This window comes from Odocoileus virginianus, chromosome 5 (genome assembly GCF_023699985.2).
Source record: "Odocoileus virginianus isolate 20LAN1187 ecotype Illinois chromosome 5, Ovbor_1.2, whole genome shotgun sequence".
Lineage (NCBI taxonomy): Eukaryota > Metazoa > Chordata > Mammalia > Artiodactyla > Cervidae > Odocoileus > Odocoileus virginianus.
The window spans coordinates 38,853,180-38,910,575 of record NC_069678.1 but is presented as its reverse complement, the minus strand read 5'-3'; the positions used below and the strand labels follow the sequence as shown (position 1 = coordinate 38,910,575).

The 57,396-nt window shown below is 39.8% G+C and overlaps 1 pseudogene; it reads left to right on the top strand.

Annotated features, from left to right (window-relative positions):
- The first annotated feature begins 15,307 nt into the window (after window positions 1–15,307).
- Window positions 15,308–32,703, top strand: LOC110135256 (POU domain, class 5, transcription factor 1-like; annotated as a pseudogene).
- The last annotated feature ends 24,693 nt before the right edge of the window (window positions 32,704–57,396 follow it).

The window sequence follows — 57,396 nt, the reverse complement described above, 5'->3', positions numbered from 1 at the left end:
GATGGAGTCCTGTGAGCTTCAGTGCTTGGATGGGTGAGACGTGCAATTATGATACAATTTAATCTTTCCTTTTCCTCATATGTTACCATTTTTTATTTTATTTGTCCTGTTTTTATAGAATAAAATAACATTCATTTGACTCTTGGCTGCAATATTCTTTCTAACTTTGAAAACCTGTAATTTCACATAAAGATGAAGTGGGATAGAAGAAAAGTTTGAAAAAAAAATACTATTAATATTTTCAGGAAAAAAAAAAAGCTATGCCATATGCAGAAAGTTTCCAATTAGGTTAATGTACCTTAAACTGTATTAGTAATTAAGTGCTTTGGGTATTAACATACCTAATCTAGCTGCAGGCTGTTTTTGATAAATCCTTTGACATTTTCCCAGCTGAAGGGGAGAGACAGAGCAGAGGAGGCCTCGCCTGGGATTATAGAGCTCTTGGCTTCACTCCCCAGCTTATAGCGGCTTACCATGTGACCTTGGTAAGGCAGCTTTAGATCCCCAGCCTCTAGTTACCTTATCTGTAAAATGGCAAAAATAAGAATATGGATACACGACTGATCATGTAAATAACTTCTAACAAAAGGTTTGGAACTTGGTGGGACAGAGCTTTTCTTGGGGGTGGGTGGGGTATGGGAAGAATGCTACTTTGGGTTTTGTTGCTATGTTATTTATGCTATTTAGGGACATATTCACTTGTAAGTAACAAGATAGCTGATATTTCTGACTTGAAAATGATTTTTTTTTTTTTATAACAAGAAACTGGCAGATAGGCAATCCAGGACATCCATACAAAATACTTGCAGCTATGGTAATTCAGCCACATCATCCATGGCCCAAGTTGCTTCTGTCTTTCCACTCCAATGTCCTTAGCATTTCTTATTGTTGGAGAGCGGCTGTATCTTTAAGAATCATGTCTACATCCAGCAGGAAAAAGGAAGGGTTGGTGCTAGCTTTGTTTCTCCCATTTGTCAGGAAGACAATCACTTTCCCAGAAGCAGTGCCATGAATGGCTTGGATGCCCATCAATAGCACTGCTTCTACTCCCACTCCTGCTCAAATCCCAGGGAAGCTGGGAATGTGAGGAAGAAAGCCCTACACAACTTTTTTTGCTTCTGCAGTGAAAGGGGCAAGAAAGGAGGGGCTGGGAATAGGTGTTGAGTGAGCAAATCAACAGCATCTGTCGCACCTGCTAAACAGAGCACCATCAAACACAGGCAAGTGAATCATTTCTCTAGAAGAAAAGCATTGAAGGTTAGGCTGGAGCTGAGACGTTGCAAAGGCAGCCCCCACTGGGAGTTTGCTTCAAGTACGGTGGGAGCTTTTGAGTAATTTCTTTGGTCCAAATTTGTGAAAATCTGGCCCACCACAGAAGGTGAATTAGGAAAATCTGATTTCTTTAGCTAGAAGGTAAGCTTAGCAATGAATAAAAAGCACAAGGAAAGAGGGAGAAAAAGAGAATGATGCATCCATAAACGTAGGGTGGGAACCCATTACTGAAGAAATCTAGTTTAGCTTAGCCCTTTCAAACTTAGTCATTGTCAGGTATGACAGGGAGAGACTAAGCCAAGGAGAGAAAAATCAAATTGCTTATTTGTGTGATGCCCTTGAAAAAAATCTGACCCAGCATTTGGAGACACAGGAGAAGGTCGTACAGTTGCATGTGGCTTCCCCAGTGGCTCAGCAGTAAAGAATCCACCTGTAATGTAGGAGACACTGGTTTGATCCCTGGGTCAGGAAGATCCCCTGGAGAAGGAAATGGCAGTCCACTCCAGTATTCTTGCCTGGAGAATCTCACGGACAGAGGAACTTGGGGGGCTATACTCCATGGAGTCACGAAAGAGTTGGACACAACTTAGCAACTAAACGACAACAAAACAATAGTTGCATATGTTCCCAATTCCAAAACTGGTTGGCCCCTCTGATGTGCATGGATGTCTACTGCTTCCCTCGAGAGAGCCTTCCTTTATGCCCAAGAGGGCAGGGAGTGTGCAAGTGTGATTTCTCCATCAAATTTGAATAAGGTCTCAATTTTTCTGTTCAGCGTATCTTCTAACAAGGTTTATCATTCATGCTTTTATGCCTCGGGCAGCTTATTAGGACATTAGGGCAGAGCTGCCCACCATTTTTTTTCTTTAACTTAGAAACAAAACATGCAGAATTTCAGTTTCTATTCCTAGAGACGAGGTACAGCTCCCAGGTCTGACCACCCACCTATACCCGCTTCCCTCCTTGACCTCTGATCCCATGAATTGGAGAAGTTGAACTGTGCTACGGTTGGAAAGTGTCTCCGACCACAGGCCACTTTTCCTCTGAGCCTTCACCGTGATGGAATCTCCGTAGTCTGTGAGATTCAAGAAAAAAAACTTTTTAAAAGGTCAGCTTTTTAAGTAAGACTGTCACTTCCCTTTTTTTTTTTTATATGTGAAATGTTTCCCCAGGTAGGGATCCTGTGCGCTTCCAGATGTGTCTGTCTGATGCCAGGTAGACTCAGCAGACAGGAGTGGAGCATGCAATTCTCACAGCTAGAGAAACACAGGGCCCCTCAGACAGAGCTCAGTGAGGAGAAGCAGACTCCTCAGCTGGTAAAAGTGAACTGGTAACTCAATTTAAGTACACAGGAGAATTACCACAGAGGCTCTGACTAGAGACCAAAGCCTTGTCTGTGTATTTTTGCATGCATTTGTGCCACTACTAATCTGTCTGCTTGCGATGCAATTGCCCAGTTCCTTTACTAGAATTAAGTGCAGCCAGGAGAAGGGAAGCAAGCTTACACACAATTAGGATACACTTGTGAACAATACAGCGCTGAAATTAAGGTTGATGAGCACTGACTATATTTTCACATCCCTCTGCTAGCACTTGCTTCAGTGTCTCAAAGCCATATAGATCACACTCTGAAAATCCATTTCAGAGACACTATGATGCCTTTCATGAAGTTTACATATCCACTTTCCAAGAGTTTCACCAACTCATGGTGACACATTAAAGACCCCTGGCATCATTTAATGGAAAAGCGTCTGTTTCCATTATCCTTCAATTCTACCCAGAGAAGACACTTAAATACTCCAGAATCAAAGGTGGAATGGCAGCTCTGAAGAGACTCTCCTTGTGAATGGAGAATGGCCCTGGATATTCACCACTCCTCCTCCTGTGGTTTCCCAGGTCAGAGGTGAGGTAGGCAGGTGGAACAGGGACACGGTGCAGAGTAGCTGGAAGAACAGGGGTTCCTATGCAATGCAGCTGGTGTATTTAGCGTCTGGTCCTGCTGAGTCACCCTAATGTGGTCAGAGTAATGTGCCTTGATCTCCCCTGGGAGCATCACCATTCATGGGTCTGGGCCACAGCCGTTTTGAAAAGCGCCTCAGGACTGGAAAACAACTTCTCTATCCTTGTGAATCAGGATAACTTGCTACCTTGTTCTGTAATGAACTGAGGGAGAATTCTCTCTCTCTGGGATTTTTCAAATTTTCCTTAAACCATTTGACATAATAGTGTTGTCTCCAGGATTCCTACTCCTTCCCCAACCCTGTGTCTTCTGACACAGATACCACCTGAGTTAAATGAACATATATGAACCTAAAATATACCCACTTAAAGTCTGGAAAAATGAGGACTGATACAAACATTTCTATTCTAGTCATTGGTCAGAGTTAAAAAAAGAATGCTCATATTTACACTTTATACGTTTTATTACAGTTGTTCAGTCCATTCTGATTGAGAAACATCATTCAAGAAGATGCAACTGTCTATGTTTCCTTTCCGGACTGATCGGCCACCTTGATTATTACTGACTGTTGCACCTACATGGCCCTTTCTCAGTTGTCCCTGGGCCCAAAAGAATCTTTCTGAATTTCTTGCCATCCTCATGCCCAAATGGATTTTTGACCTGGCCTATGGGGTTTGGGACAGTAGGCACTAGCTTTAGGGCAAAGCGCTTCTAGCGAGATTTCCTTTTAGGAAAGAATATATAGGTCCTATCTGTTTAGGGGCAGTTTTACAGGATGCTTTTCCTGGTAGCCATAGCTCCCCCTGCTGCCCAGTTAGTGGCAAGAGAGGCCGAAGGAACCTCTGGAAAGAAAGGCGGGGCCTACCTGGAATCAGGGTGGAGCTGGGAGCCAGATATGGAAGGCTGTTTACCTCAGCTTAAAACTCTAGGGCCTCAAGCATGCTCAAAGTGAGGAAAGGTAGTGAATGACTCAGGAAGGCAGGTGTGGGTCTTTGAGTGTGGGAGGGCAGAGAGAGGGGGACTGGATTTTAAACATGTCACCATCAACTATTGGTTAAAGATCCAAACCGCAAGTAAAAGAATACCTTGGACTCCCATGCCCGTGTAATTCCCCCGCAAGTTCTGCAAGTCTCCATCACTTGCTCATGCACACATGACATTATTCTTGACTTCTAATAGCAGCACTGTCAGCTCTTTAGTTGGGGGCAAGTTACATAACCTCTGCCTCAGTTTTATGGCCTGTAAAAAGGATTTACTTGATGACTCAATGAAAAAAAATATGTACTGATCACCATGTCCCACATTTATATAGAAGCAGCCAACGTATATTGACTATTGCTATTATTTTAGTTATTATTATTATTTTTAATTGGTTCTCAAACCTAACTGCATATTGGAGTCACCTGGAGTTGTTTCTGTCTTTTTCAAATGGTACTATTTTTATTTTTTAAATAAGCTATAATTGAGTTTCACTATCCATAACTTCAAACTATGGAGATTTTCAAAAACTTAATTTTTATAGTTGCATATTTGCCTTAAAATATACACTAATATGCTTTTATTAATAATGGAGTTGTTTTTAAAATGCTAGTGCCTTGGTATCAGTCCTAGAGATTCCTATTTAACTGACGTGGGGAGTGGTGGCAGCAGTGGGATTTTTTAAAGCTCTCAGGGGATTATAATATGCAGGAAGTCTGAGAACCATCACTCCAGAGTCCCTCAGCATCCCTCTTCAAAGACTAATATTTCACAGGGAGATGGTCCTTTCTGCTAGGTAGAGGGAAGGGCTTTCTGCAGTGTTGGACTAGCTACAGGTCTTGGGGAAACTCTCTTTGCTCAACTGTGATCTCTGGATCAGCAACATCTGAGTCACTTGGGAGCAGGTTAAATTCTCATGCCCCATCTCAGTCTTTGGCATCAGAGCCTCCATGTCAGCAAGGTCACCATGTCATCTGTACACTTCCAAGTTGGAGAAGCCATGCTCCAACACATCCTTTCTCTCTCTTTCTTCTCCTTCTTACTTGGATTTCCTTTTTTCACCATGGAGAATATCCTTTCAAAGAAAGCCCCTGGTCTTTATTTCAATAGTCTCCTCAGATTCAAATCTCCTTATTATTATTATTTTTTTCAGCTGCCACACGTCATTTGAGTTTTTAATACCTGTCTCAACTCACAAGCACCCACTTCATGTCTGCTGATAGATGTGCACTGGGCCTCTTGTGTAACTTCTAAAAATATTCCTCCTAGAGCTCTTGCAAATACCCTGATCTGGCCAGCTTTGGTCTATTGTTGAGACAAGGTTGGCATTTGATAGAAGATCTTCTGCACATCACAGCTGGGAGACCAAATTTAGAGGATGATTATTATTTACTAAAGGCTTAAAAGGGGAATAAAATCCTCCGTTAGAACCTAGTCATTAAGGTTAACAGTAAACCATAAAATGAGTGGAATATTGGTCCTGTGAACAGGTTCCCAAAAAAGACAGTACTAATGTTTTTAACTAAAACTGGGGCGATCAGACAGGTCTTGGAAGGAGGGGATGGGAGTCGAGTGAATGATTAGAAAAGAGAATAAACTTCAACAGAAAGTTAACTCCTATGACATGAGCACTTCTCCCTCCCTCCTTCCCTCCCTTTCTCCCAACCTCACCCACTCCATTTCAAACAGAAAACAACAAAAAAAAAAATTAAGTGTGAGTTTTAAAAGATTCATATTGAGATAGAAATAACACAAGCATTACTATGGCTGTCTTCACTTTTTTTCCTCTCTTATTCTCCTTCTAGAGACACAAGGTCCTGTTTATGATGCTTTTATGTCTATAAACAATTTAGGGAAAGACACTGAAACCAAATCTGTAAACGTGCAAGGCTCCTGGTTTGGGGAGGAGGGGGGTGGGGTGAGGGGGAGACACAAATTGCAAAGAGCAGAATAATCAGACACAGAGGGACTTTGATCTTCTGGAGACCTCAGCTAATAGATGTTAAGTGCAGTTCAGTGGAAGTAATAACCCATGAAGAAAACAAAATCTGCAAAATGATAAAATGCTGCAGTCGACTGATCAAGGAAGACATTGGAAAATTACTATGAAAGCATCCTTAACCCAGCAGACCCAAGGTGAAGAAAGGGCTATGTCTGCCAACCAGCAGCCAGACATTCCAGGCAGACTTAGCCGTCTCCCATTCTGCGGCCAGATTAACACTCTGTGGAACTTGAGTGCTTTCTCACTGAAAAGGCATGAACTGGCACCATCGCAACCCTGGGCTTCATAATCTCTCCCAGTGACGCCATAGTGAATCACCCCATGGCTGGCCATGTGCTCTGTGGGGGCATTTCAGGCCCGTTGTTACTGGTAATCAATTAGCCCAAGGAAAAAAATTTCTGAAGTCTCCAAATGAGATGTTGGTCATTATCTTTCTTTCTTTCTTTTTTTTTTTTTTTTGACATCAGAACATAGTCAAGACATATTAGACATTCTGCAAGAAATTAAAATGTTACCAAGAAAACCATTTAAGCAGAAATTTGTAAATTATAAACATTTTAAATGCAATTTAAAAATCCAGACACTTTATAAAAGGGAACTCCTTAACAGTTTATTTGAGTAATATTTTATTATGTGTATCTGTTAATTGAGTAATGACTCATTATACACATTGAGTAAAGTAGGACAGAATTAATTTAATCTGTCTATAGGTGGAACTGAAATATTATTATCAGAAGAAAATCTAAAACTTGAAGCAGTTTGATAAATTTAGTCTGAACAGATTCTTTATTACAAAAAGATTTTTTTTTTTAAACAACAAAAAATAACAACAAAAAGCCACCAGAGAATGTGAGTTGAAATTCAGGAAACTGGGAGAAAATGGAAAAAGTACTATAAGAGCCACACCTTCCTACATTTCATGTAATGGCTAATTAAACATGTGGAATACATTATCTGGACCACATATTAATGTGTTTGGATAGGCTGGGAGCAAACAAATGAAAATAAAGGAAAGCTATATGGTTGTAATCCAGACATGATGTAGACAAGATCTGCTGGGCAAAAGCATTGGTTCATCTTTGAAAAATGTGTGTTAGAACACTTAAAAGCAATAATCTTGCTTGGAGGATTCTTCTTATCAAGAGAAAAATTGAACTTGGTAAACCTCAGATAACAGTACATTGGTATCTGCAGAGAATAATTCCAGGACTCCCTCAGATACCAAAATCCTCAGATGCTCAAGTCTTTTACATAAAATAGCATAGTATTTACATATAACCTACACACATCCTCCCATATACTTTAAATCATCTCTAGATTACTTATAATACCTAATACAATGTAAATGCTATGTAAATAGTTGTAAATACAATGTAAATGCTATGTAAATAGTTGCTGGTGTGCAACAAATTCAAGTTTTGCTTTATAGAACTTTCTGGAATTTTTTTCAAATATTTTCTATCTGTGGTTGGTTGAATCCATGGATGTGGAACCAAAGGATATGGAGGATGAACTGTATAGATGAGTACTGATATCCAAAAAGAACAAAAAATTACACCATGGATTTGTTCTGGTGCATTTAAACTCTCCAGACTATTTTCTCATGTTGAAAGGGCATTGGTTAGCATGGACATGTGTCCTTAGTAACCACAGTGCTACTCCTCAGTGGACTTATTTACACAGACTAGCCCTTTAAAATATATTTCCTGTATGGTGAAACCTGAGACTGGGCCTACATGATGCCAAAGGAACTTAATGGAAAATTAAAACTCCAAGCCTACCAAAAATTGTTGGAAAAGATATTATATATATATGTATGTGTGTGTGTGTGTGTGTGTGTGTGTGTGTGTGTGTGTGTATTTAGTTCATAAACAAGTTCAATCCTTGTTTTGAAGGCTTGTGGGATGGGCCCAGCTCCTACTGCAGACTAACTGGGTGGTTAAGATGAGGACTGTCATCTCAGCCTCCGAGTTTCCAGTCCATTCCTCAGCGGCTGTGTCATGTTCCCTCTCACCAACAACCATCCTTATCTATTATATGCATATAACACAATTTAGACTAAGCATGCTGAGTGGATTAACTGATGATTGCAAACCACTTTGGAAATAGAAAATAGCCCATACGTGTACAGGATTACTAATGATTAGACAATAGACTGTCCTAAATTTTACTTTTCATTCAAATAAAGCTTTTCTTGATGAAAGTTGTGCCGTTAAACAAAAACTTTTTTTTTTAAACTAGAGGTTTTCACGGTATTTTCATTTAGGTTGAATTTCTGTTCTTCAAACCCATATTTCTGCCAATTTCTATCTCTTGTGCTTTCTCTGGCACAACTGAAAGAACAAAGTTAATAACAGAGAAAGGACAAGCTTTAAAAAGTGCTGCATTTATCGTCTGGTGTAATTCTGCTATTAAATGGTCTTGGCATTTGGGAAATTCTTCTCCATCTTACTTTTCTACTTAGAGATAAAAACTGAAAACATGGAATTTATACTAAAAATAATTCTTCTCCATCTTTCACTTTCTCAGTCTTTACCTCTCTTACATTCAATGTTAGCCCTCCTACCTCTGTAGGATAGTACGAGATAAATGCTGGGCCTTTGTTTTCCCCTTCACTTTTCTAGAAGGAACACACACTCATGCTCTTACACACACACATACACACATCCCACACATGTGGTTTGTGTAGAATTATTTTTCACTCTGATTTCTGCCTGTGGAACAGATTGAAGATTTTACCATCCAAAACCCACAAAGAGAAAACTCCTACTGTGGTCTTCAGAATTTCCATTCAGTTGGTTTGCCTGCCAAGTCCAGTGACCAGGACCACCGCTCCTGATGGTGGGGAGCATATGGTACTGCTGTGAATAGTTTTGCTTTCACTGCTGTGAAATCCTACGCCCTCCCACAGAACGCGTTTGGAGGAGCTGATGGTAAGTGTTGCTATTCAGCACAGCTCTGTCTCTGCTTGTGGAACCCATTCCTTTAAACAACGCAATGAAGACATAACTGCAGGTCTTCGCAGGCCCTGGCTTAGCAAGCAGCTTCAGGATTAATGGTGACCTGTTCACTGTTCCTTCTCCCAGAGAAGGGGAAATTATCCTTAACACATCCTGGATTTATCAGGATCCGTAAGGGTAAATCAATCACCCATCATTTTTCTTTCTTTTTGTATTTTTTTGCCTCTTTCTCCTTCTTCTCCTAAAAAAAATCTCAAAGTAGGACGCAATCTCCAAGTTAAATTGGGGCTCCAAAAAGAGCACTGGACTTGGCATTGGAAAGCCTGAAGTATCAAACATGAACTAGCCTTGTAACTTTGGGCAAATGTATTCTGTGCCTCTTCTATGAAACAGATGGTGTGGGCCCTTTATGCTCCTTCCAGTTCTAAGACTGTATGTATTTGTCAAATTCAACCCCTCCCCACTCCCAACTCATCTCTAGAAAAGTCTCTTTCTAAACCACTCAAAATAAATGATTCTCTTTCATTGTATAACACAGCTTTCAGGAACTTGCTTGGTAGCTTGTTTCTGGGATTATTCACCTCTGAAGTCAAGGGCTTCTTCTGTTTGTTTTGCAAAACTCTCTTTCCCGCTACAGTATAAGGTTGCTTTTTTTTCTCCTTCTGTTTCCTGTGAAAACAGAGAACAACTCTTTGGAATCTTGCTTGTAATAACTTTTCTTACGCATGCTGATTGTTACTGTCACTCTTTCATGCCTTGACCCTTAAGGTGTGTGTTCTAATGTACTTATTGTCTCTCCTGCACCTCCTCCTGCCCTGATCACCATGCTGTTGCTTTATCAAAGGAGATGTGTGATGAGTGAGCCACTGACTTGGGCTGTGCGGGGGCCTAGCAAACAGCTAGGCCTAATTCCGTGGGTGCCACATCCGCTGGTGTGCAATGGGAGGGGAAAGGAGAGAGCAGCCATTCCTTCGCTGTTGAAGAGGGCTGTGGAAACTGAAGTCAGAGACATGCTTCAGCGAAGGATGAGGATTTGCCCAGATGGGAAGCCTCAAGTACACAGGCACTTATACATCTACTTATCTTGAGTCTCAATGATGCTGTTTATGAGTGAGCTATTCAAATGGAGAGAGAAACCCACAGAGAAGGAAAAATAACAGGTTGGAGTGATTATGTACAGGAGGAGAGGCCCTCATAGAAATCCAATGAGAAAGGAAGAAGGGAATAAAATTAAGAATGATTAATGGCAGATCTTTAATGGTTTCATTGGATCCAAAGGACCAGGGCAATATAGAGTAAAAAACACTTGATAAAGGAAAGGAATATAAGTGTGAAGGAAAATGCATCATTCTACAGATGTTGACAGGCTCTGAGGATGGGCAGAGATCCCTCCAGAGCAGAAAGGAGCTGTCACCTCCGCCCAACCACACACACACAGAGGCACCCTAGCTGGCATGGCATCTTCTCCTGGTATTTCTGGGAAATTCTCTCCAGCTGTATTCCATCAGGGCCAAGCAAAATAACTGTGGCAATAGATGAGGATGAATTAAAAAAAAAAAATGGATTTCAGTTTTTAGGAACATTTAGTTCAGGGGCCCAGGCACTTCTTCTAATTGTGTTCTTAAATATACTGTAAGGGGCGTGTGTGTGTGTGTTGCTCAAAGTATCTGCCTGAGAATTAGAACACAGATTAGAGTTTTAGTTGCAATGGACACAGCTATAGTCTCCCACCACCCCAGTTCTTACTACTTCTACTCCCCACATGAAGCTTAGAATGGCAATACTGTTTAAAGCTACCTATAATGGGAAATAATAATATCTACCATTTATGGAGTTCTTAATATATGCCAGGATTGTGGCATATTTTCACATTTAATCCTCACAGCAATATATGAGGTAATTACAAACATTTACATAGCGCTTTTTAAATGTCAGATGATATTCTAAATACCTTATACGTGTGTGTGTGTGTGTGTGTATACCTATATATAATGTAAATTTTATGTGGCTTCCCCAATGGCTCAAGCAGGAAAGAATTTGCCTGCAATGCAAGAGACTCAGAAGATGCGGGTTTGATCCCTAGGTAGGAAAGATCCCCTGGACAAGAAAATGGCAGCTCACTCCAGTATTCTTGCCTGGAAAATCCCTTGGACATAGGAGCCTGGTGGGCTACAGTCCATAGGGTTGCAAAGAGTCAGACACAACTGAGCACACATGCATCTCCAAAATTTATATATATATATATATATATATATATATATATATATATATACACACATATATATATATATAATTATATGTATATAAATTTATTTAGGTATATGATGATATGTTTTTTGATATATGAAGGCACTCAGGCACAAAGATGTAAAATAACTTTGACAAAGAGCTAGTGTCAGTCTAGATTCACAACTCAAGTCTGACTTACCTCATTAGACTGTAAGCTCTATGAAAGTAGTAATTGCATGTGGTTTGCTGTCAAATCCTGATGCCTTGAACACAGTAAACACTCACACAGAAGGACAGAGTGATTGAATATAGAACCTATAACATTAACCTCTATGCCATATCAAGTGTTATGCACTTCAGTCGTGTCTGACTCTGCGACCCCATGAACTGTAGCCTACTAGGCTCCTCTGTCCATGGGATTTCCCAGGCAAGAATACTGGAGTGGGTTGCCATTTCCTTCTCCAGATGATCTTCCTGACCCAAGGATCCAACCCAGGACTCCTACATTGCAGGCAGGTTCTTTACCGTCTGAGCCACCAAGACACTGGGCAAATAGGTATCCCCCAACATCAAGTGAACCAAAGCTAGACAAGCAATAGCACTAGAAAAATAGTCATTCATTTAATCATCATTCTTTCAACAAACATTTTTCAAACACCTACTATTTGCCAGGGTGTAGCCTGGGTGCGAGTGGCACCTTCTCTTTTAGAAGAGAAAAGTCACATGACTTGTTCTGATACCTCCTATACCCAGGAAGATTTGCCTCCAATTTTCCTCCATAGCCTTCATGTGCCCCCCCAACCCCGAATACCTCCCAGAGCTAATAAAATGGGCCCAGCAACATGAGGGGAGGCAGTTCTGATCTCATGCAAGCAGCTCACAGACATATTCCACTTGTTTTCCCTCAGTCCTAGGCTTGCAGAACCCTCTGGGGATAATGGCTCAGTGCTAGGGAGAGCGTGGGGGCTGCATGCAGCAAATCTGAAGGAGGGACTGCAGATTGGAGACATTTTATTGTTTTCTCCTTTTTTACTGTGAAAATTTGCCAAAAAGAGAGATCTATTTGAGCGGTTTGCAAAATCCATCTTAAGGTCAATCCTAATTGAGATCTGGCAGCTGTATGGTTTCTGTGTTGTTACGCAGCTGCCAAAGGCAACTGAGGTGCTCACCTTCAATGCAGCGGTGAGTCTTGGACTGCCTGCCTGGCTCCTGCAGCCTCCCAGACCAACTTGGCCTCCATGACATGTAGAATAGGTCAGTGCCAAAGGGAAAATCGGTCCTATACTTGGGTTGAAGTAGACTGATGCAGGAGTTTAGAATTTCATATTTTGGTAAAGTTTAGGAGAACATGGACACCAATTGTATCACATTGTAGGTACTCAAACGATCTTCTATTTCTCTTCTCCAAGAGGCAAGTGGAACAGAGCCAGCACTAGCCATAACCAGCCTAGACAAGACAAATCCCAGTTAATTCGACCTTCAAAAGCTAAGCAAATTCTGGCTTTAATCCACTGAGATGTGGAGTGGATTGTTATGTGGTAGTTGTATGACAGTAGCTAACTGATACGTCATTGGTTTAGAAGACAGGAGTTGGAGGTTGCTTTATTTTAAAAGTAGAGTTCATTAGTGAAATTTGCAAATATATTTACTTCTCCATATTTGGCGAAACTTCAGATAAACTTTTGTGTAAAATTTTGAGAGGAGAAGGAAGAAGTTTTGCTAAAATTATCTTTTTAGTTCAATTGACAACTTTAATGGTATCTGAAGCATTTTAAATTGCTGGATTATGAATGTTTGAAAACTTGCCATTAGGTCTGAGTATTCTAGCTTTAATTTTAGATTTGGGAATTTTAAGCAGGGAGGGACTTAATATATGTAGGTCCAAATCTGATTATAGAGTATGTCTGCATATTGCTTAATATCATTTTCTTTTTGTAAAACCTACATATTTCAGTAGAAGTTTTATTCAGATTAACGAAGCTTTCAAAATACTGTGTCAAAAGATGGCCCTTGATGGGTCAACAGTAACCTCTGTTTACAAGGTCAGACACATCTTTTAGGAAGAAGGACTTTGAAAGAAACCAATCACTCCCAAACCAACACAATCACTTCTTAAATAAATCAGTGTTCAAGTCTATCTATAAAACAGAAGCCGTGTTCATCTGGGCATTAGGACTAATACGAGCTGGTTCTTCAGGGCAGGGACCAGAACAAATAGACACAACACCCGCCATATGACTGCTTGGGGAGCTGAAGATGAATGCTACCATCACAGAAAGGCAAGTCGAAACTTACTTCTCATTACTAGGATCCAGACCAAATGTTGCCCCACCAGAAAGAATGCATTTTTTTCTCATCTGTGTTCTCTTGGGACCTGTCAGGTCTATTTCCATTTCTGGGACTGCCACTAGGCTGCCAGCCCCTCAAAGACATGAGACATATGGCACTTATCTTGTGTCCCCGATTCTTAGCAAGGTACTTATATACACTGTGAGCTTGATAAGCTCTTGTTAGATAAATGAATGCTAGTACTGCCCCAGTTCATAAATGAGGAAGCTGAAAATCAGAACGATTAACAGATTTTCTAGAAATCATACAGCTAGACAAAGTTGGGAAATAGATTTGAATGTAGCTCCAGGTGAATCCAGTCTATTTCTACTATACCATGCTTGAATCAGGGTTTTGGTGGCAATAAACAAAGTAGTACAGGTAAAGTACCTAGCACTCTAACAGATACTGAAAATATGTTACTTACCTTTGTCATGCTTTACTCTAGTACCAGAGATCCCACTTTTGGAGATTTCTTTCTCTTCAGGTGAATTCTTTTTCCTTAGAAGTCATCAACTTACTGCTCATTGAGGAAGTTAGAAAACAAACCAAATATCCTAGCAGAGTAATGGCTAGTTTATTACGTTAAATATCAGTTGGAGTATTGTTCAGTCATAAACAATTATGTATATAGGAAGAGCTTAAGATAACATGGAAATACATTCAACAGTAATGTTGGGGTTTTGGGAATGCAGCATCTAATTTCTTTTTTAATACATGCAATATTTTTGCAGTACTATCACAATGCTTCCAAAATTAAATATATATATATATTATATATATATATTTATATATATAATATAAAATATATATATAATTTTCAAGTTTCAAAAAATGAGCATGTCTTATTTTTATACCTGAAAGACTTTCACAGCAGCCCACATAATGCATTTTCTGCTTCCCAATCTGCCTTTGGTAGACAGACCACTGTAACCATTTTGCCCAACTTTGTCAATGCTTTCACTCTTTTCTTATGGTATCTAAACCTCTCTATTGAACTTAATGGTTTCCATATTTACCTCTTCTGTTACCTGATTATGAGTTCATTAAGGGCAGGAATTGTCTGATTCCTCTGCATTTTTCCAATACCCAGGTAGAAAATAGTCCATAGTAGTATGCTCATAAATTTTTGTTGAATGAACACTATTTCTCATAACTAAATTCATAATTGGCACCATGACCTCCATGAAAAGGCAGAATAGGAAAATGTGTATGTTTATATGTGTGTATTTCAACAGAGTCAGAGCTTGCAAACACTGTACTACATGTTTTCACATCTTCCTTCAATTTTGCACATTCACAAATTAGAAAATAAAACTAAAAATGCGGTTGAGTTTTTTTTTCTTCCACATTGCCTTTTCTGAATAATGATGACTAGTGCTCAATATGCATGTTTGTCTAACATGAAGTCTGTAAATTCTCTGAATACAGGCAAAATGTATGGAAATTATATCAAATTTAATTTAAGTGTGTTTTCTTAAAATTAGAATGTATAATATTTACTTTCATGAGCAGAACAAATAATACAATTAGTGTTTATTCTTTGACTGCTCTTTTCCTAAACAGCTCTGTTAAAACATGCAGGCAACACAAAAACACAGAGCTTCCCAGTCAATGTTCCAAGTTTCATATGTTAAGCAAAGACAGGCCAACCTTAAACCTTTTGATAAATACGATGCTTGTGGTAACTGCAGCATTCACTTCGTATCCCATTTCTCCAAGTTCCTGTCAGCCAGATGTCACTTGCAATGCAAACACTAGAAAAATATGAAATAATAATTTCATACATCATCTATGTGTGCATGAGCCGGTCAAACATTCAATACAAATTCAAACTGCTACTACACACAGAGCAAATATCATCCAAATAATATTTAAAATGATTGAAAGGCTTTTGATTTGGAAGTGTATTCTCTTAAGTTAAGTGGTCCCCAAGACCATCTAGAAAATTCAATTGTTTCATTTTTAAAATGTTTTCTGCCCAAAATTATATCAAACGCTAATGTCTCAATAGAAACACATGGGACTGGATTGCTGACTGGGCGCCTGATGTCAAAGAAAAATCTAATTTCACAATGGCATTTCCTCATACTGTCTCACCAAAACACAAAATTGATAAAATTTTAATGGATAATTTTCAGAAGCAGAATGTTAACCATTGGGAAAAATATGAAGGGAAAGTTACCATTTTAGCGCAAGAGAGGCAAAGTGAAGGAAGGAATTGGCTATAAATACAGATATACAATGCTGTATAAAAAGCACTCTTAAAAGCTTTTTCTTATCAAAACCAGAACTTCAACTTTAAAACGGTCCTTACTATCAAGACATAAGCGTTTTCTGTGTCTGTTTCTAAGTTTCTCTTCCCAAATCTTTTCTATTTTGTAAAATGACATAGGAAAAAGAATCATACCGTAAGCTATAGTATTAGATATTCATTTGTGCTGTGTTGATTTCTATTTTTGATGTTAGCTGCAAAAACAGGCATGTCTACCCTCAGTTTCAATTAGAGATAAGAGAGAATGGTATTAGATTCAGCCCCATTTCTTTTCACCAAGGCCCTGAACATCATCTCTTTCTGCTTGCTGTTTATTTGAATTTCCCTGCTTGCCTGCAGGGGAAAAGGTCCCATTCCCTTTGTTTTAAGGAGGGAACACAATGCAATACAAAAAACATAGTTCAGAGTAGATAGCTCTTCATCCTGACTGTGTGAGCTTCAGCGTGTCCCTTACCCTCTTTGAGTCTCAGTTTTCTCATCTGTAAGGAAGAGAGAGCAATTCTTACCTTACTGTTTTCTTGTGATGTTTAGGAATAAAACTTAAAAAACATCTGATGTGGTACTTGAGGAAGAACTCAAATATTATCCTATGATGATTCTAATTTCCTTGTGCTTCTAAGACTTGCTTTCTTGGATTCTGCCTTTCTAAAACAAATCTCTTTCGGCCATCTTCACACAAGTTGGCAGAATGGGCAGGTTTCACATAAAGTACTGAGGGAGGAAGGGGTAGCCTTCACTGGGCAGCTTTGCCAGGGTGACCCTGGTATCAGTGAGGTGGGCAATGTGACAGACAAGCCACTACCGACTCTGAAAGCCTCTGTGTGACCTGGAGCCATGGACCTGAGGCATTGGTGACTCCACAAAGTGGCAGCTGCTAATTTCTTACAGGAATCTTGCTCCTTGGGGACACCAAGGACGGTCATCCATTTTCCTCAGGACCCCACCTCCATACCACCAAGGCTCTCAAAAGTGGACCTCAGGATTTTTAAAGTGGAGTCAACTACAACACTGATGTTTCTGCTTAAAACACCTGAAATTGACTAGAGATATATATAGCATTTTCCCTTCTCCCTCAACTCCCTCTCCTCATCTCTCATTCATCTTCTCCACTATATTATATTTTCCTATGAGAGCAGGTCCTGGTTCTTAAAGTATCCTCATATACATCTTTTCTTGTCTTCAGCCCTAGCACAAGGCTTTCGATTCGGTAGATCATTAATAAATATCTAGTATTTAATATTGAAGTTAGCTCTTTCTCTTGAGGCAGTTTATTTGACTGAATAAAACTGACTCTATTTATTAGCCTAGATGAGGAGACTGTATGGTATAGTTGCTGACAGTATAGGGTTTAAAATCAAACAGAAACAGTTATCCACACTCCCCTACCTTTACTTGCCATTGTGGGCAATTTTTTAAAAATGTCTCTGAGTCTTAGTTTCCTCAACTGTAAAATGGGAATAATAATCGTTTCTTCTTAGGATTCTTCCAAATAGCATTGCCAGATCAAATACAGGTGGTGGTAGTGGTTTAATCACTAAGTTGTGTCCTACTCTTTGCAACCCCATGGACTGTAGCCTGCCAGGCTCCTTTGTCCATGTTATTTCCCAGGCAAGAATAATGGAGTAGGTTGCCATTTCCTCCTCTAGATAAAATACAAAACTCCCCTCTTAAATATGAATTGCAAGTAGAAAACAACATTTTTAAGTATATCCCAAATACTCTATGAGACATATTTATACTGAAAGGAATGTGTTATCTGAAATTCAAATGTAACTAGATGTTAACTAGATTTTAATTTGCTAACTACGGCAACCCTAATTATAAAGACTAAATGAAACAATACATTTAAAAATGAAGTTACTAGCTTCATGCCCATTGGCTAGTAGGTGCTTATTAAGTTTTATCTCATTATCTTCTACCCTCATGGGGCTATTGTGCAAGTAAATGCCTGGTGCATAGTACCAGTTCAGTAAATCTGAGTGTGCTCTTCTTCTCAAGGCTCAACCCCAAAGAATATGCTTTATGCCTTCAACAGAGGAGAGGCCTCATCGACTTGCATTTGTCTCCAGTTGGCTTGCCTGCTTCTTTCTCCTTCCCAGGGTGTGTTAGCCTCATGGAGTCCAGACAGTTTGACATGGCCCTGGTGACATGGCAAAACTGAAGGGACCAAGTTGTTGATACAGGTGCCCCTCAATTCAAGGCAACTTGATCTCTGAAAATCTGAATTTACTGTGAAAATAGATGCTAGAAATTCTTTAATTTGTGAGCCCTCTGAAGTAGTCCAAAACAAAATTGTAAAGAAGAGTTTGATTTACAAAAACACAGAAGTAAGATAACCAGTTCAGCGAAAAATCTGCTACCTAAAGTGTTAGCGCTATAAAGGCGTCACTAACAGCTCCATAAAACTCTGCCTTGCTTCCACAGGCACCCCTCACCCTGCAAGACAGCTCTTCCGGACACTGTTATTCATCAGGACAGAAAAGCTTTCTTCTGCGACTGTTGCCAAATGCCCTCCTGGGGTGCCTAGGCATGAACTTGGCTATCCGCAAAAGATATGGGCCAGGGTTTTAAGGACACTTTTTGTTTTCTTTACAAGTTCAGTGTTGTTCCTCTCTGAGAAGCCAGAGATAGTGCAAGGATATGATTCAATGGAAAGTCTTTGTATGAGAAAATGGCTCTTTCAACGTGGTCTATCTGAGGATCAGCACATTTGGAGTCTGTCCGACCCGTGGTCCCAGAACTACAGCTGGTTTTCCCGGACCAGAGAGGCTGCCAGCATCCTGGGAGAAACTCCCTTTTGCCCCAGTTTTTTCCCATGTCTGGAAAATAGTTGGGGCCTAAAACTTTTGAATATTTCTAGATTACACATCAAATCTTTCCATGGGAATCGAGTCCTTGGCTGACAGCAGAAAGCAGGTACTGTCCACTTCCTTCAACTCACATTCTCATGTAAACAGGCGGCCACCATAGTACTCAGCACCAGCTGCAGCTTCTGGGTGGTCCTGTAGGAAGTTCCAAGCAGATTGCAGTGGAGTCTCCTAGGCTGGTGGTCACACAGCTCGAGTAAGCATCTGTGCGAGAGAGCACGCTCTCCAAACTCCAGTCTCGGGTGGAAATATCAAAGTAAAATCTAACTTCCCAGAGAAGGTCTGTGCCTCAAAATTAAAAAACAAAGCTGAACCAGACAGAAACATAGAGGCAAGCAGTGAGCGGATTTTTCTGGCAGGCAATCATCAATATAAAAATCGGGGTGTTCTGCCCTCCCTTTCTCTTGGGCACATGGAAGCAGAGTCTTCTTAAGTACATGCTAATTGATCAGTGTGACGGCACACTAAGGTACGGTGTCGTGAGACCTTCCACACCTTCCCTTAGGAAGGTAAAGGGGGGATTGCTGGGCTGGAATCCCACCTCCACCACTTATTAGCTATTTAACAAGTTACTTAACCTTTCTGTGTTGTTGTGAGAATATAAATGCATTAATACACACAAGGTTTAGAACACTGCCTGGCTGTAGTAAGCCTTAAAGAAGTATTAACTGTTCTCAACATAATTAAAACAACTTTAATAGCCATGCCTTGTGTGTGTATAGTGTTTTATAGTTATAAAGTACTTCCTCCTCTCTTTTGGTGGATCTGTAGTGGAGTGAGACTGAGAAATATCCTTTTATTTTTTTTTTGCATTGAGAAACGGGAGAAATAGAAGTAAGCAGATGGCTCACTGAGATTGTTCCAGGTAGAAAGAGTGGTATATGTGACTTAGAGGTAGAAGAGATGAGTTCCATAAAGGAGCTATTGAGATGGTTGCTGGGTTGGAACCAAGAACCCACAGCAACCCAGGGGCATGGACAGTCAGTGAATAGAAATGAATGAAAATTAAAATAAATATTTATAAAGAACTTACAAAGAAAAATCAGGAGTTTAAATGTGATTCTGGAGACAACTAAGGTCATGGGTGATGATACAACATTTTGAGAAGAACCTAAGTTGACTTGCCCTATACCTTACTCCAAGTCTGTTACAGATGAAGGTTTAAGGGTTGAATGTACAAAAAAATTTAAAGAGCATAGAGTAACCAGAAGAGGAAATTTAAAATGAAAAAGTATTTGGGGTAGGTTTAATTTTCTAAGCTTTGAATCAATAGACCAAATATTTTTGAGTGTTCACACTTTCATTATGGTATTCATGGACCAAATCAAATAGATCAATTTTAGGGCATAAAAGTAGCACTTCCAATAGAAGCTTTTTGATTTTCCAAGTTCCATCTTTCCATCAAGACCCTCGGGCAGGGGATGTGGTACCAAGTCTGTGGTACCAAGTGAAAAATGAAAATATGGAGGGCTTTGTTCAAAAAACAGGAAGAAGTATAAAATTTTATTTCTTCTGTGGTATCTCCTTTGAATTGTCATATTTTTAATTTTCTATTAATGCAATTCTAAGTAAACAAAAATTAAGATCTTTAATTATTAGCATGAATTTTATTTACTGGTCATCTTTATATGGGCAATGCCAGTTTTAAATGTAAATACAAAAGTATTTATATTATGTGCAGAATTACTGAAATTTCATAAGTTTTATTTCATAGTTTGTACATGCATATGTATTTTGCTACCAAAGAGTGGAAATGGTACACAAAACTAACTCAATTGTTTCTATCACTTTTGTTTATATATACACATCCACCAACATGCTTTCAATTTACTGATGAAAAGGGAAGGAAGAGGGGAAAACAAGGACTCTGGATTGCCCTACCACTTCCTTTACTTCTGTGTCATCATTTTCAGCTTAAGTGATTGGCTAACACATGGACATAACATGAGTAAAAGAAGGATATGATATGATTCTTTGATTGTTTGCATTTCTTAGAACACCATGCCTTCTTTCTGTGATCTATGTTTGAAGCAAATTCTGGTGGAATGAAAAACCTGGCCTCCGGGACATATCAGCGTCCCCTCTCCTTTGCTTATAGTCATGGATATAACATTTTGACCTTGTACTTGCTTTGAGTCTTCCTCAGTAACTACCCCATATTGTAGGTCCACCGGAATTGTACACTCAGCTGGGGCATTGTGAATTCCAAGTCTGAATGGGGCAGCAAAGACAGACAGACATGCTTATTGTATACGTATATTCCCTGCTCATGTGCCTGCTCCATTCTACCTTAGGGTGTCACCTACGGAACACATTCAAAGATTAAATTACTAAGAATTTTAAGATCATGACAGCCCAGTATCATTAGTTCCATGAGACAGCGCAGGTCACACACCAGTGAAGTAGGCCACATCTTTAAGCAAGTCCTCCTTCATCTCAGTTTCAGTTACTGTACTGTCTTTGGTGCACCCTCGGCATGATATAGTCCAAACAAATCTTACATATATAGGCGTCTATCATTTAAGCCTGTAGTGGTCACTTTTAGACTCATCATAAGCTCTTGGAAAGGAAGAACTGTATTTTATAAGAATTTGCATCTTCAGCAGAATGCTGTGTATATGGGAGGTGTTGTTTGTGAATATTGACAGTGGTGAGCACCCCACACAATGTGATTGACTGAATCCTTGAAACCAGAGTTAGTAATGCTTCTTATTCTACTCCTACTTGCTAAATCCTTTATGTCAAACTAAAAAAAAAGTGAGGTACCCTGGATCCTACTTCTGATGTTCCTTTTTAACCTGTCATATCTTGAGGAAGTGCCATAAGTTTACCTTTATAGTATGGGTGAAACTTCTGGTTCTTTCCTAGTCTGTGGTTACAGTGTGCAGGTCCCCATACTATCTCAGTCAAAAAATTGTAGGGTGCTTCTACCACCTCCAAGTCTAATCCCTATGAAGACACAATATATGCAACCACTGCTAGGATCTTGGACAATCAAATCTTTGTGTGTATGAGATACAAATCCTACACATACAAATATTTAACCCTCAGTGGGAAAATGAAATGACACAATGACTTTAAAATATACAGACATGAGCCAGTTCACCATGGTGAAAAAATACACTCCAAATTGAGGCCAAAATGTGTGACACATTACTCACCTTTCCCACCTTAAACCCAGGGACTGCAGCAAGCCCTACACTAACCAAGTAAGATGGTACTGTAAAAACATTCTGGGTGTATAGGTTAACTATATCTCTAGTATCAAATTGTTTCCAAGAGTGGCCCCAAAAGGGGAGAGTCTGAAAGATCTGCATTTTGTGTTAAAGGACCTAGAATCTATCTAGTAATAAGGGTAAAAGCCAGAGAAGCCAAAATGTCTACCTAGACCAAGGGGATGAACACAGGGCCAGACAGAGGAAATCAAACAGAGAGAACTGTGGTCCAGATATATTCTTGACTTCAGTAGACAGCAAATGGAATGACACAGAGCAGATGATTTAGAGTGACTTTTGGTGAGTAAGTGGTTCAGTGAATTTAAAGGCATTGACTCTGGTCTAGACACATGGCCAAGGATATGTCAATATGATCATTGTCCTTCTTGCTGGATAGCACAGCTTGTGGGATAAACAGGATTTACAGAATGAAGAAAAAACTCAGGAAATGCTATCCCTGCACTCACCATGAGGATCAGAGGAAGAAATCCAAGGCAACTAAGCAAAATAATAAGAGTAAATTTGGAAAAAAGAAAAGAAAAGAAAAAAAAAAAAAAAACCACTGAGGGAAGGAAGGAACAAAGGGAGGAGGAGAAAGAAAGAAAATGATTACAGTTGACTTGACCCTTTATAGGGCTTCCCTAGTGGCTCAGGTGGTAAAGAATCCACCTGCAATGTGGGAGACCTGGGTTTGAACCCTGGGTTGGGAAGATGTCCTGGAGAAGGGAACGACTACCCACTCCAGTATGGGTTCCTGTGGATTCAAACAGCTGAAAATATACGGGAGAAACATTCCAGAAAGTTCTCAATAACAAAACCTGAATTTGCTGTGCTTGCAACTACTTACATAGCATTTACACTGTATTAGGTATGTAGAGATGATTTCAAGTAAACAAGAGGGTATGTGGGGGCTATATGGAAATGCTATGTCATTTTATATTAATATAAGGGACTTCAACTAACTACTGCAGATTTGGTATCCATGGGAGTCCTGGAACCTGTCCCCTGTGAAACCAAAGGAAAACTGCACATTCCTGAAAGTCCCTGGCTTTGCACAAGGGCTGACACATAGTAGCAATTTCAAGTCAGTGAAAGATTAAAGAAATTAGAAAGGAACAAAATAAACTGTGATTTAGTTGCGATTAGTGCAATTTTTCTCTTCAATCCCTGCCCGCTAAAAATGTCACAATTTACCCCATGATGAGAAACTCAAAAGACAAACACTTAATTGAAATCGGTTGATACCTTTCCTAAGGGTACTCATCTTCGGACTGGGAAGAAGAGAATGAAGGAAAGATGGAGAATGAAGGAGAAGAGAATGGATGGCTCACGCATCGATTCTAATCAAAAACAGCTTGAGTTGGCTCTGAGTGTAGCCTCTGGGGTGTGGTTGCCAAACAAAACATGGAGAAGTGGACCTGCTATGATCCACAGAGGCTCGGAGACGCTGAAAGGCCACCTCACAAAGCTAAGAAAGATCTTCTTAGGAAAGCATCTCTGAGGGGCCATGGTTTCTGTGTTCATCAAAAATCCCCGAAAACCTAAGAATTGGGAGGTAGTCAGAATTGATTTAATCCTTTTTACTATAAATCTCATTTCTGCAAATGATTAACAGAGGCAGAGACATAAATGGTAAAGTCTCGATCAGGGAAAATGCTGTCAGCGTATCATCTAGATAGATTAGAAAATGAGCGCTCAGGTTTCTGTGAAGGAAGACTAATGACATTAAGTCAAGATGAAATAGAAGGGAGCGTTGCACAGGCTCCGAAATCATAAACCATGAGCTCACCCTGACAGAGGACCCTCAGCAACTTTCTGAACTGGAAAATTATCAGGAGTTTGGGCTCAGAGTAGGTTCTTAGGCCTCATTTAGAGTCCCTGGTTTGTTTGGGTTTGTTCTGCATGGCCTCGCCAAGGTTCTGACAGTTGTATGAAAGTAAGATCCTTCTGCCTACAGCTTTCAGTGCAATTGATCGCACACTCAGAAACAAGAAAAGGAGGGTTTGGCTCACTACAATAAATAAACATTTAAGAAACTTCCATACTGTGCAACCATCTGATTTTCGAAGTGTCACAATCCTGCTGCCTTTCAGAAAGAAGGCAGAGCTGTTACCCTGAATCAGTGGTGGCTGAGACCAACATCCTTTGTTTAAGTTAAGATCAAATAGTGAAGCAAGTATATAAATTCCTGCCAAATAAAGCTAAACCAGGCCTTCTGCTCTGTTTGGTAGTGGGAACAAGCCTGTGCGTCTGCTTCACATGTGGTATATCACTTGATTACTTAAAGTGTGTCTCCCCTGAAACACACACACACACACACACGCTTCCCCTTTTTAAAATAAGCCAGTAGAATAACTTCAAATGTAAATAGTTTCCTACAATTTCCCTGTGATTTGATGGAGTAAATCTTTTGTGTTCTATTGCAGTGTCTTTAAGTTGATCCATTCTTTTGCAGTGACACACAGTGATTAACTGTAAATTGCTCCCATCATCTTAAAAACTAAGAGTCCTTGCAAACTCACTGTGGGCAACTCTTTCATACTTAGGCAGGGAGAACTGGCGTCTCTGACATTTGCTGTCCTGTGGCTAGGCCAGGAATGATTTCCAAGCCTCATAACACACCACTGATTTTTAGGAAAGATAGTCCTATTAATCTAAAATTCAAGGTAAAATCTTTATCCAGTTTCAGAGTTGGAATGGTTTTGTGAAAAACAATTCCCATTCTCTAACTCCACACCCCTTATTATGGCTACACCAGCAGCAGATAAAAATATACTGTTCCTCACCTCAAATTTCTAAAATATGCAATAGATAGATGGATAGTTAGGTGGGTAGATACTTACTGTTCAATTCTAATGTTTCTGACTTAAAATTTTAAGGTCATTGTCTCCTTTCTGACACCTTTTATTACATCAATATCCCATTATATCATTATAGACTCATGAAGCAATGTACTTTTACATTTTGCAGGATAATGACTCTTTTGTATTGCAGTTTTTATCATAATATAAATCTTGAATTGCAATTTGCATATCTTTTGTTTAGAAAAAGAGACCCCTATTTAAGACTTTGTCATTTTAATACATAAGCTTAAAGTGCCTTTTTTTTAAAGAAATGCACCGAAATATTCCAATTTATTCTTCAACTGAATAACTGAATCTGATTCAACTTCTACTGCTGCATCAATAAGTTAACGAATGTCCTGAACAATACATTTCCAACAATGATGGCTCCACCGCTTAGTCCTCTGTGCCAGTAGGTTTTCTGCCTGTTACAAGACCAATCAAATTTGTAATGGCGTTTTGGACTGTACATCAGGCTAATTTTACACATACAGGTGTGAACACACGCATCTTTATGTATGTGTATGTATACATGTATATATATTACTAATTTATTTATTTCATGTGAAGATATGAAGACTGCACTATGTATGTGTGTGTGCTCACTCAGTCGTGTCTGACTCTTTGCAACCCCATGGATTGTAGCCTGTCAGTCTCCTCTGTTCATGGAATTCTCCAGGCAAGAATTCTGGAGTGGGTTGCCATTTCCTACTCCAGGGGATCTCCCGGACTCAGGGATCAAACCCGCATATCTGACATCTTGTGCATTGGCAGGCAGATTCTTTTACCACCAGCACAGCCTGGGAAGCCCAGCACTATGTGTATATACAAATATACACATATGTATGTGTGTTTGTTTATTTTTTCTCATAAAGGGTACACTGTCTGCTCATCAACTCTTTCACTTCTGTCTTTTACTTTGTTTCTTCCCTTTGTTAAACCATCTCTTTAAGAAACCTGAGAAATTTGTCACTGTGACAGAACTTGGGTAGATTTGAAAGAGCCTTTAAGAGACAGGGCGTGAGCAGCATCCTGTCTGCCTCTGCATGGCAGGAGGGGAGCAGGCAGAGGGCTGAAGTGTCTAGCATCCCCCATGCCTAACGCAGTGCTTCGCACACAGTGAGTGCATTCCAAATAGTTGTTGAATAAATGAATGGATGAAATGAGCCAGAGGACTTCTTTTCCCCACTCTGTTGTCAAATTAGGGAAGTGCCTCAGTAGCTCTCCCTCTCAGAGACTGACAGACCCTCTACGGTCCCTTTGTCCTGCCTGGCCCACAGCGTTGCTCAGTTGACTTTACTCCACTCTTGCGCATTCATTCCATTCTACAACGGTTTGGTGAGGTCAAGGGTTAAGGCTGTTGCAAAAAAGCTACCTTTTTGAAATAAAACAAACCATCTTAAAAGTAAGTTTAACCTTGTACTTTCAAATGTCCTGAAGACACACCTGAACCAATTGTGTAGGCTAAATGAGCGGCAACTAAGGGCTAAACAGGAGTGAATAAAATGTGGAGCTCCCAACTAGGACTGGGGAGCCACAGAAAAATAGAGTTGAAATCCTGGTTCTTCCATTCACTAGCTGTCTTCATTTCTACTAGTGATTTCATTCTCTAAGCCTCAATTTCCTCATTTGTAAAGTGGGAGTAATAATACCTGCCTTACAGGACTGCTGTGAAGACTAAATGTGACAATACACATGAAACAGTTTATGCAGCCCATATTACGTTTGCAACATATGTTTACTTCCACTGCCAGCCCTTCTTTCCCTGTCTCCTTCCCTCATGCAATTATTTCAAATTATTTCTCTTTCTTCCTGGAGAGAATGGAACATTCAAATATGTCTTCAGACTTGGCCAGAATGAGGTAGATGAGCCAGCGGGAAGTGGACCAAAACAGCCAGAGCAGAAAAAAACCAATCTCATGCCCTGAGGGTTTTGTCTCCTCTGAGCCCTTCATCTCTCCCTGACCTTCCCCTTGGACTAGGACATGTGCCCCGGGCACTCCAAGAAGTCCACATTTGGCCAACCTGGCTGACAGTGACTCTGCGGGGAGCTCTGCAACCCCCGTAAACATAGGCAATTAAACCCCTAAAAGCTCTTAGGCTTATTGCCCAGTAAATTCACAATGAATAGTAACCTTAATAAATGTTATAAATCTCACCTCAGAGCCAACAGGAAATTCAAACTTTTGCATGTGTGGGAGGCAAAATGCTGCTGAAACAAAAGGGAGGTGTGTGGACAAGGAGAACATTGTGCTCAGCCTCCTTACCTCTGGCAGCACCAGAGCGCCACGGGCCTGGGAAAGGCCCTTAATTGTATTTTGTGAGGCAGTTCTCTGGACTTCTGTCTCCTCTGGTCCTTCACCTGCCTTAACTCTTTCTTGTCCCAGTGGTCCAAGAGGTCATCCATCCACAGACATCTCCTACGGATTGAAATAAATAACGGAAATAAGGAACAGGGACAAATTACAGACAAGTTGCCTTTTTAAGTCAATGTTTCAGTCAGAAACAATTTTAAAAACTTAATGAAACTCTAAAATTGAAACTTAAACTCTGTGCTATAAAAAAAGGGAATATTGAAGAAGAGAAACCACTGGATATTTTGATCCACACCCTCACTCACAAAAGGGTGTTAGTTTTAATAAACAGTCACAATTTGGGGCTGTTATGAACCATAAGGCACACTCCTGGCCGTGTTTCCAATTTCCTCTCTTGCCTTTACTGCTGTTATATTAAGGTCTGTGGTGAGGCAAATCTTTATTAAAAAAAGGTGAGGAGAGCAATATTCCAGATTAGATTATTTCACCTGTTCTAACTGTGCACCAACCAATCAGAGATCTTCAGTGTGGGTTTAAATGCAGCAGCCATCCCACCTCTGGGGTTGACAGAGGGGGAGTTTCAGCCGTGGTTACAGAGTGAATGCAGATTAGGTCGTTTTAATTACTGACTTTAACTGAATATGGAATACATTTTCCAGTCGCAGAGAGGGGCAAATAAATGCATCTGGAGCCTCCTCCATCATGGAGATAATTACACTGGGACTGCAAAACATCTCGGGAGTGATGAGCGATGTGGTAGAACAGTCTTCTTAGAAGGTGTCTTTCCTTGAAGGATGGGTTAACGTGGAGGGGACATTGAGTGACTTCATATAGAAATAAAAAATTTTCTCTTTGAAGACCCAATTCATGCAGGACTCTTCTGGAGAAAAATGAGGGGAAATGCTCAGTATGTTGGAAATTACCTAGAACACAGTTCTCAAATAGCAAAAATCCCATTAAAGCATATGTTTCTTTGACTCTCCAGGAGGTTTCTTTAAGATGACAGACTTTCTTAGAGTGAATCCTCAGGGACTTCCAAATCCTTTAATTGTTTCTGAAATTTCTCTAATTGTGGGAGTTGTATTGAATAAATGACTTCTATTCCCCAGTGTTAACACAGTTTCTTTATATCCTTTCCTTCTCTTTTTTTCATTTTGGTAGGTATAGGACACTTCTATTCCAAGCCAATACATACATGGGATTTTATTGAATAGTGTTATTAAGGTGTGGGATAAGCTACTTAACCTATGGTATAGCCAATTCCAATTCATAATAAGCTATGTTGTTACACCATTTTACAGAATTTATTTTAGAAACACAGGTTTTAAAATTCTTAACATGAGCGTCCTTCTTATATCTACCCACATTCAAATATAGAGGGATTGCTCCTGCGAGCAGTCCTACCCTATAGAAAGATAATGTACATTGTAAATGTGAGTAATATAAAATTTTCTTGCATAAGTAATTTAAAATTTTCTGATAGTCAAAATTAGGGTTAGGGATAGGGTTAGGGTTAGGGTTAGTTTTAGAACAAACATAAAAGAAACAGGTGAAATTAACTCAGCATGTTATTGAAACCCACATTTCCACAACATTATTGTTTTCACATATAAGCAGTATGAAACCTTTATTAACAAGACGTTTTACATTCTTTTTCATAACCGTCTTCAGAACCTATTTTCTTGAAGACATTGTGCATCTTACACTTATAGCACATCTCAAATCAGATCAGCCACATTTCAAATGCTCAATAGTCACTGCGGCTACCAAATTAGACAGTGCAACTGTAGACTCAAAAATCTCTAATGCTTTAAGGACCTTATCTGATTCCACCTTGCTTTCTAGTCCCTTTGGTGTATATTGCTACAATTTTCTTACCAACTACATCTGCTTTAAAACCTTACATGTCCTGTGAGTTCTGAGTAAACCCAGGTCCTATCATATAACAACAGACCCTTGTAGTTTCCAGGGGGGTGAACTTGATACTTCCCAATGTTTATTCTGAGAACATAAATCCTCATCTTTTAAGTTGCCTGTTTCCTTCATGTGTGTTCATAGGAGTACCAGTCCCTACACGTCAATCACCACAGAGAAGAGAGACTCCAGTTTGGAGTCAAAAGAAAGCATCCACATTCTACAGGTGGGGTTTCATTAAGGTGGGGCACCATCCTCACCTCCCTTGCCTGCTCCTTCAGGGCAGCCTCAAACCCCACAGCTCACTCTGCGTTGAGTCCATTTTACCCTTTACCTTGTCCTTCTGCTATATATTCAATCGGACAGGCCGTCACCACAAGTAATTTAACACTGTCTTCTCCTTGAGATAATCAAGAACTCAGGGGGTAGTTTTTAAGTACAAACTTAAATATATACATACAAAAACATATGTTTCTTCCTTTCTCTCACCCCTAATCACAAAGAAGACATAAAAAGTACCTTCATAGTTGTTTCCCTAAAAAAGATTTTTTATTAGTCCACTAATGGATCTTTAAAACTTTCTTCAGGCCTTCTCCCTGGCTGGGCGGTGGAGGCCATAGGCAGGAAGGGCCACAGCCGGGCGGGCTGGGTTGATCCTCGGACCTGGATGAGCTTTCCAGGGCCTCCGGATGGGTCAGGAATCCGGCCAGGGCTTGTGCCCAGCGCGACATGTGGAGGCTTCCCCCGTGCCCTCCGACCCTATGACTTGTGCAGAGGGATGGCCTGCCGGTGCCCCGAGGCGTCCTGAAGGGCACCTCAGCCTGAGGGAGAGGCAGGAGCCAGGGTGGAGAGCAACTCTGAGGGGGCCTCCCCGGATCATGGCGCCGCCCCACCCGGGCGCCACGAAGCTGGGCAAGGAGAAACTGGAGTGGACCCTGAGGAGTCCCAGGACATCAAAGCCCTTCAGAAAGTCCCGGAACAATTCGCCAAACTCCTAAAGCAGAAGCAGATCACCCTGGGACATACCCAGGCCAATGTGGGGCTCACCCTGGGGGTTCTCTTTGGAAAGGTGTTCAGCCAAAGGACTACCTGTCAGTTGGAGGCTTTGCAACCCAGTTTCAAAGAACACGTACAGGCTGCGGCCTCTGCTGCAGAAGTGGGTGGAGGAAATGGACAGCAGCGAAATCTGCAGGAGACATGCAAGGGAGAGACCCTGGTGCAGGCCCAGGAGAGCAGGCAGACCAGTGTGCAGAACCGAGCAAGAGGCAGCCTGGAGAGCATGGGCCTCAGCGCCCGAAGCCCACGCCGCAGCACATCGGCCACTTCGCCCAGCAGCTCGGGCTGAAGGACGTGGTCCCGCTGTGCTTCTGCAACCATGGCCAGAAGGGCAAGCAAAGCAGCGACTATTTCCAAAGAGACGATTTTGAGGCTGCTGGGTCTCCCTTCTCAGGGGGACCCGTATCCGTTCCTCTGACACCAGGGCCCCATTTTGGTACCCTGGGCTATGGGGGCCCTCACGTCAATCCACTCTACCCCTACGTCCCAGTCCCCGAGGGTGAGGCCTTTCCCTCGGTGTCTGTCACCGCTCTGGGCTCTCCTGTGCATTCAGACCGAGGTGCCTGCTCTCCCCAGGAATGGGGAGTGGGGGGAGAGGAAGGGAGAGCTAGGGAGAGAACCCTGAGGTTTGTACCAGGGCTTTGGGATTAAGTTCTTCATTCACTAAGAAAGGAATTGGGGACACAAAGGGTGTGGAGGCAGGGAGTTTGGAGAAACTGGTTGGAGGGAAGGTGAAGTAGGATGATGCTCTTGACTTTAATCCCCATATCACTCATCACTTTGTTCTTATATAAAGGCCTGGGACCTAAAAACAAAACAAAGCTTCCTTCAGTGTAAATGAATGTGTCCTACCACTTTTTTTTTTTTAATTAACTAATTTATTTATTTGGCTGTGTCGGGTCTTAGCTATGGCACTCAGACTTTCTCCAGGGTATGTGTGATTCTAGTTCCCAGATGAGGAATAGAATCCATGTCCCTTGCATTGGAAAGCAGATCCTTAACCACTGGACCACCAGGGATGTCCCATCCTTCCATATCCTTACCAGAAGTAAGGAACCTAAAAGATCCAGAGGAGGAATGCTGAGGTGGAGGACCTGTCAGCCAGTGAGCGTGAGGATTTTGGGGCACTTCATTCCCAAATTCCAACCCTCATTAAAACAAATACAAAACCTGAAGAAAAAAAAAAACTTATATTAGAAAATATTTTGTCATGATATCAACATATGCCCATAATCTTGCTACTTCAGGAGCCCATTTATCTAAACAAGGCCTTTTGATGTCACTCGTCTCGAAGTATTTGATCTGGTCAGCAAAAGACCTCAGAATACTGGCTGTTTGTGAAAGAAAGTTCATGTGAACAAAGAACCAAAATAACTAAAACAGATATTGAAAATCCAGGTTTAGTGGAAAAAGAATTCAAAAGCTTTAAGTGCCATATATATACACACATATATATATTAAATTTTATCCAACATTTTTTCAGTTATATAATAATTGGTCATTGTTCTTAATTAAATAATTAGGCTTTTTTTTTGTTAAAGAGAAAACATCAAATATGGGGTTTCATTTTTAGTACATTCTTCTTGGTCTCAATCGCTCACTTCTGTTACAGGCCATTATAACCAATACCGCTATTATACAAGATGTCCACACCCGGTTGCAAGTATTTAAATGTACAGGCACTGTGTCAATTAGAAAAGGAAAAGGAAAGAAAAGAGATGAAAAGAAAGTCCTAGCACTACAAATGCAAACCCATAAAGCAGCAGCAAGTGCCACAAAAGCAGTCTCCAACCTCCTCTCTTGCCAAGACTGCCGCTGTGTTCTGAGCTGGGTAAATAATGCCAGGTCCGGATAATGTGTCTTTGTTCAGGATCAGACTCCAGGGGCTCTCCAGGTGAGTAGAAAACTCCTGACGCTGAGACTGGGCAGCCTCCGACCCTGTGTGATCCTGTCCTTCCTGATCAACCATAATGCAAATGTCCTGAGGCTCTTTGAAGACAGTGAATCTGAAAAGATTTAAGCTTGTCTGAAAGTACATTTTTGAGGTTTAAAAAAAAAAATATTCTAAACATTAACTAAAGGAATCGTACATGTGAGAAAAAATCAAGGTTTAGAAAAGCTAAGTCACTTGTTTAAGATCATGTAACTAGTTGCTAGAATTAGGGCTAGAAATTGTAGGGAAACTGAAGTAGGAAAAGAAATCCAAGTGTACCACATGAGAACCAGCTTGTGGTTCTTCTGTTTTCTTTTATGATTTAGATCACGTGGGGCCTTTATTATGTAATGAAAGTAAACTGCTTATTGATGACTATTAAATGGCTGTGTGGCTGGGAGTGGTTAGATTTTTCTGGGAGAAAGCTGGATCACAAATGTAAGTGTGAACCCTGCCTTTTCTTGTCAGGTTAAACATCACGAGAACCGAAAATTCTCCTCTAGTGCTGAACCCTAGTTCCCAGTGCAGTGCCTCATCCATTGTAGAGTCTCAATAAGCAGGTTTCGAATGAAAGGGTGGATAAATAAATGAATGAATGATCAAATGAGCTCCTGGAATGAAAGCTCTTTACTGTGCAGATGTGTCTGGTTTTACATATTTATCACATTCCTGTAAATGTATGTGTGGGCCTGATTTTGGTTACTCATGTGATACACTTTTTTTAAATTTACTTATTTTTAAAAAAATTTTTTTTTTTAAATTGGGGTATAGCTGATAAACAACATTGTAATAGTTGCAGGTGAATAGCAAAGGGACTCAGCCAAGCAAGTGCATGTATCCACTCTCCCCCAAATGCATCCACTTTTCATCTAAATTAGCAGCAGCCATTCTGTTAAGTCACTAATGATTTGAACCAAACACATACAACCAGAAGTGGAGTTCTATTTAGAGGAACTTTCCAAAAGTCAACTATTCCTTATGTGTTCGGGAGGACAGATATCCCCTTACATATCTGTTTTGTAAGCTTGGATATGTGCATGCAGCTCGGTTACTGTTGTTTTTATAGCTGGAGTCATCTGTTCCAAGGAAAAGGAGAAGAACCAACAAAGAACAAAAAGCAACACGCCCGAGGCCCTCCAGGAGTTGTGACAAGTGATTAAGAGCAGAACGGGGCTACGCCTCAAGAACTCTTGCTCTCGGCTGCTCCCCTTGAACCCTGGGAGACTTGGTTTGCCATCAATTCTGCACAAAGTGAGGCTGTATTTTTCAGTTGAGAGGCAGTTGCGGGGACAGAGACAAACACCTTGGTATGTCAACCTTGAAGTACCACCTGGAGGGCGAGGACCTTTCACAGTTTAATAGTGGACAGAATGTTATGGTGATGATCTGGGTCAGGTGGTGACTGAAGCAGTCACGGATCCTGAAACAACAGATGTCACAGTGACAGCTGTAATATCCAAGACTTATTTTCCTTCAGCAGCAGAACCAAATAATGGGGAACAGATCTGATCCTACAGAGGAGGCACTACCTTGCCTTTATTAGTTCCCTCATATTAACTCCTTACACCATATGTGCTAAATTTCGAGCGGTCAGATAAGTCCTGAAGACACAAAATAAAGCCCATGATGCTAAAGGTAGGTCTTTAAAACCCAATTTTCAAAAAGAGTTTTATCTTGGCATTTCTGTCACCAAATTCTCCTTGGGTTCCACGGAGAAAAATGATCAGGCTTTTAAAGCCTACTGGCAAATTGGTGTACAATTGGAGATAAAGTAGCTCTCTATCAAATGTGAAGTTCAGAATGTCATGATTATAAATATGTCATAGAATTTTTAAATGGCTCAACATACTGGATAGTCTATATCTATGAGACTATAAATTTCATTGATTCATAAAGTATATGGAATAGTTTTACAATATTAAACAATGAACAGATAAAATTATGTTGGCATAATACCTGGTATAGTAGACACTCAGTAAATATAAACAAACAAATAGTGATCCAGAACCATGTCTAGAGTTGTTGGTAACTGTATCAAGGCTTTTAAGTATTTATTACTTGCCCCCATCATTTTCTACTTTTCTCTATATACACTTACTTCATTAATACTGTTCTAAATAATATGATACACTGTAAAAATTTTGTTTATGCTTTATAATATATGGGATGCAATAAAAGTTAATTAAATACCACAAGGTAAAAGAACTCTCAAGGAGAAACAAAAGAAAACAGCATCTTTTAAACTAGACTTCCAAATACCTTTCCCCTTAGAAAAACGACTCTGTGTTTTTCAACTAATGTGCAACACAGTCACTGTCCATTGTGGGTGTTTCTGTGGTTCCTAGTGTGAGGTTTTTTGGCATCTTTTTGGGGCTGATCCACAAGCTCTTCTAGAGCTTGCTGTCACTTTGTCACCTCTTTCTCAAATTGCATGAGAATGTATACCTCAGTGTTTCTTTTCCTGCCACAGTCGTATCTGGATTGGCAGAGCCCTTTCCATAACCACTTTCCCTACTGGCCCCAGACAAATTGGCCTAAGGATCTGGAATAATGACAGGATTCCTGTCATTCTAGTTTCCTGTGGTGGGAGTGAGGAGCAAATTGATGAAGATATGGCTTCATGTCCATGAGCATCATCCTCAGTCATCAAGGACTACTATTCATTGGATCCTGAAGATAAAGACAAATAAAATAATATGAAGTCCTTCAGAAACTTAGAGATGTCCTTGGGAAAAGAACTAGCAATATAAGATAGTTCAAGAAAATGTCCCAACTGCATGATGTGGGCAATAATTGTTGATCGAGAGCATGAGTGCACTGGGATGCAGTAGTCGAACATACCTGGGATGTATCGAAGAAAAAGAAGGAAATCAAGACCAGAATTCTAAAAAAAAAACTAAACTGTAAAAGGCTAAGAAGAGTTAATTCTATTTCAAACCAAAGTGAAAAACCTTGAAAGCAACAAAAAAGATTTTTATATTTATATCTGGCTTATTCTAAACCAAGAAGTATGAGGAACTTCACAAGAGTGAGTTTGATCACATATGATTGACAGAGTAGAAACTTTAAAATAATATTGGAAAAATACCTAACAGTGGCCCCCTCCTGCCTGTCTGTGGGTGGCCCCAATCTAATCATATGAGCGATTGGAACTGGATGAGGCCGGTCACAGCCTAGGTGAGTTCTAGAAATATAACCAAACATGCAGTGTTAAGAAGACAGAAGGAGAAGGAAAAAAGAAAAATCCTCAGTGGGATGAAACCCAATTTTAAGCCTCTAGAGCATAGAAAAGCCCCACTATTCATTAAGGGAGGTCCCACCAGCTATTTTCTCAGGCAGCTTGTATTCACATTAATGAATGAAAAAGAGAATTTTAATGTGCACCTCTGAGAGAAATAAGACCCCCAAAAAGTTCATTCCCCAGATCCCTCTGGGTTTTTTTTTTTTCTTTTTCCTTTTTCCCTTTTCTAGTGCATAGTAATGAGGTTTCCTGGTTTTGTCAAGGTGGGGCAGGATAGAGCTGGAGCAGGCTAGGCAGGTTTGGTGTTTATTCACAGAGGTTTAACATCAGAGTGCTCACCCTCATCTGTAACCCAGCACTTCCTCCTGCTTGTAACTTAGACCCAGCCTCAGGCTCCATCCAGTGGGGCAGAGAGAGCTGAACACAGTCATCCCTCTGGGCCAGAGGAAACCCAGGCTACTAATGGGACCATCCTTCTCACTCCTCTGGAATAAACCTCCAAACACACACCAACCTTGATTCTAGTCCCTGGGTATTTAATCCTGGCTTCTTAACGCCCCTTCCTCCCCCATCCAAATCCAAGAATAAACTTCTACCAGACATTATAAGAAAGACTTAATACAAAGAGCCAGAGGTCAAGATGTCAATCATATTTGCCCTGAAATATCCCTGAACTTGTAGAAATTCATATTTGTTTGCATTATAAATGCACTAAAATGAGCTAATTATAGTGATCATAACTCACAATTAAAAACAAACACAGTTAGAAATTTCAAAGACTTTTGATATCTTTTCTTTAATCATTCACCCAGGCTCAAAATATGCATTTTTTAGATTAAAGCATTAAAGTTGCTAATTATATTCTCAGAACTAACAATTATTTCTTTACCCTTTTACTACCTTCTTCTGGCAACAAAAAAATGTCAGCACTGATTTAATTTTTTGTTATTATAGGATTAAAAGAAGTTTCAAAAAACGCAATTAAATTTGCCCTATAGCTAAAGCAACTTCCCTATCAGCATCCGAAACCTCTTCTCTAAGACAACAGCATTAAAAAAAAAAAAAAAAGATTCAGAATTTCTTGACTTTTGTGATACATTCCTTCGGTGATTATCTCCAATAACAACTCAACCGTTTTAATGAAACTCCCTGCACATCACGTCCTGGTGAAAGGTAGAACATATTAGATTAATAAAGAAAATGAAAGTTAAATTGGCTGTTGGAGTGTGAAGCCCTACCCTTGTCATGCATGGGTTCTTCACCTTTGGGAACCTAGTTCAACTTCAGCCCCAGGCCCTAAGTGAAAAGTTCAGTAGTCTTGAGTATGTCCCCACTTAATATATCACAAAATCAATTATTTTATGGTGGTACACTTGGTAACCTATGCTCAGACAGAATCAAGTTTTGTTCCCACTGGGGATTCACCAATTATCTATTCAGTGAATTATTTTCAGATAAAGCAGAAACACCTGCTGTCAGCAGAGGGAGTATCTGCCTAAGATGGGTATCGTTCTGAGCCTGACGTGTTATTGCATTTGTCACGTGCAGGATGGCACTGCGAGACTTTGGATGAATTTATCACATTACCGAGATGCTCGATGGGACATTGTAGCATGATTCACTGCCCCAAGTTAGAGCTAAAATGCTGTGGCAAAGAGATCTAAATGAAGCCACAGAAAAATTGGGGAAGGGGGTAATCAAGTGTGCAGATACTGCAACTCATCTGTCTTGCCTTATTTCCAATAAGTCAGCACAAATAAAAATTGTGATAATTCAGCACAATTTCCTTTTACTGGCTATTGACCTGGGCCAGATTCAAAGTAGCAACCAAAGAAAGGCTCCATGGACTTTGATTCTGAGATTGGGACAAAGGTCAGGCTTGAGACAGCATAGTTTATGAGGGTTTCTATCCCTAACCATCTACTCAGGTAAAATTTTCATTCTTTCAGGTCTCTCTCTCAGCAGTCAGTCAACCTCAAAACATCGGTGCCGTTTATTTTCTTTCTTGGGCAAAATTAATAACAATATCTGAAACTGAAATAAAGAAGACACACAACAAGCAAACAAGGTATCTTTGTAAGCTCAGCTGTATTTCATAATCTCAAAAAATTAACACGTGAATTCCAGGACCCATGCACGATGAAGTCCAGAAGCGTGTGTGGGATACAGGCCACAGTATGAAGAGTACTTTGCACTGATGGTTGGAATAGGACAGCATTGGGAGGCCCTCAATAGAGTGATACTGAGAGATTAGTGGGTACCTTTCTATTATAGTTTTGTTCTTCACTGGAATAATTCCCTATCAAAAGTACTATGCCAGGAATCATGGGGGAAATGTATCATTTTTCTGATTATGGGCATGGTTTCTAGAACTAAGTTTAGAACACAGGTTTCCAGGATTCAAATCCTAGATCTACCCAATTAACACCTGTGTTAGCTTGGGCATTTATTAAACCACATATATAAGCCTTAGTTCCCTTAACCTCAATATGAGAAAAATGGTTCATAGCATTATCCTGAAAAGTAGAAGTGAAAGTGTTAGTCGCTCAGTTGTATTTGACTCTTTGTGACCCCAGGGGCTGTAGCCCACTAGGATTCTCTGTCCATGGAATTCTCCAGGCAAGAATACTGGACTGGGTTTCTGTGCCTTTCTCCAGGGGATCTTCCCAAGCCAGGGATCAAACCTGGGTTCGATCTGCCTGCATTGCAGGCAGAGTCTTTACCATCTGAACCACCAGGGAAGCCCTAGAATTATCCTGAGGAGGATTATTAATAATTTATGTAAAGGTTTTGCATGATACCTGTCACATGACAAATACTCTGAAATGTTTACCTGTTGTAGTGGTGGGGTTATTACTCTCACTGTTGTGGTGCTGTTGTTATGTTATTAATATAGGAGAATATTAAATGATTCCCAGGACCAATCCATAAAACTTTTTAGTTGAGAGAAGTAGTGGAAGAAACATAATGATTGCGCTTTAAGATGAAAGGAAAAGAGGCAATGCGTTTAGAACAGACATCAATCTTACTGCTCAGGCTCTAAGTCAGCTCTCAAATTATCTTTGCTAATAGAGAGGAGAAAATAATTCCAAAACAACAGCTGACTCAACAAGCTGGCATTTTTTAAAAATTGAAATCCCCTCAGAGATACAGAAAAACAAACTGTCAGCTGATGCTCTTTGTACTGGCTCTTGGTTCTAGTAGCTGGCAGGTGCCTGATACTCATCTGCATCTCTGAGAGAGGACTTTACTTTGCTGGTGACCTGGGACCTGCCACCCTCATAGCCCACCAAGAGCCCTGACTGTAGAAGAACCTCACTAAGCCTACATCTCACATGCACTGTCGACCACTCCCTACTCAAATCTCCTTTTCATTCCAGCTCCCTTAACTTATGTTCTTAAGGCCAGAAGTTCTACCTATCTATTAAAAGAATTAGCCTTACTATGAAATATTTCATCATATCCTAAAGGCATAGCCTACATGAAAACATATGAACTTGCTCTGGAAAATATAGTCATTCCAGGCCTGGAATTTCTTTGGAATCTCTGATGTCCAAGCTCTAGCCTTTCCCTACCTTCCTCCTTACCCTACCCCACCACTATTATTCCCTGATATTCTCAGCCCTGGTGAGCACCATAAGCTCAAAGGCACTGTCTCTTGAAGCAGGGGCCAATTCTCTCCACGACAGGGGTATCTGGACAAGAGGCAAGTGTTGGTTGGGGATCATGATGGGAAAACAAAGGATGAGTTCAAGCTGTTTATGCTTTAGCATGGAGTCAAGCAGAGTGAAAGTTCCAGAGGAACATCAGGTAAATTTCAGTCCTGCCAAGCAGTCTTTTCAGCCGACCACCAAAAATGTTTGCCTCTACTTTTACTGCAAGACTTACTAGAACAGATAGCTTAAATATAATAATTTGACAGAAATCCATTCATTATACAAATAGTTATTTGTAAAATGAATAATAATCCATTCATTATAAAAATTATTCAAAACTTAGCAATTTATTCCCCTACAAATATTTATGTTAGCAGGTACTAAACTAAGTTATGTGGGGAAGAGAAGCTAAGATAGATACACAAAACCTAGACCAGTGGTTCTTACCCTGGTGCAATTTTGTTCTGAGGGGAGATTTGGCAAACTCTGGAGACAATTTGGATTGTTACAGTTGGTGGGCTCATAGTACTGACATCAGGGGAGTAGAGACCAGAGATGTTGCTGAACATCCTACAAAGTAGAGGATAGTCCCCGTAATGAAGGATTATCTAGCCTCAAACACCATAGTGCAGAGGTTTAGAAACCTGAACTCTACTGGAAGATGTTACAACCTACCTTCAACACAAAAGACTGAAGTGCCCACATACAGTATTCTATGTGATCTAGATGGAGATGAAGAACAGTTGACTACTGTTTGGTGAACAGGGTCCAATTCTCCACTGGGATCTGATTGCTGTGGAGGAGAATTAGGGAGCATTCATTCTCCCTACACGAATGCCTCCATTGTAGCTATTTCACAGTCACTTGAAGGTTTTCTTCAATTTATTCCCTTAGAGAGGCTAACTTGCCATCTGGAGAGATTCTAAGCTGTATTCATGAAACTTTGGAGAATCATCACTTTAGAAACTCATTGTCAAGTGGGAGAAAAGGTTGAGAGACTGTGTTATAGATTTTAATAGGGAGCCTAATCTAATAAAATTCAGCTTACCTGGATTCTTGAATTTGGGGACAGCTTTAATTCCGTATTATTGCTAATATAGTTTTCTGGCATATATTCTTCCTGAGTCTTTCAAAATTCTACTTGATATATTTATTTTTAAAAATTGAATGAAATTTATTTTATTTTGAGCCCTCCCCCCTTTCATATGGCAGAAGTGGATATCTTTCAAAGCACAGGAGTCCACAATGGCAAAAGAAGACACGAAGGGGCCCTCGGTGCTGAAAGAGTTGGGAATGGCTGAGTTGTGTGTGTCCTGTGTCTTGTTTTTTTTTTCTGTTAGGTCATGTCTAGTTAACAATCTTTTATGTGCAAGCTTAACCACTAGGTTAAGAGCAGACTATATCACTTCCAATCCTGGTTCTAGCACTAATTGGTTGTGTGATCTTGGGTCCACCATGCAACTTCCCTGTGCCTTATAGGAAGGACGAGATGATAAAAGTAATTAATATATGTAAACTGCTTCTAGGAGTAGCTGGCTCACAGTAAGTGCCCTTTAAGTTTTACCTATTTGTATTTCATTTAACAGAATTTAGTGGCACCCCTTGAGTCACATTGACTTCTCTTTAGGTACTGCTTGTCTCTGGCTCAAGGGGTTTTCCTGAACCCCCGGGCTTTCCATTTATGTCCACACCTACAGTCTTCTCCTTGATGGTCCTCTAGGAGTCCTAAACAGCTGTAATTGTCACTATAATACTAGCACATAGGTCTTTAGACAGAGTCTCTGGAGCCCTTGAGATCCAAGAGTTTCTTTATTATTTTTCAAATCCTATGAGTTTCTTTACTCATAATAAAGCTATGTGTATAGTGCCTGGCACATAGTTGTCATGATTAGTGAAATGGATGGATTATAACTTCTGGCCTTATTTGTTTGCTTTCAGATGTTAATTAATCAGAGGTATGGTTATCCTATTCTGAAAAATAGATCAGTTCAGTTCAGTTGCTCAGTTGTGTCTGACTCTTCATGACCCCATGGACTGCAGCACGCCAAGCTTCCCTGTCCATCACCAACTCCTGGAGTTTGCTCAAAGTCATGTCCATCGAGTCAGTGATGCCATCAAACCATCTCAACCTGTGTTGTCCCCTTCTCCTCCTGCCTTCAATCTTTCCCAGCATCAGGGTCTTTTCCAAGGAGTCAGTTCTTCACATTATGTGGCCAAAGTATTGGAGCTTCAGATTCAGCATCAGTCCTTCCAAAGAACATTGAGGACTGATTTCCTTTAGGATTGACTGGTTTGATCTCCTTGCAGTCCAAGGGAAAAAGCAAATCAGTTTGTGTAAATGCATATCTCCTGTGAATAAAAATAAGGAAGTAAATTAATCATGTCTTTAAAAATGTCTATTGTTCAGAAGACTAACTCTTTTAAAATAAGGAGTCCATCCATGTTTGGGGGAAGGACTAATCAAAGGAATCTTCACTGACAAAATTTTGGAAGTTGCTGGAGTCTAATGTAGTATCCCTTGTTTTCTCTCTCTTTTTCATATTTGATTAAGTGTATCTATGAAGGGCTTTCCAGGTGGCGCTAGTGGTAAACAACCCGGCTGCCAATGCAGGGGACTTGAGACATGGGTTAGATCCTTGGGTTGCGAGGTCTCCTGGAGGAGGGCACGGCAACCCACTCCAGTGTTCTTGCCTGGAGAATCCCATGGACAGAGGGGCCTGGTGGGCTACAGTCGACAGGGTCACAAAGAACTGAACACAACTGAAGAGATTTAGCATGCAAGTGTATCCATGAAATGACAAAAACATAAATGTCTCCAGAAAGCAGTCCCAGTAGTGAGATGGGAGGCACAGTGCCTGGCTGATGCAGGATGCATGGTTGAAATATAATCTTCTGTGTGCAAACTTAACGTGCCAGTTGTTTTATTTAGGGAGAGAGAGAGGCGGGGGGGATGCATTAGAGAAAAAGTCCACAGCATAATTAGGAAACAATCAACACGTTTTTCTTGCTGTCCTAATTTTTTCTTCACTTTAAAATGCTCCATTGAGTTTAATTAAACTTGCCCTAGGCTTATAAGCCTAGCAAACTGGGGAACATTTTTTTTTTTTTTTTGAAACTCGCTTTCCTGTCAGAAAGGTTTTCTTCAAACTGGCCCAGTACTGCTGAACTTGAAGGTTTCAGGGGATGTTAAAACAACTGCAACCAAATTAATGTAGATTATCTTTATTTCTTCCTATTGATTTGAGCAGAGGGGACGGGAAGCTGGGCACTGCCAAATGAAAGACTTCTACAAGGTTATTAAAGATGCTTGGTTTGGAAAGCGGAGAGTGGCAAGATGATTTCACGTGGTTGCGAAGGAGAAAGAGAGGGATAAAGGGCTATGCCAATGATGAATAATTACTGTTATTTTAGTGCACTGCTATTAAGAATTCCATTTCTTCCCTTCTTTTTTGGATGTCAGCAGCCTATTCGTTTTGGGGAATTACCGTTTCCCCATTCTGTGCAGCCCCAGCAGGACTGCCAGCTATTTGGTCTGCCTGCCACCAGCTACCACTTTCCTTGGCAAAGGGGCAGATGGGTATGTGGCCATTCTGGAAGAGTGAGAATCTCACTCTCTCTTCTTTAGGAATTTGGATCTTAATCAGAGAGACACATAATAAAGAGTTTGGGGAAAAAAATAATTTTCACTTCAAGGCCATGTAGAGTTTGTCCATGAGTCCTAAAAGAAATTCTTTATAGTCACTTAGATTCCAGTCTGTTCTGAAGCATGCTTGCCCAGTTTGGGGTTGGATTTTGTGAGTTCTTCAGTATTTGTATTAGCTGTATTTCACTAGTTTATGCTGAAATAGCAAGCAACCCCCAAATCTCAAGGGCTTACAACAATACACATTTATGTCTTACTCATATTAAATGTTGCTTGCAGGTTGCCCGAAGCTCTGCTCAGTACACCCTTCATTCCAGGTTGAATGTACAGCTTCTAATAGGGAAGTTGCTACTCTGGTAGCAGATGGAAAAGCACTGTGAGGAAATCACAGGATGCCTGCTAAACCTTCTGCTTGGGAGTTGGTATGTATTATTTCCACTCATCCTCACTTGGTCTAAGCAAGTCTAACATCAGAAGGGCTGGAAATAAAATCCTCCTCCAGGGAGGAGCCTAATAAGAGCAACAGATACTTTTGAGAAATAGTACAATTTGAACTCTAGTTCTGTCAAATATTAAGTGTTAAAATGTGGGGAAATAACTCCCTGGGCTTCAGTTTCTACATTTTTAAGCAGCACTCACTAATATCTAGACCCCTTTTTCTGGTCACATGGAAAACTACAAATCCCAGCACCCTTTTAGCACCCTTTTAGTAGTCCCATTGAATGGGACAATGTGACCAGTCCTGGCCAATGAAATAAGCAGAAACGATAAGTTTCATTTTCAGAATAAGATAAGGATAAGGTAAGCCACCAGGGTGGCTCAGCAGTAAGGAATCCACCTTCACGGCAGGAGACACAGGAGAGGGGGGTTTGATCCCTGCATTGGGAAAAAAAATCTCTTGGAGAAGGCAACCCATTCCATTATTCTTGCCTGGGAAATCCCATGGACAGAGGAGCCTGGTGGGCTACAGTCAATGGGGTCATGAAAAGACATGACTGAAGATAAGGATAAGCCATGTGAAATTCTCCAGACTGACTCTTCTGTGTTGTAGCAACTTAGAAGACCAGAAATTCTAATGGCACAAGTGTAATATATTTGAGTCTCTGTCTGCTTGAGCCTCAAGTGACTATGTAAAACATAATAAATTCCCTTCTATTGACCCAAGCTAGACACTGCAATGAGGGACAAATGACAATCCTTTGTTACACTAAGCCATGAGTTAGAGGTTAATTTCTTTCTTCAATGTAACCTTGGTCTTCTGACTAGCATAGAAATTTGTAGTGATATTATAATCATAATATTTCTGGTACTAAATAGCTTTCTGCTTTAAATTCCCAGCTTTATTTTATTTTCCTGCATTAATCTGACTGATACAGGTACCTACCTAATCCAACCAGGAGATAATGGGAGAAACTTCTTGCACAAAGTCTTACACAAACTATATCTAAAAGAATGAATAGAATAAGTGATGCTAAGGAAAAGGACATTCTAGACAGGATTTATAGCATGAACAAATGAACAAATGACAGCATGATGGAGATCTATATTTAAATTTATATGCTGATATTATAGAAAATGAAGTTTGGAGATAATAAATTCTGTTGAAGTGGTTAGAGAAGGATATTGTGTCTAATATTAAAACCCATGAAGTTGCATTACATGACAGCAATGGGAAAAGCCATGGAAGGATAGGAAAGCATACATATGAATTTTAGATAAGCCCTGCAACATGAAAGTTAAATTTGGCAGATCAGCTAATGGATAAAAAAGACTAGAAAGCCAATTAGAAGGCTATTTTGTAAGTAAGCATAAACTGGAGGAGTAGAAGAGGACATCAGATTAGGGGAAAATATCTGGATTCTGGAAATATTCTAGATACTTGATCAACAGTACTTGTTGAACACTTGAGTATGGTAGTGGAAAAGGGGGAAAATTTAAGAAAAATTCTCCGATTTCTAATTTGGATGACTGGGTGGGTGAGATCCCTAAAGCTGAGGAGGATATTTTTGGAGGATAAGGTTTAGGTAACTAATTCAATTTTGTATTTATTGATGGTGAAGCATTAAGGGCATATCTAAATACATCTCTGAAGAAATACGGATAGCTAGGTTTAACATTCAGAATGGAGTCTAAACTGAAAATATAGTTCTGTAGATTACAGAACCATCAACCTATAAGTGTCAGTTGAAACTGGAAGTGGGCGAGGTCATTCAGGAAATTTGAGGAGAGTCATAGCCTAGAAGAAAACCGAAATTCAGAAAGGAGTCCACAGATTAGATATAAAAAGAACTGAGTGGATCAAGGAAAACCAGAGTATTGTGAAATAAGCTGATAATAACAAAACTTTCAAATGCAGAAGTGTATTAATTCATGATCTGGAAAGTTTACACTGGATTTGACATTAAGGAAGATTACAGTAGGATTTAGAAGGGAATTGCAAATCAAGACTAGAAAATCATATATTCATTTCTTAAATGTACGATAATAAGAGAGGTATTTAATGGGAGAAAATTTTAAACATTTTTACAAGGCATGAAGATGGAATCCTGAAATAGAAAAAGTAGAAGATACTTTAGGTAATGGTAGGGAAAGATGGACTAAAGCCTCAAAGGGCAAATGAGGAGTCATAGTGTCAGGAAGAAAGATGAAGGTCAAAGGAGAAAGGTTTAGAATAGAACGCAACTATACAACAAGAAAAAAGGGAGAGGAATCAGGCTGTGGATAGAGAAAATCTGTTGGTAAGACTCATGATACAACCTTTTTGAATTTATGACCTTAGAAATGGTGTAGTCCGTTCTGAGCAGTCACAAGTTTAGACTGTGGCCATAGTGAAGGGAGAATGAAGCAAAAGTGGACAATGATTTGTAGAGCTGGATGAGACAGGAATCCAGAAATTCAGAATTTTTGCATGGATACTACACATGAGCTCATGATGTTACTGAATTTGGTGGGGAAAGGAGGACTCAGGGACTGTTTCAGAGTCTCCAGTGACTCAAAGCTAGGGAGAAGTGAGTAGGCAAAAAGCAATGAGTTGATAAAAATTGTCTAACATCATGAATCTCAGATTCGGGAATTTTACAGGTAAATAAAGGAAGTCACAGGAGAAATGAGAAGAATGCCAAGGCAATTCCTAGTTCAAGTCACAAGTATCTCAGTCTGATTATAAAGCATACAGTCCATCAAGCCAGTGGGGAAATGGATCTTTAAGGAAAGCCCACATTTCCTAACAAAGGAAGTAGGGAAAATATTTTGAACCTAGGTACATGTTATAGAGAAGATTAATGGGGATAAATTTGTACAAGTAGTTTGAGTGCCTCCATAAATGACCATAGGATGCTACCCTCCCTTTTTTCTATTCTGGAAATTCTCAATAGCTTATTATGGTCATTATCTTTTCACTGTCCTCACCTCAAAAGCCTTGCCTAATCTCTTTGCCTACACTTCAGTCTTTAAAGACCCAATTTGAATCCTACTTCTCTCCTGAAAAGATTTCCCTGGTGGCTCAGACGGTAAAGCATCTGCCTACAATGCGGAAACCCGGGTTCAATCCCTGGGTTGGGAAGGTCCCCTGGAGAAGGAAATGGTAACCCACTCCAGTATCCTTGCTTGGAAAATCCCATGGACAGAGGAGCCTGGTAGGTAGGCTACAGTCCATGGGTCGCAAAGAGTTGGACACGACTGAACCACTTCACTTCACTTCTCTCCTGAAATCTTCTCAGATTATAACAGTTTTCTCGGCTATTCTATGAACTTATAGGCATTTTTTGGATATGTTAATGTGGAGTACATCATTACAGGTGTCCTATATCCATGAAGAATTGGCTCAAAGACCCCCACATTTACCAAAATATGAGGATGTTCAAGTCCTTTACATAAAATGGCATAGTACAGATGTCTCTGTATCCAGTTGCTGTATCAGTGGATTCAAACAATAGCAGCCTCATTGGTTGAATCTGCAGATACCAAACTCATGGATACTGAGGGAGGACAGTATATGCTGTTTTGAGTCTCTGTGTTGGCTTGATTCCTCCAGTAATTTGCAAGCTCTTTGAGTGCATGATCTGCATAGTAGCTTTGTATTGTGCTGCCTTCACTTCAGCACCCTACCCTTATCTCTTTTGAGAAACTGCCTTTTGCCAATTTTAACTGTATGCTCCTACTGGGGATCAAAATTGCTAGTTAAAATACTCACCTCATCTCTCCATCACAGAAATAGCCAGGTGAGCAAGATTTGATGATTTATAATACTACATTCTAGTGATTATAATGGTTCATCTATAGGGTAACTAATAAGACGTTTTCTCTAGTATTTCCCAATGGCAGCTAGAAGGGAAGGAAATATTTCCTGTCTCTTTGGTATTCAAGTCATTGGGGTGGGACTTCTTAACTGATGGCAGGTATGTTCTGTGATGGTTAATTTTATCTGTCATTTGATCAGGCCACAAGACACCCAGATATTTAGTCAAACATTATTCTGAGTGTTTCTGTGAGTGTGTTTTTGGATGAGATTAATGCTTAAATTGATAGAATAAATAAAACAGACTGCTCTTCCCAATGTGGGTGGACCTTATCCAATTATTTGAAGGCCTAGACATAACAAAAAGGCTGACCCCTCTCTGAGTAAGAGATCTTTTCCTGCCTGACTGAAAGCAGAATTTTCCCTGCCTTCAGACTCTAACTGAATCTTTAGTTCTTTCTGATTTTGAAACCATTGGCCTTTGGACTGGAAGTGCAACATCAGTTTTCCTGATTCTCAGACATGTTGACTTAGAATGGAACTAAATCATTGGCTCTCCTGGGCTTCAATTGTGCTGACTCACCCAGGAGATCTTGGGACTTTCCAGCCTCCATAATCATGTAAGTCAAGTCCTTATAATAAACCTCTTTACACACACAGATACATATATGTATTGACATCTATTGTTTGTTTCTGTCTCTCTGGAGAACGCTGACTAATACATATGTCCTGCTATGTGGAGAACAAGAATGAAACTGACATCCAGAGACAAGAGGCAGAGAATGAGAGAAGTGGCTTCAAGGCCTCAAGTACTGGATTCTTATCTCACTTCTGATGTTCCTAGTTCATGGTTGTAGCTCTGTTTCCTTCAATTCTAAGGCTAAACTAGACTCTACCAATAAATTCCCTCTGATGCTTTAACTAGCTTGAGTTGTGCTTCTATGACTTGCAACCAAAAGAATCCTAACCAAAACATCTATGTTTTAAATGTCTATAGCCCCTGTAGCACTCAGCACTGTGCATACGGTTCATTTGATAAAAACCTGTTGAATGAGTGATTAATCAATTGATATTGGAATTACTCTGCTCAACTGGTTTCTACTAAACTCCTGGCCTTCTCAATATTTCCTTCTGAGCCCTATAATGTAGAAAATTTATCCAGACTGCTCCTAACAGATAATCCAACTCTGAGAGAACAGGGCCACTGGCAATAAATAGCCTAGATTCACAAAGAATAAAACAGATTAGACTAACTAGAAACTTTTTGGCTGAAATCACAAAGATTATATTAGCTAAAGGGAATGTGGCAGATGATTATTTGATTTTGTGTCTTGATAGTGCACATAGTAAAGTGCTGGATACAGCATCTCATGAAATCTTGATAGCTAAATTAATTTAAATTGGCTGAATATGTAGATCTTAAATATCCAAATACAGCAAACATGGGATGAATATAATATAGGAAGGTGTCAGGTTAGAATGTGCAGACTGGCTAATCAGATAATGGGGGATCAGTTTAACTCTGCTTTATTGGACCATCATCACTAATAGCATCTGAAGGGGTAAACAGCATGTTAATGAAATCTTCAAAGCATTTGTAAGAGCATTAATAAATTAAACAAAGAACTTAAAGAGATATGAGAGATACACTGACAGAATAAAAGTTAAATATCAGAGAGGAAAATATTCCTCAGATCACTTAGATCCCAAATGCTTTAATTAGAAATAAAAGGAAAGTGACTAAGAAACATAAAATTGTCTGATTTTAAAAAGGTGCTGCAGATCAGTGCTTCATATGCTGGAATATAAGGTGACATGAGAGCCTAGAAAGCAAGTGTGTGCTCGCAGCCTCACAATTTTTTAATAGGAAACATTCAGATCTAATCTTAGGGTTAGGGATGACTTTTAAAACATGAAATCAAAAGATGACTACATAAAGAAGATATTGGTCAATGTAATGACTATACACTATTAAGAATTTATTGTCAAAAACTACAAAATAGTGAGTGAGTGGAGAGTTCCCTGGTGGCTCAGACGGTAAAGCATCTGCCTACAATGCGGGAGACCGGGGTTCAGTCCCTGGGATGGGAAGATCTCCTGGCAATGGAAATGGCAACCCACTCCAGTACTCTTGCCTGGAAAATCCCATCGATGTAGGAGCCTGGTAGGCTACAGTCCATGGGGTCGCAAAAGTTGGACACGACTGAGCGACTTCACTTTCACTTTCAGTGAGTGAGTGAAAGTTGCTCAGTCACGTCTGACTCTTTGCGACCCCATGGACTATACAGTCCATGGAATTCTCCAGGCCAGAATACTGGAGTGGGTAGCCTTTCCCTTCTCCGGGGATCTTCCCAACCCAGGGATTGAACCCAGGTCTTCCACATTGTAGGCACATTCTTAACCAAATAAGCCACAAGGGAAGTCCAAACTACAAAGTATAACAAGAGATAATAATAATTATATGTAAAAAAGCTTTCCAAATCCTCAAAGAATAAGGTAAATAATCCAATAGAAAGTGAACACATTTTATGACAAAGAATATTCATAAGACAAAAAAATAAATCATCAGTAATAATATAAAGGTTTTAATCCATATCACTAAAAAAATGAGAAAAAAAGATATGACATTTTTGACCTTGAGAGTCAACAGGTCTAGAAATAAAACACTTTCACTTACTGCTAGTAGAAATAGTCTTTAAAGTTAGCACTCACAGTGTTCTTAACAGCACAGAGTAACCTTTATGCATGAGACTTTGGAGGGCAGAGGACTATATTAGAATAGTCGAGTAGGCTAGCCTGCAATAACAAAGAGATCCTAAGCTTTTAGGGGCTGATTAAAAGGAAGATTCCTTTTTTCATGTAAGATTTCTGGGAAGATATTCAGGCTGGTGAAGCAGCTTTGATCTGGTCATCCAAGACATCAGGCTCCCTGTCATCTCTTTGCTTTACCGTTTCCATGTGCATGGTTGACATCTGAATCCAGTGGAGAGGAAACTGAAGAATCAGTGGAAGTTCTTTACACCCTCCAGAAAGAGGCAGGTGGCATTTCTGTTCACATTCACTGGATAAATTGCCATCATTTGGGCCACAGTGAGTATGAGGGTGCTTAGGAAATGTCGTCTAGCTGTGTGTTCCAAGAAATAGGGTTGGGCAGCCGAACAGCAGTCTCTGAGGAATCAAGGAATCTGACTGAGCCAAGTGGAATCCAACAACTGTAGCTCAAGGAGTGATCAGCTCCAGAAATAAATCAACAAGCACACATCTATTAACTCTTTGGGGGACTTCACCCAGCATTCCCATTCTAGCCTCATAACATCTCTGCAAGATAAGTATTAAAGTTTCCAAAAGGAAAATACAGGTCTGAAAGTCTTTAAAAGTATCTTTAAGTCAGATAGATATGAATAGCAAATGGGAGAGTCAAACTCAGATCTGATTCCACAGAAGGCTGCTTTTGCTTTGTTTCTGTTTCTTTATTTTTTAGTTTATACCACTATGGGTAGAGTAAGCCCTCAAAGGTTTGAGCTGTTCCATCCAGCTCTACAATAACTTAGATATGGTCCATCATCAACTGTATACTCACTCACTTACTTCAACATTTAGTAAGACGTTACTATTTGCTTGACTCTGAACTAGCCCAGTTAACATGTATGACCTCTCACTTCCTTCAACCACCCACCTTGAGGAAGACATTTTTATCTTCCACTGTGAATAAACTTGGCAATAGTCACACAGTGAGTGGGCAGCCAATCCAGATTGCAAATCTTAGATTCCTCACATTAACACCATACAGATCCATACGTGCAAACACATACTTCCCCAGTGAGACTTCATGGAGGCCAACTTTGTACACAGCACTGTGAGATTCTTTGAGACATAGCTCAATAAAAATCTACTGTCTCCTCTCAATAACTTCACAGATTAGTTGGAGGAGAGAAAACACTCATACTCACATATATACTCACATGACACTCACTTACACATGCCAACATGATGCAAAAATTACCTATAGTTTGTACCTGACTGGAGGCCAAAATGAACATTTATTAGAGATGGGAGGGAAACCTTCTTGGACTCAAGAGGACCAGAATGGGTGAACTGAGAGAGACATGGAGGTAGGGAAGAGGAAAGAAGACAGAGACCTTCTAAGGTGGGAGAACAGAGGAGCTTAGCAAGGGAAGTTCATAATAGTCAGAACTGGTCCCATGCATACAAGTCCCGTGGATCACTATCCGATCAATAATGTTGGTTAAACAAACAAGCAAATACACCAAAAGCTTTTCAAGTACAGGTTAACGAGGTCTTGGCTACATTATTTTTCTTTCTAGGGTGTATGATCTGAATCCTAATTCAAAGTCTCCTCTAAAGGGCTCCAGTTCTTGGTTTGAGATACCTCCCCCTCTCCCCTTTTAATGAATGTGCAAATGTTATAATGCAAAGGTGAACTGAAAAGCTCTTTGTCTTCAGAGACCAAAATATATTGCCCTAATATTAGTTGGTGATATTGCTCTTGCAACAGCTCAACAGCTGTTTTCCTATTAATATATGTGCAGTTTACTTTGTTTAGCCAGGCTTATACCAAGAGATATTATTGGAAGGGAGAGTAGAAACCTCAGGGAGAAAGGAAGAAGAGAGTTCCATAGCTCCAAAAATCTTATTTTAATGTGTGGTCAATTTGCCTTCTGTCCCAGAAATGATATAAACACATTTTTCAGAAAAATCTTTACCAATCTTTTGGTGGAAATGCATGGGGGATACATTTTATTTACAAAAAAAAAAAAAAATCCTAAACACCCCCCTTGATGGAGAAGAGCATAACTGTAGGAAGAAATGTATCACGAGGTATGTACTGACAGTTTTAAACCATAAGGTAGCCTATCTTAAATCAAGCGTTTAAAATAAAATCCTTACTAGGTAAGGTATTATTATAAGTACTCACTGCCCATCTCAGCTTTGGTTCCAAAGATCCCAGCTAAGAATTGGAAGAGATCCTTTCTCACTGGCAAGATAAAACTTCTATTTTTTCCCAGGCACTTACTCATATTTAATAGATATACTTCTTCAACCATGAGTCAGACAATTTTCTAGGTATAAGTAATATTGCAGTTATCCAAAAGATATAATAAACAATCTAGAATATGTTACATTCTGCGAGGCAAAATAGCTCAAAAGAAGTGGGTAAAGTCACAGGAAGGGTGCTCTTTAGAATGGGCGGGACAGGGGAATGCTCCATGACAATGTGAAATTCGAGGAAAAGTGGCCTGAATGAAATACACGGACAAGTCCTCTGGACATTTGAGGGGATGACATCTTAGGCAGAGCTACAATAAGTTCAAATAGCCTGAGGGAGAAACATACTTGGAGTGTTAGAAGAACAAGGAAAGCAATGTGGCTGGCAAACAGCAAACAAGGAAAAAAGCAGGAAGTGAATCATAGAAAATGGGCCACTGGGTCAATGTAGGTTATTTTTACTCTGAGTGATGTTGAAAATCTTAAGAATGTTTTGAGCAGAGATCTGATAGTATCTAACATTTTTTAAAGATAGTTCTAGTTGCTATTTGAGACCAGATGCTGGAAGGACAAGGGTTGTAGCAGGGAAACCACTTAGGAGACTACGATATAATCCAGGAGAGAAAAGATGATGGCTTGGACCCAGGGGAGAGGAAATAAGAGTGGGATAGAAGTGGCAAAAGAGGTCATTTAATGCGTCTATTTGAACTTAGAACTAATAGAATTTTTTTGGTGGACTGGTTTAGGGTATGAGAGAAAAAATACAAGTCAAGGATGAATAAGGATTTGGGAACCTGAGTAACTGAAAAATAGACTTATGATTTAATGAGCTGAGGAAGGCAGGGGGATGGGTGGATAGTGTTTGAGGCAGAACTCTGTTTCTTGGGTTAAATTTAAGATGGTGATTAGATATATAAGTGGAGATGAGAAATGGATGGTTGGATACAGGAACTTGGAGTTTAGGTGACAAATCAGGGCCTAGATGTAAATATGAGAGTTGCAAGGATGTAGTATACATTATAAATGCCTGGCACCTAGACAGTGAGTGCAGAATAAAGAAAGAATTCCAAGAAATGAACTCTAAGGAATTCCATTACTTAGAGATTGGGCATATAAAAAGTCATCATGCAAAGGAGGTTGAGAAATTGTAGTCAGTAAGAGTAGGAGGAAAACCAAGACAGAAAGTGTCCAGCAGGCCAAGTGTATATATTATTTCTGGGAGGAAGAAGGATTCAGAGTAGACAATTGGATTCTTGCAGCTATGGCTCCAAGAACCACCATGAAGAGGCAACTTCCCAGATTCAAAAGCCATGATCCAGTGACTTGCTCTGGAGTCTGATTGCCTAACAGAGATTAGGCTGAAAGTTACTTGATGTTGGGGGTGCCCCCCCTCCAGCTTTCTCTCTCTGAATGTTTCAGTTCTTGCTGCTGTCTCAAGGTTGACACCTTCTACTTTCTACTTATTTCCAACTTGAGAAGTTGGAATTTAAAAAGAGATGAATATACATTTTCACTCAATTGAGGGTTCTTCCTACATCATCATTATTATATAGTCATTGTTGACATCTTCATTGTCTAATCATTTTTGTAGGATCTATACATGCCCCTGAATTAAGATCTTTGTCTTTATTTCGTGTTAACCCTGACAACAATCAGAGAGTTAGAAGATTTTGTTTCTATTTTAACATATTGGGAAAATGAGTCAGGTGGTTAGAGTGCATGCTTGAAAATAACACAATTAAGACCTCAAGGTGTCTAAATCCAGGATCCATGCTTTTAATCACGCCTCTGCTTCTGATTTAATTACTCTCATGTGTCTGACTTCAGTTCAGTTCAGTCTCTCAGGCATGTCCGACTCTTTGCAACCCCATGGACTGCAGCACGCCAGGCCTCCCTATCCATCACCGAATCCCAGAGTTTACGCAAACTCATGTCCATGGTGTCGATGATGCCATCCAACCATCTCATCCTCTGTCATCCCCTTCTCCCACCTTCAATCTTTCCCAGCATCAAGGTCTTCTCAAATGAGTCAGTTCTTTGCATGAGTTGGCCAAAGTATTGGAGTTTCAGATTCAGCATCAGTCCTTCCATGAATATTCAGGACTGATTTCCTTTAGGATGAACTGGTTGGATCTCCTTGCTGTCCAAGGGACTCTCAAGAGTCCTCTCCAACACCACAGTTCAAAAGCAGCAATTCTTTGGCACTCGGCTTTCTTTATAATCTAACTCTCACATCCATACATGACCACTGGAAAAACCATAGCCTTGACTACATGGACCTTTGTTGGCAAAGTAATGTCTCTGCTTTTTAATATGCTGTCTAGGTTGATCATAGCTTTTCTTCCAAGGAGCAAGTGTCTTTTAATTTCATGGCTGAAGTCACCATCTGCAGTGATTTTGGAGCCCAAGAAAATAAAGTCTGTCACTGTTTCCATTGTTTCCCCATCTATTTGCCATGAAGTGATAGGACTGGATGCCATGATCTTCTTTTTTTGAATGTTGAGTTTTAAGCCAGCTTTTTCATGTGCCTGGCTTACTTTCGGTAAAATAAATTTAGTTCACATAAAGAAAAATAAGTACCAAGAACTTACCAAAATTCTGAAGAAAAGTATTTGTAAATCCTTCACAAACCCTTACCCCATCCATCTTTCTGACAAATATTTTGTCAGATTTCAAAATCTGAAAACTCTCTCTTTAGATGTTAGTGTATTTTATATGGCTCCATTCCCATTTCCACCACCATTCCCACTCCCAGGAATTTCTCTCCTTAGGCAGGAGGTTGCTGTGTTATTTTTCTGTTTTGTTTTTGTTGTTGTTTTCTGGTGGAGGACAAGGATGTGAGATAAGCACCTCTATGGTTTTTCACTACACAAGTTAACATATATCACCTCGTTTATATCACTTCTCGAAAGTCAGGCTTTCAATTACCTTTCTCTATGAACTTGATTTTAAGTGAAAATATATTCATTTTGCAAATATGTGACAGAAGTTGATTTCTGCTACAATTGATAGCTTTGAATCTCTAAAGATGCTAGAGTCTATCATTTCTACTCTTATTAAATCATTGTTATTTATAGAATATGCATATTGCATTTTATCTGGACTTCACTGATCATTTTTCTCCTATATCACATTAATAGGGCAAATATTCCTACTAGTATTTTCATCTCAAAGATTGAAAATTTAGATAGTTCACCATTTTTAATGGCAGGAATTGAAAAAGTGAGATTTGTGCTTCTTCCCAGCCAATGTAACTGGGCTAAACTCCATTTACCTCTTTATGAGATATCCATTTCATTTCTCAACTTAACAAAAACCAGAATAATATTTTAGTAGCCATGGAAATTATATCCCACTATTATTTTTGGTTAATGTGTGTTTTTTGTTCTAGTTGTAGGATTTTTATCTCATAATAAAACTTTTCATTAATATTCCAATGACTTTTTCAGAGCCTGTCCCTCAAAAACCAACAGGAACATGTTAAAAATGAGCTCCACCAAGCTTCTCATCATTTCCAACAGCTCAACAAACACATATTCAGAGCTGTCCTCTTAGAATTTCCTTTTCATTACGGCAAATATTTCTGGAAGCTAAATTTTCATTTTAGATTTCACAATAACATAATAGCAGATTTCCAGCATTAGACACAGGCTAAAAGCAAGTCCAGGGCAGAGACAAGTTCTATTATCTAATCTATGGGTGGCTCTTTAACCTTATTTCTTATTCTTCTATCTTCTTTAAATACATAATTTTAATTTTTTCCCATCAAAATGATTGATAATCTGACTTTCCAATCATATTCACCTTCTTTCAGGTTCTTTCTCTCCACTTAGCTCCTCTTCACCTTTCATGCTGGCATCATAAAGTCCCTCTTTCTGCAGCGCCTGCCCTGATGCACATAGTAAGCTCAATCCTTGTCAAGAGATTTTCTGCTACTGCTGCTGCAGCACTTTGTAATTCCCCTATCAGAACATTTGTTAAGCTTTTTATTGACTTATAATGTTATATTAGTTTCATGTGTACAACATGGTGATTCAATATTTTTATTTGTTGTTGTTTAGTTGCTCAGTCGTGTCCGACTCTTTGCAAGCCCATGGACTGCAGCCCACCAGTCTCCTCTGTCCATGGGATTTCTCAGGCAAGAATAATGGAGTGGGTTGCCATTTCCTTTGGCTGTATGTATAACAACAAACTGTGGAAAATTCCTATCTTCTGAGAAACCCTTATGCGTGTAAAGAAGCAACAGTTAGAACTGGACATGGAACAACGGACTGGTTCAAAATTGGGAAAGGAGAATGGCAAGGTTATATATTGTCATCCTGCTTATTTAACTTATATGCAGAGTAAATCATGCAAAATGTTAAGCTGGATGAATCACAAGCTGAAATTAAAATTGCCAGAAGAAGGAACTATCTCAGATATGCAGATGACACCACTCTAATGGCAGAAAATGAAGAGAAACTAAGAGCTTCTTGATGAGAATGAAGAAGGAGAGTGAAAAAGCTGGCTTAAAACCCAACATTCAAAAAACAAAGATCATGGCATCTAGTCACATTACTTCATGGCAACTAGAAGGGGAAAAAGGAGAAGCAGTGACAGATTTTCTTTTCTCCGGCTCCAAAATCACTGCAGACAGTGACTACAGCCATGAAATTAAAAGCCATTTGCTCTTTGGAAGGAAAGTTATGATAAATCCAGACAGCATATTAGAAAGCAGAGACATCACCATGCTGACAGAGGTCTGTATAGTCAAAGCTATGGTTTTTCCAATAGTTATATATATATGTGAGAGTTGGACCATAAAGAAGGCTGAGCACTGAAGAACTGATGCTTTTGAATTATGGCTGGAGTAGACTCTGGAGAATCCTTTGGACAGCAAGGAGATCAAACCAATCAATCCTAAAGGAAATCAATCATTGGAAGAACTGACTCTGAAGCTGAAGCTCCAATACTTTGACCACCTGATGCAAAGAGATAACTCATTGTAAAAGACCCTGATACTGGGAAAGATTGAAGGCAAAGGGAGAAGGGGACGGAAGATGATGAATTGGTTAGATAGTATCAGTGGTTAGATATCCACTCAGTGGATATGAATTTGAGCAAACTCAGGGAGACAGTGAAGGACAGGGAAGCCTAGCATGTTGCAGTTCATTGGGGTTCCAAAGAGTTGGATATGACTTAGTTCCTGAACAATACCAACAACTCAAGAGATCTTCCTGGATCTAAGTATTGAATCCGCATCTCCTGCAAGTCTCCTGAATTTCAAGTGGATTCTTTACTGCTGAACCACCAGGGATGCCCTTATAGATTATACTAAAATTGTTACAAAACACCAGCTATATTTCTGATTACACTTTTTTTTTACACTTTTCTTTGATTAAATACCTTTAACATCAGATTTTGGGAAAATGAGGGTAGTCAGTTCAGTTTAGTTGCTCAGTCATATCCGACTCTTTGTGGACCCA